This window comes from Drosophila guanche, unplaced genomic scaffold (assembly GCF_900245975.1).
Source record: "Drosophila guanche unplaced genomic scaffold, DGUA_6, whole genome shotgun sequence".
NCBI classification, from domain to species: Eukaryota; Metazoa; Arthropoda; class Insecta; order Diptera; family Drosophilidae; genus Drosophila; species Drosophila guanche.
The window spans coordinates 4,397,909-4,469,053 of record NW_022995749.1 but is presented as its reverse complement, the minus strand read 5'-3'; the positions used below and the strand labels follow the sequence as shown (position 1 = coordinate 4,469,053).

General features: G+C 43.3%; 5 protein-coding genes across 6 annotated transcripts; 2 read left to right on the top strand and 3 right to left on the bottom strand.

Annotated features, from left to right (window-relative positions):
- Nucleotides 1-2,405: 2,405 nt before the first annotated feature.
- Nucleotides 2,406-6,911, bottom strand: LOC117585112. Its single transcript, XM_034274393.1, has one exon. It carries the CDS (start codon nt 6,280-6,282, stop codon nt 3,772-3,774), a length of 2,511 nt encoding a protein of 836 aa, XP_034130284.1. The 5' UTR covers nt 6,283-6,911; the 3' UTR covers nt 2,406-3,771.
- Nucleotides 6,912-42,857: 35,946 nt separating this feature from the next.
- Nucleotides 42,858-44,019, top strand: LOC117585295 (seminase-like). The gene has a single exon (XM_034274724.1). The coding sequence runs from the start codon at nt 42,873-42,875 to the stop codon at nt 43,956-43,958; it is 1,086 nt and encodes a 361-aa protein (XP_034130615.1). The 5' UTR covers nt 42,858-42,872; the 3' UTR covers nt 43,959-44,019.
- Nucleotides 44,020-44,449: 430 nt separating this feature from the next.
- On the top strand, nt 44,450-46,032 carry LOC117585294 (protein HGH1 homolog). 2 transcript variants are annotated; one of them, XM_034274723.1, is made up of 5 exons: nt 44,450-44,606; nt 44,716-44,902; nt 45,032-45,473; nt 45,543-45,760; nt 45,826-46,032. In XM_034274723.1, exons 1-5 carry the CDS (start codon nt 44,522-44,524, stop codon nt 45,935-45,937), a joined length of 1,044 nt encoding a protein of 347 aa, XP_034130614.1. In that variant the 5' UTR covers nt 44,450-44,521; the 3' UTR covers nt 45,938-46,032. The 2 variants fall into 2 exon arrangements, with proteins under 2 accessions (XP_034130614.1, XP_034130613.1); XM_034274722.1 differs by having other exon boundaries at nt 44,451-44,606; nt 44,716-44,903; nt 44,970-45,473.
- LOC117585296 lies at nt 44,541-47,675 on the bottom strand. Its single transcript, XM_034274725.1, has 3 exons — nt 47,575-47,675; nt 47,058-47,509; nt 44,541-44,546 (listed from the first exon to the last, which is right to left on the bottom strand). Exons 1-2 carry the CDS (start codon nt 47,579-47,581, stop codon nt 47,070-47,072), a joined length of 447 nt encoding a protein of 148 aa, XP_034130616.1. The 5' UTR covers nt 47,582-47,675; the 3' UTR covers nt 44,541-44,546; nt 47,058-47,069.
- A 1,512-nt stretch (nt 47,676-49,187) lies between these two features.
- On the bottom strand, nt 49,188-64,772 carry LOC117585554. The gene is made up of 5 exons (XM_034275078.1): nt 64,686-64,772; nt 50,068-50,234; nt 49,828-50,004; nt 49,642-49,756; nt 49,188-49,560 (listed from the first exon to the last, which is right to left on the bottom strand). The coding sequence occupies exons 2-5, from the start codon at nt 50,141-50,143 to the stop codon at nt 49,416-49,418; spliced, it is 513 nt and encodes a 170-aa protein (XP_034130969.1). The 5' UTR covers nt 50,144-50,234; nt 64,686-64,772; the 3' UTR covers nt 49,188-49,415.
- Nucleotides 64,773-71,145: the final 6,373 nt, after the last annotated feature.

The window sequence follows — 71,145 nt, the reverse complement described above, 5'->3', positions numbered from 1 at the left end:
AGCTTGTCCACCCACACACACCCGCACACGGCAGCTTTCCTTCCCTCTTCTCCCTCACTCACCTGAGTCTCGAATGTTTTTAGCATTTAAATTCAATTTATTTGTTGGCACCAAGCAAAACCAAATCTGTGCCTCTGTGCCAACAACCAAATTTTGTTCTAATGACATTTGGCAGTGTTTGCTCTTTTTTGCATTTATTTTTCCCTCTCTCTCTCTCTGTGTTGTGTGAGTCAAAATTGTTTTTTAATATTATTTAATTTGTATTTAATTATGCAGCCATTCGAATTTGCTTCGAAATTTATTCGTTTTTATGGCTTCACACCACGGAAGCAAGTTGACATTTTGGGTAATGTTTGCTGGGCCAAAAAGGAGTGACATTAGCGGTTTTTCTGAACGGGTTTTTGTTTAGGAAAATTATAAAATAATATTTCTAATTTATGGTAATTTTGTACAAACATGATTTGCCTTTCATTTCAATTGGTTTGCCGTGGTGTTGGCGTAGGTACTTCGATGGTTTTTTATGGGTTTTTTCAAGTACATTCTTTGGCATTTAATTTATATTTTTTCCTTCATTGAATTATATTTTTTAAATAAATTCTTTCCTTTTAGTTCGGTTCTAATCCATTTGCATCTCCAAAAGGTTTTATCTTTCAGCTTCTCACTTGAATGCAAATTAATTCCCCAGCTACTCTTTCGAGTATACTTTTTCACACCGCTCTCTTTGATGAATATAAAACTAGAAATTCTATTTTCAGTCGCACAACTGGCATAGAACAGAAGTTATTGTATGAGGCTCCACCCTGCTCACTGCTCCCTCTCTGTGCGCTGCTGATTTCAGTGGGGCTGCACTGGGGAGCAAGCCTCGTAAGTGAATCATAAAATAAATAAATAAGTGCGCGGACTTTGCTGAGGGACAGCCCTGAGGCTACGCATCCGCTAGATATTCGCTGTGCACACATGCCTTGGGTTCGTTTTCAGTTTCGGTTTCGGTTCGGCTTCGGTTTTTGATTTTGTTTATGCCAGTGCCGCATTTTTTCTGGGGAAAGACCAAACAGACGCTTCTTTGTCAGCCGCATTGCTGCAAAAATGACACAAATTAGCATCCAGCAAGCTTATGTTTATGTGGAATATCATACACAGGCGGAGACTTATCACTCAGCAAAAGCCAATGTGTCTCCAATGGCTGTGGCTGTCCGGTATGGACTGGTCGGGACTGGTATGTGAGTCAGTGTGTAAGCCATGACTTCTTTGATATTAAAACTGGTGCCAGGTGCCAAGCGATTAGTCACGCCTTCCTCCCATTTTGCCGGCAACAAAAAAAAAACAAACTGCAATCAGAGTTGTCAACGCCCATGCGAGCGGCCAGCCACTTGGCTCTGTCTCTCCCTTCCACTCTTGGATGCTAAATGTTCGGGTGGTGCTCGAGTTTTTGTTTGAGTAGCAAAACCCGTTGATGCCAATCACCGACTGCCATATAGAGCAGACAGATAGCTTGCCTCGCCAACATATGGATTATACAATTGATTTTTGAATTTTGTGAATTCTGAAACGAAACACGCGCTCCGCTCCGTTCGCCTCAATCAGACCGAATCAAATTTGTACAAAAAAAAGTATTGTCGGTTTTATGAATCAATTAATACGCTTATGGGTAGCATGAAATGCTGAATGAAATATTGAACCCTCTCCGCTTAAGTGTTTGTTCGTGTTCTAGAGCGCAATTTGGGGCAGAGAAGAGTTTTGGGATGGATTGCTCTGGCATCCAATATGTGCTGAAAACTTTCCGTTGTTCAAATTAATTGATTGTGGAAAAGTGTTTCAGCTGCCGGCAAACAAGTTTCCAGCTTCCAATTGCAGGTCGTCCCAAGTAAAAAGTCAGCAGAATTAATTCTTTTAAGACACATAATCTTTTATTTGAATAGAGTTTTAGTTGGTTTTTGCTTTGTGTGTGTTGGTTTTTTGGTTGTGGTTTCTTTCGTTTTTCGATTATTAATTACATTTTGCAGTTATAATTTGTTTCCTTTCTTTTTTTCTGCATTTTATGTTACTTTTTTCAGATTAAAAGCTAATTTGTCACATTGAATTTTTTCTTTTTACAATTAATCGTAATGCTTTAGCGAATGACAGTTGAATAAAATTTGAAAAAATATCACTATATATATTAATGTATACATATATGCGCTTTGTGTGTGTGTGTGTGTGTTGTATATAAACTATTAATACATGTTTCCACTTATTTCTCAATGCATTCTTCTTACATTTTTGCTCTCCGCTTCGCATCACAATAATTGGTTTTGAAATACATTTTCTTTGTCCGACAACTCACACACAGAGACATGCATAAATATTTATAGACACACACGCTACTACATGTATAAAATATAAACTTTTAGAAATATAAATTCGAGGTTGGTTTTTTGTGTGTGTCAGTTGTGCAGCGGAAAATCAAAGCCAGTCTAAACGCGAACTTAGGATATAAAGCTTTCTGGCCTGGAGCAGCGACCCAGAGCGAGAGAGAGAGAGAGAGAGTAATGCCAGGGCCATTAGTGGAGAGAGTGAGAGGGACTGGCACTGCAGACCCAAGTATGTTAAATACATGAGCCGAGACTCAATCCACACACGCTGATGGCTCTGACTTCTGACCTACTCGTTAAAGCCGCGCGTCCATCTCTCATCTTGAAATTAAAACTAATGAGGTATTTAGCTGCACGCAATGCCATGAATTCTACACAAAGAAAATTGACTTTAATGGACCCAGCTCTAAAATAAAGTTACTGACTGACTGACTGGCAGACTGACGGTCTCTTTGCCTAGTTTATGTATCTGTGACTGTTGCCGGAGGCGCGACCGTTGACCATTGACTGACGCGCTTTCAATATGAAAACTGCGGCCATGCCAGGGTCGCGCCACAGGACGACAGTTGGAAAAGCACTGCTCGGCACTAGGTGCTCGGTTGTAAGAACTACTCTACACTTATGGCTCGTATGGCTCTAGAATACACATACATACATATGCTTTGCACATTGACTTAATTAACTTATAATTGAATGTTTTAGCGTTTCTCGTTTCGCGTCTCTCTTAGCCAGAATGTTTTGGAGTTAAAGCTTTTCGTGTTCGGTTTTTTGTTTGTTGTTGTCTAATAAATATTTACACAGATCGATCTCTCTACTACTACTACTAATAATAACAATAATAATAATAGTGGTAACAGTACTATAGAGTTAATAAATAATAAATTAGCTGTGGGCATGCTGACTCTGGTTATAATTCTGTGCTGTCTTTGTGGTTTTTTGTGTGTTTGTTTTTCTGTTTTTTGCTCGATTGTTTTCTCGATTTGTGGCTTTTGTTTGAGTAAAAACATTAAATGTTCATATGCTTTGTTGCTTAGGTACATCGATTCCTATACGATCCACGGCGGATCCATCCCCGACTTGGCTTGGTTCCAGTTTACAGTTTGATATTTCTTAGACGAATAATTTGTTTGCCTTTTTTGTTTTCAATTATAATTTGACTTGTACACAGATGTTGCTATTTGTTTTGTTTGTTCAACTTTTTTTAAAAAAAGGTACTTTTGTGTGCACTTCAAACTGTTTAAACAGTTTGACAAGCACTCGTATATATATCATATTTTTTTGGCATGAGAAGCTTCTAGGGACAGCATTTTTTCGGCTTAAAAATTCAAAGTCAAAATTCACGTTTGTCTTTGCTATTTGGTAACTTACAAATTACGAATACTGTTTTAGAATTCTTCAGCAAAAGCGAGTCTGCGACCTCCTAGACCTCTGTGGGTATGCCGCAGTTGGACTGCAGCTTCCTGGAGCCGCGAAAGAACATCTCGAAGAGGCGGCCACGTCGCGCCTGGTACTTGCGCGGCGTCGGCGGACTGAGCGAAATGTGCTCCACAATGGTGATGCCGCGCTGCAGCTTGGGCCGCATGTGCCGCGTCTGCGATGGAGGTGGTGGGGGTGGGACTGCTGCTGCTGCTGCTGCTGCTGGTGGCGATGGCAGATCCTCAGACTCTGCCGATCCCCTGGTGGTGGCCCCAAAGTTGATGATGGTGCTGCAGCTGCTGTTGGGTCGCAGCGTCAGCGTTGTGTGCACTGCCGCGGGCTGGCACTGACTCACCAGCGAGCTCTGTGGCGTCAGGTAGCGACAGCTGTTGCTGCTGTACTGCGACAGTTTGCTGCTGTTGCGCTGCAACTGTGCTGCATTGGGTCCGGCCACGATGCCGCCACCGCCACCGCCACCGCCAGTGCCGTTCGTCTTGATGCTGCTGCTGCAGTGGCGCTGCAGCGAGCTCGAGGACTCCAGGCCGAACAGCCGCTTGACGCCACGACGCACCCGCTTGTTGCGGTAGGCAAAGATGAAGGGGGAGCTGAGATTGGCCAGCAGTATCATGAAGATGCACAGCTGCGAGGAGCCGCCAAAGTTGGCAGCCGAGAGGCGAGCCTGCAGCAGCACCAGGAGCCCGAAGGGCAGATAGGAGACGACGAACATGATGACCACCAGGATGCTGATGCGTGCGGCACGCGACTCCTCGCGGTACTTGAACAGCGAGCTGGCGTTGCTCAGGCGATGGCGCAGCGAGCTCATGTAGCTGAGGGCCTTGGGGGAGGCGTGGATGGCGGGTATCTGCAGGGCATGGCCCGAGGGTCCGCCCAGGCTGCCGTGCAGCTGGTGCTGATGCTGCAGCTGCTGGTGGCGCGGCGAACTAAAGTGCGGATGGTGATGCTGCTGCTGCTGGAGGTTCTGCTGCTGCTGCTGCTGATGGTGCTGCTGGATGGACTGCTGCTGCTGCAGCTGTGCATGGCCCAGCAGATGCGGCGAGCCGCACTCATCGCTCAGCGAGTCCTGCCGCAGCTCCGTGTACTTGTGCAGATTCGGGGAGCTGTGCACCTGGCGAATGCCTTGCAGCCGGTTCGTCTCGCGCAGATCCTGCGACGAGGTGCCCAGCAGCGGCAGCTGCCTGGCCGAATAGTTGCGCTTGATCTCACCGCTGGCTGTTTGCAGGGTCAGCAGAATGTTCTGGTTACGATCCGCCAGCGTCTGCTCCGGCACGGGCATCAGCTGGATGCCAACGTTGCTGTCCGCATCCGCGTCTGAGCCGCCGTCATCGGAGATGGTGGGCAGTAGCACCTTGGCCGCGGAGTCGCGACGCAGGCAGCTGGGCGAGCTGCGCTGCTGGCGCTGATCGATTTGCATCTGCAGACCACCGCCCAAGCTGGAGCTGCCGCCGCCATGGGAGCTGGCCGAGGAGATGGAATGCCGATGAACGCACAGGCTGTTGGCATACTGGCTGGCCTGGGCCGCCTGGTGGGCACCCGTGAGGTTGAGGGCGCTCTGCAGCAGCGGCGAGGATCCGTTCTGCCGCATGCGCAGTCCGTTGCCCCGTGCCTCGCTGAAGATGCGCCAGTACATGCCGCACACGAAGCCAAAGGGCAGCAGAATGATCACGATGAAGTACACGCAGGCGTAGACCACAGCGAAGATGCTGTTCGTGCTGCTGATATTGAAGAAGGTGGCCGCCAGACGCCGCTGCCTGCTCAGCAGTGTGTCCGCCTCAAAGTCGAGCACACGGAAGGCTGAGAGGGCGCCAAAGAGGATGCCCACGAGCCAGGTGAGGGCGATAAACACCCACGTCTTGACGGCCGAAATGCGGCTGTGGTAGCGCAGGGGGTCGGTGACGGCGCACCAGGTGTCCCCGACCACGAGGAGCACAGCGAGGGCGCCCAAGGCTGCCGTCATGTCTATCGACCAGCAGCGCATCTCCACAGGTGGCAGAGCAAACGTGGGGCTGGGCGCCGGACTGGGGGTGCTGGCAAAGGCGCTGAGATTATCCTCGTGGGTCTCCGTCTCCGTGATGACGATGCCGCCATCTCCGCGCTCGTCGATGGTCAGCTCGCGGCAGTAGGTGGCGTTGCACTTGAAGATGGTCTCGATGGTGTCGCCGTCGCTGATGTTGCGCCGCACCACAATGCCGTCCTGCTCGACCACCTGGCCATGGCGTCGAATGGTCACCTGATGGTTGCCCGGCTTAGAGTAGAACTCAATGCTCTCTGCCGCCGCCGACGCACCCGACTGACTCTCGTTGAGGCTCCGAACGCCGCCCAGGAACAGGGTGGGTGCCAGTATGCAGCAGCCGATCAGATTGATGGCCAGCAGGTTGATGGTGAAGCGATTGGCCGTGGTGCGGAGTCCGGGCGTGATCCAGAACGCGCACAGCGCCAGCAGGTTGATGAGGAACGAGACGAGCAGCAGGGCCAAAATGAGGAAATCTATGGCCATTCTTCAGGCTATTTCTATGTTGGATTTCCCCTAACTGTTGCTTCCACGCACATCACTTTACAGTTCGACAGTCACTCTGTCTCTCTGTCTGATTTCGAATTTAACTTTTTTCGATCTTTATATTTTTGTTTGCTGTTTTCTGTTTCTGTTTCTGTTTTGGTTTCGGGCTTTGCGCTTTTTTGTGTGTGTTTGGCTTTGCTTATGACACAAATTTCACTCGCTTTTAACGTTTTCTGGTTAACTCTTTTTTTATTCACAAATTATTTTGCAGCCAATTTCTGTTGTATTTATTTCCCCGACAAAAAACCGTTTCTGTTTGGTGCGTGTTTTTTGGTTGAAAATTGTTTCTTGTTTCTTGCGAACGCTTGCTAATTTACACGCGAAGTTTGTCGTCTCGTCAAAATAGTAATAATAAGAGAGGTTTCCTTTCCCTCTGCCAATATATGTGTGTTTTGGGTGTTTTCCAAGTGGTTTATTTCTCGCGGTGTAGGGCGCGCACCGATCGAGCACGATCTTCACTACGAAGCGTTCGAAGCACAACTGTCGTGTGGGGCTGCCGAAGCGCACCCAAATATACGCGAGACGCGAGACAGGCAGACTGTGAGAGCGGGAGAGCGCGCGGCGGCCCCCCCCCCCACACCAAGGTATATGTAGCGGCAGGTACGGGCGAGCGCTGCGAGAGCGCAGAGCGTTGTGAGTGCAAGTGAGAGCGTGTTGTGGTGTCTGGCCTGCTGCTAACTGTGATTTGCAATTCCCACGCTCCGACTTTGAATGTTGTTGCTTGGCTGCAAGTTCCTTTGCCTTTGCCTGTTGCCAGCCGGTCTTTATCACAGCGATGCTGCCTCCGTTTTAGCAGCGTTTTTGCTGCCGCTGCCTCCGTTTTTGTGGCGCTTTCTGTCCTAGTTAACGGTTCCCCTGCCAGCCAGCAGCAATAATACAAGTTGTATAATCTCTTTTCCTTTGTTGCAATGGCCAATTGCCGCTTCACTTTTGCTCTGTATTACATCAGAGCACGATGATGCCACTGGAGCGGTAGTGGGTGCTGGTTCGTTCTCTCTGCAACGTGCAGTACAGTGCTGCTGCAGTGGCCACGCTCTATTTTGCTAACCATAAAAATTGCATTTTTATTGGGGCGACCGCTGTGCAAATAAACAACAACAAGACGGCAGGCACTTATTGTTTCGCTTTTGCTGCGCCGCTCCTTCTGCCAGCTGATGAAATTCTCACTGCAAGACCTAGAGAGAGAGATAGAGAGAGAAAAGGAGAGTGTGAGTGAGAGATATACACAAAGAGAGCGAGAGAGAGAGTGGCGTGAGAGAGATAAGGCTGTGATTGTGGGGTGGGGACTATGTTATTATTATTTCTGTTTTGATTGTGAAATTAAAAGCAAATACAAACTGGACCAACATGAGACAGCAGATATTCGCATGGAGCAAAGTGGAAAGAGAGAGAGAGAGAGGGAGAGGCGGCTGGCTGCTGCCCAAAACCGCTTTTACGACTGATACCCTGTAGTCGTAGAGCAGAAGAGTATTATGGGTACTCATAGAGATTGATTAAATTATTAAACAATAATAATAACTACCAGATATGGCAGCCAGAATGAATACTGAATGAATACTAATGGGTATCTTCTAGTCTCTAGTTTGTCCTCCCTGTTTTTTCCATTGACTCCGAAGTCGCAGTAACTTGGTTTATATTTAAATATGGCACGCGTCTGCTATGACTACATTTCTTATCGACTGCATGATAAGGAAGAAATATTTCACAAGGGCGCACGGAAGTAACCAGAAGAAGCCCTCAAGAGCTGGACTTACCCTCTTTCCACGCGGCACGCTCAGCTCACATGGCAGCAAGAAAAACCCGAACCTTATGCCTAACTAGTTGTTTACCAACTACGCATTATCCCCCCACCGATCAGCCGATCAGCCGCTTACAACACGACTCCAGTGAGCTCATCGTCATAAAGTATCTGACGCACTAGCAGAGATACAAATACTCAAAACCAATTGTCTCCATGAGTTCAACCATGGCACACACGAGCCCGACCCATCTCCAGGCTGCCGATCAGCGTCAGAATAAAGCACCACCACATTATGGAACACGCGACCAACGACTGTGAAAAATCAACAGAAAATCATTTTCATCTCAGTCGTTTTTCTTTCCTTTTTGGTGTCAGGCCTGAGCGGCATTTGCATGCCCTACTTACACTAGTAGGAGATTCCTACATACATATATTTATTTATAAATAGCTGGCGTGTCCACAAATGAGTCGTGAAAATGCCAGAAGATGCCAATGAAGGATGGCCAATAAAGCTGGCGCAATTAATTGCTGATTTTAGTCAGAATCAGAGTCAGGGCTGCAATATTACGATTATTGTTTGGTGATTTACAAATCATATTTTTTGTTGATTAATAGAGCAGCATCAGGGCTGAATGTTGGATACCATTCCCCAGTTCTTTCCTGAACAAGTTCTAAGTGAAACCTCCGCCCACAAATTAGCGTGTTATCGGTCAAACTTGGAGCTCGATCAGTGTCCGTCAGTCCATCCATCAAACAAATGTAGAAACCGACACCCCCGAAAACCCAGCAACCAACCATCCAACCAACCATCTATCTATCTATCTGTCTGTCTGCCCTTCCATTCGTGAATCCATCCATCTATCGCGTGTGATGTTGTGTCAATAAGCTGACTGCCTGGCTAACTAATTCATATTTGCTTTGGGTTCAGTGAAAGATCTCTCCGTATCCATTATCTACGGCACTTTAAAGTGTGAGAGCGATCTTTTAGCGGCATTTAAGGGGTGTGAATCTCACACTCGTTTCAACGCCTCGTCATCCAGGCAGAGAAAAATGGGGAAATCGCGGTGATACACTCGCACTCTTATCAGTAGTAAGTTTGAAGGCAGTGCATTGAAATATTTCAATTATTTATTGATAGTTGAACACAAAAGGCAATTTGCACTTGATTAAATATGAGTGCAGGCTTTGATAATACAAAATAAACACCGATTGTAGAGGCATACACTCAAACAAAGAGAAAAACGCAGTTTGCATTTACTTTGTTCTCAAATTAGAGCTTCCGCTCGCGTGCAGAATCTCAAATTCTTAGAATTTCATTTGCCTAAAGCAACATATGTATATATATTTTTTTTCTTTCAGAGAGTGTAAAGATCAAAGCCGATTGCCGCACCGAAACGTGTGATTACTTATATACACTTGCTGCTGGATTATAATTGGATAAAAGAATTTCAAAATATAAATATAAAGCAGCAGCGACAGTGGGGGATCATTGGGGGATCATGGGTTCTGAAATGTCTGCAAATATTATTGTTTAGTAGCTAAATTCCCAGTGTTATTAGCTGCCGAATCTATGCACATTTTTGTGCAAGTTTACAGAAAAAGAATTCTCCATTCTGGGACAAATTCCTTTGGTATCTCCATAGTCAAACCTTCCCAGACTATCCCAGAGTATCGTTAGCTTAGTTCTGTCTAAGCCACTCGCCCTTTGTTGTACAATATAAATATTCCTTTCTTTTATTAGTTGCGACAATTGCATCGAGAGATTTGCCGGAACAAGTGTTTGCGGCACCGTCTGTAGGTTGCTTGGGTTCTATCTATTTGTTAGGGCGTAGTCTCGGTAGCTGTGTGGCCCGGACCCCTGTTGGACTGTTGGCACTGTGTCTGGCGAGTGGCTGGCGGGTGCAAATAATTTGCTCATTTGCATGACTTGGCATGAAACAGTCACACCAATCGCCGGGCATAAATAAGATACAACACATTCTGCAGCATGAGTAAACGTTAGAGAACTTCTTGCCCCAGGCCACACCCAGGGTGAAGCGCAAAAAATAACCCCCGAACAAAGTGGCAACAACAAAATTATTATGTTTATGTCAGGCTGAAAGTTGCGCTAAAGCGGCTGGTCCACGGTCCAAAACGAGGGGGACTCACCCCAGGCACGTGATCTGGACTGATCACTCGATCAAAGTGAATAACAGCAGCAACAGAAGCAACAACGGAGATACACAATAATAAAATAAAAATCTATATCAGCGTCGTGATTCCCTCGGACTTGGACAAAGAAGTTGTGAGGCAGCTCTACGACGAGTCAGAGCCAGCCCGAAGCCGGTTTTAGCTGCACTGTTGTCAGTGTTCGTTCTTTCTCACTCTCTCTGTCTCTTGTATTGCGACTTGTGACGTCACTTTTGACGTTCGTTTTTGTATGCATTTCGCGCTCGATTCGGAAAATATTTAAATAAAGTTTTTTCACTCACTTTTGGACTGCACCTCCAGGGTGCACCTCTCCTGACTCAACGCACCCCCCCGCCCTACGACCAATCCATGCACATCAGTTTATCAGCAAAAATTAAAGCACTTAAGACCCATAAGAGCCATAAATAAAATTCATATAAATGATATTTAGCCCATATTTGTTGCTGTGCCGATAATTTGTTACACCCACTCCGAAAATGGGTGTGAATTTCTTTTTGTGTGCACTTGTCCACACATGTTGTATGTGTATGTATTTGTGTGTGCATATGGTTATGGCGTGTGCATTCCCTCACCACACAAGTCCAAAACTGGGCAGACAGGCCCTGACTGCAGAAAGAGTCATTAATTTACAACGCCATGCAGTCCAGTTCAGTCCAGGGACTTGTACTTTGGTCATCATGATGTCACATGTCCTTGGGCTGGTTAAATGCTCATCAATCCGATGGCAATAATGAGGGGCGGCCTCATCGAGTCAGTTGATTGCATTGCTCGACCGATTGGGCGAAAGCTTTTGGGCGGGGATTTAAGACCGTGTCGAAGAACTGATAACGGCTGGACAGCGGTATGGTAATGCAGGAACATTATCTACACATTTGCGTGTTGAAATGATTGCCTTTAAGTGGCCACAACTAAGCCTAAAGTCAGCACTTTGGTTGTATAACTAAATGCTCCTTAGCGGCTGGCCACTTCCGTTCTCTCGAACTTACACAACACGCTCAAAGATCAACAGAGATCAATAGCGTTTCCATTAGCTCTATTTTTACACCTCTATACATATTTTGGACTTGAGTGATTTCCTTCACATTAGGGCCAAGTCGAAGGCGCTAATTGGTTTGGCACTCGGTCAGAGTCATCTCGGTTCTACAACTCAAATAATTAGACACTTTTATAGGTATTTTCTGTTAATTGACAGCCCTGCCCAGTCACACCCCAATCCGGGGGGAGGGATGACTCGCACTGACAGGTTGGACAAATGTGTGTGTCATTTTCCCTAATGCCCATATTTATTGAATAATAATAATGGAATATTGACAGTTTCCGTTACATGATAAGATTACAGTTTCCTTCGCCACTACTCGCAGGCGTCTTGAAGAGACAATCAGAGAGTAAGCCCAGCCGAAATCCCATTCAATTAGCCGCTGACCCTTGGGCTTAGGCTTTCTATGCGTTTTCTTTTTATGTATGCGGAATAAGTATGTATAAATAAACATTATTATTCTTTTATCCGCTTATAATTGAATCAAACGCAAAGCCAGAGGAAAACCCAAAGGCAAAGGCAAACCAAAGCGGCAAGGCAAATATTGGCACAACTTTTTATCTGTGGGGGACGTAACTTTGTTGTCAGCTCCAGATGGCAGCCCCCCACTTGGCCTGACATGGGGTTACTTTACTCCACTGCTATCAATATCTGTGTATCCATAAGTGTGATAAACTTTCTGCCACAGATTTATGAACATTCCATGGCAAAAACACACAAAAAAAGCGAATTGCATTTGCGGCGAAACTTTTCCTAGACAACATTTATGCCGCTCATGAACATGTATTGTTATTGTGGTTCGGGTTCGGCTTTTTGCGGTTAACGGAATGCAAATGAACGAAGAATACAATTTAATTGCTGTTCATGTTTTTCCAGAATGGAAAACTTACAAAGCAAACAGGCTCCAGGGCTCCCGGTGCGCCCGGTGCGCCCGGTGCTCCCGTCGCTTATGGGCATTATGGCTCAGTCACTCTCTCTCTCTGCCTATTAGTTCTAGTGGAAAACTTTTCCATTAACTCGTTAACTCTCGGTAACAACAATAGGCTGGCTGGCTGGCTGCCAGCCACGACATTAACATCATTGTCTCTCTGCTCTGTTTGCCTGTCTGCCTGTCTGGCTGTCATCAATTCTGTGTGACGTTTTTTGCGCCCATCGAGCAGTGGAAAAAAATGAATATTGTGCATAATAAAAATTGATAAGTATTGTGCACAAAAAAAAAAGAAAAGTAAGAGTAGAACTGAAGTAAACACAAATTAAACATGTAAATGAACTGCTGCAATTGCTGGGTGGCTAGCGTGCGGTTAATTTTTGTGTGGGGGGTCGGTCTGTAGACAATAACATGGTTTACAGGGTGGATAACTACGCAGCGTAACGGTTTAAATGCCTCACTAATCTTGACCTTGAATCGATATTGATGGTGCAGCCCGAGCACAACTCAATCAGAGCTTCTACCATGCCAAATCCATGTCGATTCCATTACAATGGAACAAAGCCCCACCAGAGGCACACAAATTGCGTTGAATTCAATTAAAAACTTCAAAGTTTTAGGTTGAGGGTTGAGCCAAAGGGCAAGCAGCGGTGTCAGTGCATTCTGTGAACAATAGAAGAGAGAGAGCTCCACTCAGTATTGGTTGATTGGAAATATTTGCTGTGGCTGGCTGTCAATAGTGAAATGAGAAAAGATCCATCCTCATGCGACACTCCTTGACCTCAAGTTGCCTGTGATCTGTGGCCCTGGACACTAACTAAGCTAATCAATTACCTAGTTGCGGCAGTCGACAGCATAATTAGTTAACTTGCTCAAAGGCTGGTTTCAATTACAGCTGCAGCCCAAGACCAAAGGTGTGCGACTCGGATGGCAATCAGTCAGAATTAATTACCCTCTTGTGGTTGGCTTTAATCGAATTCCAGCGTCAAGTTGCATCTTTATTTGATTAAAAAAGAGAACACGCTATAATTTTCAGTGCCTAAATAATTATTCGTACCAAATCTATGGTAATTACTCGAATAAAAGCTCTAATTACGCCCGTATTTGTATTACTTCTCCAAAAAAAAAACTACTGCCGAATTGTCCCTTGCCCTAGGCAAATCTTTTTAGAAACGAGAGAGTGAAAGCAAAAGAAAGAGAGCATTGGAGCAGGTTAGTTGCAACGCAATAAAAGTGCAAGAACGAAGAAGGCGGGAAAGATAGACGAAAGAACGGCCTACGATCCGCGCCAGACGCAGAGAAACCGAAAGAGAGAGAGAGAGAGTCGGGGCTGCGGCTAAGCTATACACAAACGTAAGCTAAAGCGCGAGAGAAGTGCTGCATCAAAAGAGGGTGTGTGAGGCAGAGGACAGTCAGCAGGTAGACGAAAGAGCGTCCCCTATCGCGCGCAAGCATAAGCGAGAACATTACAGTTATGTACAGTGAGTAGTGCAAAATAGCGAACAGTTGGGATCATTTACGTCTCAATATCGGACGGCGTAAATCAACAAATACCGAATGGGATGCAACACAATAAAAGACCCCATAATAACACCGAATTAATTCTGTGTCCACCCGTATTATTAGATAATGCATTTGATTGTTGTTATGGATGCACTCACTTATTTGCATGACGTTGTCAGATCGATGTGGTAATTTGCTGGCTGGATGCCCGCCCATGCGAGTGCCGTGCCGTGCGGGTTCAACGCACTTGCAGCATTGTCATCGAATTTCAGATTCAAATTACCCAAGCGGCGAGAGGCGACAAATTCATCAAAATGGAGCCACATACTCGTGCATACAACAAAGAGCTGGGGCCTGCTGCTGGTGGTGCTGGGGGCTCTGGGGTCAAAGTGTTGGTTTGTTTCTTTTTTGGACATGTGTGGGGATAGCCCCAGGGTTGACATCCACTCTGCGGACCAGCACTCGTCTCGGTTTCGTCCTGGCTGTTGACATTTTAGTGCTGCTCGAACTTAAATTGAGTTTTGAGGTTTGCCTTTGTCACACACAGACACACACACACAGGCGGTTAATGGATGGTCGACTCCCGACTAATTGACAGTTTTATTTGTCTTATTGTGACCCAATTCTTTGCCTATTCTGCGACTATCCAGGGCGAGGTCATACATCAAGAATGAGGCCTACAAATTTGACTTGGCCTTTTCCCAGCGGACAAGGAAAATATACGACAGATTGTGTGCCCCATTGATAATTTATAGGAAAACATTCAGTTGGAAATAGTTTCCCTTGTGTCTGTTTGGCCTTAGCCAAGACCAGACCCCGACCATGTCAGGCCTAGCAATTATGATTGACAAGTTTGGCGCATTGAAAAAGCATTTGAAAATGAATTTCACAATTCCAATTTCCACGCAAATATGTGTCGAAATAGAAAAGAGTTATTGAGCGTTAATTATAAATTCCCAATACCATCCGATGTACGAGTTTAGTATGTATTTGCGGAACTAACTCAATCATCAATCCGTCCAATCCGGCCTTGCTGCCAGCTACGATAAGGTGGGTGGGCTCTTCAAACTGTCCGCTCCTATCTAGCACGTGGCTGGCTGAGTCAACATATTCAAATTTCGATAAATCAATTATGTATCTTATATACTTGATTGAACGGTTATGGCTGGCGCTTATAGAAAGCTAATTTGAAGAAATCAACTTTGCTTTCTGCGAAATTTTCGAGCACATCTTTCATTTGTAGCCACCATATCTTATCTTAAGCCAAAAGAAAACACAGGAAATTTTGATACTTGGCTCTGTTGACAATGAAAGTCGTGAGGAAAAGTGTAACAACATTTTCAGACTTCTTTTACTTATTTAAAAAATTATTTAAACGCATTCCAAAATATACAAAATAGTTTTCTTTAATGAAATTTAAATCCTAAAAATAACACAAAATCTTCCACAGTTCTTATCTTTTATCAGGCAAGAAAATGTTCCAGAAATTTCATATTTTTCTATGCTAATTTCATGAAAATCTTGTAAGTTTTTGCCTGTCCCCCAAGCATCTCATCTCTTACAGTGGTTCTTATCAGTTTGTTATCTGCGCCGTGTATCTCTTGGCTGTATCTCCTTCGTGTATCTTTTACTCGTGTCATGCAGCTGACAAACATGTGCACATGTACAATGTACCTCATCTATTTACGATTCTCTTGCTGACAATTTCATTTCATGTTGTTTTGCCATGAACGAACTTTTACCATACTTGTATTCACCAGCAAATAAATTCTTGATATACAATATTTTGTGCATATTTTATGATTGAAGCAAACAAAATCTCCTGACTGGCATAAAGTTTATCACATGTCTGTGTTCGCTGGTGAATTTCCATCACACAGGGCAATTAAGTGCTTTATGGCCGTCAATTGAGATCACAAAATGCCAGATATATGTCACTTTTCAGTGACTTGCCAGTCACCTTGGATTTGGGCGCTCTATTGGGGGCTTGCTGCATTCGAACCATTTCTAGATACCCACGATAACCATCAAGTGCCGGGCCCTGTGTGTCTTATCAGTGCCAGGCGATAAAGTGGCGAAAGGGTGGAGACCCCAAAAGGCTTGTTTGACGCTGAACTTTAAGCAAATATTTGCCAGACTCTGTTTCGGTTGCTACCTGTCTGTGCCAAGGGTTTCTGGTTCTAAGACAGCCGCCGCCCTTCATTAGGTCCGCCCACATATGTATAATGACCCAAATGTCTGGCGTTGAATGTGACAGAGATTACCTTAGGGACTCTTATCATTAGGTTGGCTGTAGCCTTATCAAAGAGTGGGAATTAGGGGGCGGCCAGTTATTAATTATATTCATAATTGTTGCACTTGAGAGTGGTGCCCAGGTTGAGGGTCTTTCTTAATTAAAACCCATTTACATTTACATTTGCGAGTGCGGGTATCGGTGTGCGTTCGGTTAACCGAACCGTTTAGTTTTTATTGGCCTAAATAATATTGTTAAGCGGCACGCTAGGCCGTCCAGCAAGCACCGGCAGTAGGGCAGGGCAGCCCCAGCTGTCGACCACAATGGAGGAGGCCTTTTGTTTGCCGCACTTCATAAAACACGAAAAAATGCTGAATAAATATAAATTATATTCGAGTATCTGTGCATTTATTTAAACAGAGTTTAATCGGCTGCTCAAAACAGTTTAACCAAAAAAAAAAAGTAAAAATTACCTCTATAGTTTATTATTGTATAATTGCTTTGGGACTGCACTTGGTGCGACCTCTTGGCAGCTTGTCTCAGCTATTAATAGTCTCCCCGCAGCCCCTACTGGCTGACACGGCAAGCGGAAAAAACCCCACGCTCAAGGCCGTCGAGTCTCGCATGGAAATCGTGTAAAAGAAAAGTCCCAGCCAGATAAACAGTTCAATGCTCTACGGACGGCCAGGCAGTTCTCGGCTACTCTATCGCAACAGATGATTAATTTATGGGGAAACACTTCACTCGAGTGCGCGCTACCAACATTTCTCTATTTACACCTTTGATAGCGCATAGATTTTCCTACATGCAAGTATGATTTCATTGAACCCCAGTTAATTATTTTTTCACCAGAAAAATCAGTATTTAAAAAGTCGTTTGCATATGGACATGAATTGCGGTTTGTTAATGAACATTAATTGCTATTAAATCAATAAAATCTTGTCACCGCTCTCCAGCTGATTGAACTGTTAATGGCTAGACATAAACCAGCTGAGTAATTGATTTAGATTTAGGTTCAAAGAGTCCCATAAATGGCAGTGTAGCGAATCGTAACAAGAAGGAAAAGTTCACTTCATTCGAAACAGTTACTTTTGTTTAATTTTAGTTCATTTTTCCTATGTTTTAAGCAAAACTATATTTATAAGAAGCAGGAATAAACTTGAATTACAATTTCCACCACTAAACCTTTTTGCTCAATAATTACTCGATATTTAAGCTGAGTTCTTTGATTTTAAATCCACTTAAATTCAACTTCGAAACATCTGAAGGTTAGCCATTAGCTCCAGCTCTTTTTATTATAATTTAAATTTTAAAACACTTGCCCTTCAATAATATTGCATTAACCATAAAAGAGCAAAAAATAAAACGCCAAACTTTATGTTCGGCCGGCAACCTGTTGTTGCAAATAAGTTTTTGTGTATTTATAGAGGTTTTAGTTTGTGGCATCGTTTCACTAAAGTTAGATACAAACTTTAGTTACTTGCCACAATGAAAAATGCAATTGAAACTTTGCCATTATCGCACCTACAACAACAGAAAAAGTAACCAAAATGCGTTCGAATACAAACAAGTTAATTGCTGATGGCAAATTGTTATTATATTCGTGGCCTGCGGCTGCCATCGTGTGACGTTTCTAACGAAAGTCGTGGAGTTCAATGAACTGGGTTCTATTTGCCACAGTTGCCACACTTGGGCCTCAGGTTGCCTCATTCTCCTTCTCCTTCTCCTGCTCTGCCTGCGCGTTCAACGTTCAACCAGCCATGGCTTTGGGTAATTGCTGTTGTTGCGGTCACAAAATGCAATCGTGTAGAAAATTGCAAGGTTGCAAAAAAAAAACTAAAGTAATACTCAAATGAGTAGCAGCAGAACTCGGCATCGAAGCGACTGTTAAACTGTTTGTATAAAGTTGCCATAACGGTGCAAACTTTGACCCTTGACGTAGGTTGCGGCTGTCAACGAAGTTTCTGGAAGCTGATCGCATGGAAAGTGCCCAATTAGAGCTTCGACTCGATACCAATCCACTGAATATTCATACTCAGCAATTTGTGAATGGTCTTTAATGGATAAGGCGGACAGACAGACATTCCAGACCAGAACCAGTTATTATAGTTTGCTCTGGAAATTACCTCATAAATTGAAGTGCAAGTCATGAACTGGGGCTAAATATTCAGTTGCAAAGGTGGCGGAGTAAATGCGAGGGCTGGAAGGGTCAATAAATGTCAATTTCGGAAGATTTTGCAGCTAAATGAAGGTACTTTTGCAGGGAACTTTAATCGAAATAAAATATTTTGATAGATATTTAATAATAACAAAGAACAATCTATGGGAAAGTGGAGATGTGTTTGAGTAGTCCCACCACTTGCTGCTCAATTATTATATAATTTATGCAAAATAAAACAAACTAATTACATTACAAATGGAAACTCTCAGCTGAATTTTGTTCGATTTAATTTTACAAAGTGGCAAGAACATTCTTAGGTCTTACCCAATAGCTGTCTTAAATACTGCATACAAATATGTAGTAATAAAAAAAGAAACGACAGGAAAACTATAATAAATTGAATTGGGTCTACAGTCCAAAGAAATGTACCCTTTGTGTGAATGTTTGAACCGGACCTCCATGTTTCTGTATCGATTTCTGTAAGCATTTGTAAACACAGTGGCTACAATTTATTATCATAGAATAAATTACGAAATATTTCCAGCATTAAGAACTCCAATTTCAGGCACAAATATTCCGCAGGAATTACTTTAAAACAAAACGAATTGGAAACGCATTTGTTCCAGAGTTTCAATCTTGAATTACACAAACTCAAACGAATTATTTCGCTTTGATTGCCTCGAAACTTTTGTTTTTCTTCGATGCGTTTTTTGGTTCTTTTGTGGCCAAATGGTACGTGCCACAGCATAAACCAGAGGCATTTATATTTCATGCTTTTCAATGAAAAACAAATTATATAAAATGGTGGAGAAGCAGCCAACAAAATGGAATATCAAATGGCTTTTAATTCCGCGGAACAAGTGTAAACACAACACACAACAAAAATGTGAAGACAATTGCGCTGACCAGCGAGCTGATAAAGTTAACACCTTTAAGCCAAAAGGCGAAAACCGAAACCAGCACAAGCAAAAGGAATACTCAAAAGAAACGACACAGAACAATTCGCAGACAAGATAATCGAACAATTTTGCAAACACGAGTTCCGTCAGTCAACTGACACTTGTTCGTGTCCAATTCAAGGGGGGTGGAGCGGGGGGTAACCACATAGCTGGGGTGACAATCGATATGACATGAAGGAGAGAGACCATGGACACGGTCAGTCTAGTCTCCCTGTGACGCCTTGGGCATCCGCATACGCATACGAATCCCAGTCTGAATGTGAATCTCAGTCCGTGTGGGAGTCAGCGATGGCTGATGGATGGAGGCCAACATTGACAGGGAGCAAAGCCTCAATCATGTCACAAGCGAAAGGTGCATAAGCGCCGGCCATGATTAGAAAGTGGCCACGGCAAGCAGATAACGAACGGACAGTGTCCGTCCGGCTGAAAACGTGAGCAGAGTTCTTCGCTTCGTTTGCTGCTGGCAGCCGGCCAAAAGACAAGGCAACGCAAAATTGTATTTTCATTTTAATGAATGAAACGCACACATGGGCAGGTAATGAATGGTCGACGCACAGCTTGAGTTAATAAGCAGACGCAAACCGCACCACACGGCGTATGCGTAATTGTTCCTCCATATACATTTATTTATTTAGTTGCTGTAAACGAAAGACCAGCTAAGAATAGGCAAAAAACGGCAAGGGAACAGCAGGAAAAAATGCCTTCAATGACGGAAATATTAACGTGGGAAAATCGACAAGTTTTTTATAAATTTCTTTCAGTTGAAAAGTCACCGCATGGCCACATCGAATGACCTATATTTTCAGCTATTATTTCCACTCCTTCACCCACTCTCTGCCTCTCCCAATTTGATGTCATAAACTGAGTTTGTTGGCTTAACCATAAAGCGAAATATATGTCTAAATATTGGCTATATATTCGTCTATAAATCGGCTATATATTGTATATATTCTCCCTGTGTGTGTGCTCCCGCACTTTGCTTAGTCGTACGTACTAAAACGTCTCTCTGTAGCCGCAACATTTTGTTTATCGAACAAACATATAACGTCATTTGGTTGCTTCCTTGGTGGGTGGTTCTCTCTCTTCGCTGTTCCAGCTGTGGCGCTGAACTGTGTGTGGTGTGTGCGCCCCTCTGCGCCCGTCTGATTAGCAATTTCAAAAAAGTTGACACTCGACTGACGCATGAGTTTCTTTTTTGTAGAGCAGCAGGGGTATGTATATATATCGTATGACAGCTGCTTTAAGGTTTATTATAATCATTTATATATGTTTTTTGGTGGCTTTCTGGCTGCTAGTTGATGCTAGCATTTAGTTGTAGCTACTACAGGGTAGTGCTTTTTATTGGGAATATTTTTGCACATCAATCAAAGCCATTTTTCAATCATTTTTCATTGCTTTTGCTGCACATTTTTGACGCTCTCTGTGGTCCAGTCCAGTCACTGTACCGCTTCGTCTCTGTTGATTGAAAAAGCAATTAAAACTCGACCAATCATTGCAGTCCATGCAGAATGTATAAACCCCAAAGGATGTGGCTGTATCGAGAGCGTGGATTAAAGTGTAAGATTTATGGCTTGGCCGGCTTTGGCCATCCGAAATTTATGGCCATGAAAAATAAACAATTTTCGCTAGCTCTCACACAGCGTACATGAAGAGAAGTGTTAAGTAGCATATAAGCAAAGCACACACACACACACATACTTTATGTATATGTATAGAGAACATGCGGATATGAGCGAGGCACTTTGGTTGATGGCTGAATCTCGGGCTGCCCCGAACAGAGCAAGTGGCTTCAAGTGGCTTCATTTTGAAGGCACCTCATGGCAAGCATTTGGCTGCAGCATTAATATATCATCATAAACAGAGAGGGTCCAGCTAGGAAATATGAGCCATTAGCAGCTTCAGTTCGAGCTTCATGGCAGAGCAGCAGAGAGAGACAGGAGGTGGGCGAGATATTGCCATAAAATGTGCAAGCTGCGCGTAAAAGATTGCACTTCAAAGTAAAAAGCAATTGTGCATTGGACATTTATGAGCAGAGAAGCAGTAAAGAGTGGCTGATAGGGGAGTAGTGAAGCAGGGGGAACAGTAGAGAATAGAAGAGCTGGAGGAGCAGGGCAGCTGGGGGAGCTGTGGAACTTCCCTTGATAAGAACTCAAGTTACTCATCGACCTCAGAAAATACGATCACAAAGATAAGCGCCAGATTACAGCGTTGGATTTCTTAGCTTAGTTGTTTGAATTGTTGTCCGTAATCTGAAATCTATATGCAAGTTTATAGACAGAAAATAGCTGCAAGAATGCAAGGCTGTCAGAGCTAACAAGAGCCGCTAAAACTCTTCTTTCAACTAGAGCTAAATCTTAAGACAAACTGCATTTATTTTACTTATAATAACCGCCAGCTAATCGTTCAGTCGAACATTCTGGAGCTGCTTCTACATGATGTAATAACTGCGAGGAAATAAACAAAAGGGTTGGCCCCTGGCATATGCATTTAAATTTGCATATTCGGCGACCCAGACATGATTTTTATTAACTAAACTGTCTGGCAAAAGGTGCAATTAAGTGTGCTCTAGCTCTTTATTAACGCCAAGAGTACTTATTTATATATTTACAATAATTTAAAGACAGTTCTCTAGTAGTTCCTCAATCTGCGCCGCCTGGCAACAGTCGACTTGCGGAACCCGCTTCAATGTCTGCCAATGTTTTGGCCTCTTCGAGTGGCATCTTCAACAATGAAAAGTGTACGAGAATAAATAAGCTCAAGTGCTCAGGCTACAACGGCATTCCCCAGAGACTGACTGGCAGGGAAATACTCCTAATAATAGTGGGGCAGAGCAAGCCATCAATCAGGCAATAAATATGTCCACAAAAATTGTATGTTTATGTAAGCCCATCTAAGCCATGGGCTGTGGCAGGCTCTTGGCAACTTGATTATTACATCAGAGTGCTAATCAAAAGTTGCAATTCCAGTTGGAACAATGTGGCCAGTTGAGCAGAGGGGCAGCACTGGGACAACAGCTTTATGTAACATTTTACGGCTGCCGGATGTCAGGAGAATTTCATCAAATTTCGACCAGCAGCAGCTTGGCCTGCTCTGGGGATTCTTTTTCGCTTGAGCTCTGACTCTCGCTCTCTCTCTCTCTCTCTCTGTGTGTGTGCACGTGCCTGGAAAATAACTATGATTTTCGGAAATAATACACACACACACACACACACAACACACACTGGGGAAAAAGCTGATTGAAATTTTTGGACGCCAGTCAAAGTCAGCAAAGGGCTAAGGCTAAGCCGAGCAAACAGTTGGATGCTCTTTCAATTGCAACTGGACATTTTTGGGTATTGAAATTTATTCTTAGAGCTCTTTATGGGCATAGTTTGTTCCTCTGTTGGGCCATGGTAAGCGGCTGATTTTTGCGGCAACAAAAATGCAAATAAATAAGCATAAAAAAAAAAAATAATAAACAAATATAAAAATCAATAAAAAATAATTGGAAAAAATGCTTTTCGGTGCCACATTAATATATTTATGTTTAAATTCTACTTAAGCCAAATCAAGGTTTAAAACTTTTGAAACTAATTTATTTATATTTTTCATATTATTTATTTCACTTTTTCTTGTATTTTTTGTGTATCTATTAATTTTATTAGCCTTAATGCGTATTTATTATTATTTCCTGTTGCTGCTGCATTCTTTGCTTCCTAACATTTTCTCCACAAACTTGACTCTTGTAACAATCGAGAAACGATTGCCAAAGGTTGGGCAGTACAAATGTTGTGTACTCGTAGTACATGTTCCAATTACGTAGTCAGCTCCAGCTACATTGGCCGCCTAGATGTCCATTGGCCTCCCCCTAAGCTCCTTTTCCCACACAAAAGACAACAAAAGAGTGTCCCTATGCTGCCCAAAAGCCACTGTGTTCTTTTATTGTCATACTCTCGTTCTATATTCATTTCTATTGCATTTCTGTACCCCGTCTGATTGACCTCTCCAGGGCTTTTGCCCTTGCCCTCAACCCAAATTGAAATTATCCCTAAACATGGGCACAATTCTGGGAATTTCTTTCGGCTGTTTTCTTTCCTTATCTTTGTTCTGGTAAATAGTTGTTCCCCCCATGTGATTTCTATTAATAATTGAATAGAAAATAGTTTGCCACTGCCTTTGGCTGAATTATTTTACCTTTTGCCACATGGGCTGGCAGGTTATTTACATATTTATTGCTCCATTTCTGTGCCGAGTTTATTAGTTTCTGTGTCGTATAAGACTTTTGGGCATCACTGACTCTTGTGTTCCCTTTTAATTTCAATCCAAGAAACTCATTTGAATCCCTTTTCATTCATTCTTTTACCCAACAATGGTCCGGGCAATAGTTGTGGTGAATGGAGATCCTAATGAAGTTTTTCAGAATGCATTTCCCACACACACACAGCGGACCCAACAAAGTGATTTCCCATAATAATTGAATGAGGATTGTGTGTGCCGGGGAGTGTATTCAATGATTGCCCTAAGCCCATCCACTGGGGGAATTGTTTGCAATTTGCTTACCCTTCTGGCTGAGCTGAAGCCGAAGCCTCCCTGCCTGCCCCCCAATGAAATTAGCTTCCGTCGAGTGGCAGCCCGCTCGTCCTTGACATTGTGGGCTGGCAGGCTGGCAGGCTGGCAGGCAGGCAGGCAGTCAGGGAAACTGCAAAATAAACAGGCAAAAACAAAAATTGTATATGCAGTCCCGAGCGGGAGTGGGCGCTCGTCTTGGCCCCTGCCGCTGACTTATTAACATTGTATACGAGAAATATGACAATAAACAAGCTCTCCACTAAATAGTTGTGTCAATAGAGAAGCACAGTATTTCCCCACAAAAGCAATAATATCTTTACAGTCAGTGCCAAGCTATGACCCAACTCAATATGGAAGCTCCTCCGCTGTGACACGTAACGAAGGTCAAAAGGTGGCCGAGTCTATGGCTTCGAATGTGACTCTCAACTGACAATAGAAGTTGCACAAAGTAGCTAAAGGTTGTGGCCCATAAATCAATGGAAATGGCCCCAGAAAAAGGACTTTGATTATGGACTGGGCGCCCTTTCTTTTGGGTTTCCTTTCCTCTTTATGCGCATGGCAAGAGTTCAAGTTATGTCAACTAATGTTCAACAATTGAGTCATTAATGGGGCCAGACCTTTGGCTGATCTGCCATCCGCCTGCTGCCTGCCGCGTGATGTTTGCCAGTGACAAATTGTAAAGTTTGCCATTACGCATCATTTACCTGTCGCCTCTTGAGTGGCTGCCATTTAAGTCGATTAGTGAAATTGTTTGTGGCCCTTTTGGCAGGCTCAGAAACTTACTGACTGTCTGTCTGACTGACTGACTGCCTGTGTCTGTTGGCATTGGCATTTCCATCGGTATCCATTCGAATCAATTGAAGCGCAACTTCAGCGATGTCAAAGTTCAAAAAGTGCCACTCAACGAGGTCTTGCCTCTTGGCAGCTACCAAAATATGTTCTTGTGGCTCGTCTCGGGGGCTTCTGCTCTTCGTGCTGAATGAAGATTGACAGCTTAATGTATTTCACGTTCAGCAGAACTCAAAGTGCGCGTGCAGCCACTGTCGGCTCCTTCTCCTGCTACTCCTTTCAGTCCGCTCTAATTTCCCTTTGGAGCCATTATTCACGCACGCAAATTTCACATTTTTCTCTGTGCTCCGCCTTAAGTGCAACAATTAGCAAATTAAATAACAACTTTTGCATAAAACTCAACTTGAAACTCGCACAATACGCTGGCCATTGGCCCATGCTTCGGGGCACGCGTTGACTCGAAACTTTCTCAGTTTCTTCTTTCTTTTTTTTTAGGCTCCTGTCACTGACATTGAAAGGCAATTAAAAAACTCTCGCACCACCGCCCTCAGCCAATTCTTTGTACTGTGAAAGTTTCCGCAGACAAATCAAATTGCCGTTCGCATAATTTCTAATTGAGAATAGTTAAGGCAAAAGGCCTTTGATTTATGAGTGTCACACGGCTCAGGCCAATCCATTGTTGGGCTGTGGGGAATTCTACACAATCGATTTTTGCTTTTTGGAATCTCTTCTTGCGATCACGTTTCGACTGCCTGCCAGCTTCCAGAGAGTTCACGAGTCACGCATGTCAAATGATGTTTCCATTTCAACTTTTATTATGTGCGAAGCTGTGAACTTTAATACAACAAAAATGGAATTATAATATGAAGCAAGAGTGAAATCAGCTAAGCGTTTGTGTACATCATAAATGTATATGGCGCTTTATTAGCAAGACTTATAAATAATTTGCACATGTGAGAAGTGAGCGGTGAAGCGGTGAAGCTGTGGATAAAATTGCTTATTAAACATGGCTGTAGTTGGAGAGGAACTTTAAATGATTTGAGGATTATTTTTGGAGTGAAATTTTAAAGAGTTTCCATGGGAAATTCTTGCCTGACTATTTGCTTAATCATAGATATTGATAATAATCGTTTTCTGATGCCTCAAAACTTCTCTACACTCAAAATTCTCTCTTTGAAACCCCTGTCGCATCTCTGCCCAATATTTTCCTTTAATTATTGTCCAGTTTTGTCTCGACACACACAGAACTTGTTGCCACAAAACACACACACACACACACACTGATTTCCAAGTGCATACGCAACTTATAAACACAAAAAATAAAACGAGAAGAAAAAACGTTCAGCCAGTCAGCCAAGTAATCATAAAAAACGAAACCAAGTCAAAGGGCTGACTAAGAGAGAGATTGTTGTGATGGCATGGGAGGAGGTTAAAGGAGGGAGGACGAGTAGAGGGGAGGGTATGAGTGTAGCGGGTAGGTGTTAATGGCCTCAATAGCTAAACGTGATGAGCGAACAAGTGAACAAACAAGCGACAGAGTGTGAAGCAGAGTCAAATCACAAATCAGCTCGAGTTCCTCCCTCTCGCAGCCACAAATGTCAGAGATCTCAGTGGAACAGGATGCCCGGCACGTGGCTAAAAGCGAACTTAATACGCTCCAAAAGCGATCTTCATTGCAGGGATGCTGCCTCGGACAAAAAAGGATTGAATTACGCACAGAACGGAGACTCAGTTGTAGGCTCAGACAGAGAGCCTCTGTGTAAAGTGCGCTGTGGGTTAATGTCCTGCCGTGCCTTAACCTCTGAGGCCGTTCCGCCTGTGCCTACATCTGTGGCCCCTGCCTGCCCCCATCTAGGTTAGTGGCACAAAACTATTGAGAGCTGCCTTTTTGCCCATCGATCGTGTCCGTGCCAGTTCGGCTCGGGCAGCTGCATTATTGATTACAAATTGAATTATGCAGCCTTCGTTTGGGCACAAATGCTGGATAAATTACACGGACACACACACACGGACTGTGGCCGCTTGATTGCCAGTTGCCACTGCCCCCTGCCCTTAAAAGCACTCCGGCAAACACAATTACAGCACGGCGCCAAATTCAATTGATGGAAATGCATTTATTTAAATATTGCATTAAGGGAAATTGCATTTTGTTTTTGCTTCCACGAGTTAAACAGAATCTTTTGAGAGCAAAACGAGGCACAACCGAGACTTTGAATGCCCTAACAGCGTTTGCTGCTGTAAATTAAGAATATTTGGTGGCACTTTGTAATAGAATTTGCTCCAGATAAATCTTTAATAATATTTACATCGAATCGGCAGCTTCTTTCCTTCTCTTCTGCCGTCACAATCATGAGAGCCGCCTGCAAGGGCACACAAATAAAAGTGGGAAGCATTTCGACTGTTTGCCTGCTGGCTATGACCTGCCCAGGGGTAAGAGATTGGGCTGGCTGAGGGAGCGGCAGGGGGTGCTGCCCGTGCGGTTCATTAAACTCGTGCAAATAAATAATATGCAAATAGCGTACATAATAAATGGCAATAAATGCAGGCAACAATTTTCATTCAAGACGCCAAGAATTGCACTTCTTAGCCCGTACCACAGAGGCAGCCCCAATGCCCACACGCTACCCTTTACCCCGCTCAACATCCGCCTGCTAAGGTGCATTGGCTTTTTGGATATTTAAGGTTGAAGGGCGACGCACATGAGTGCTCGCAGGGGGGGAGATGCTCTCTGCGCCTCAGGATTATTATTGTCTGAGCATTGACAGGCAGCTGGCGACAATGGAGGCGACTCCCAGCAGCCGGGTTCAAGGTGCACACAAGAGAGAGTGCCACTGGGCTGGAGCTGAGTCAACGAAGCAAAGAAAACGGCAAAGAATACTGCAAAGAATATTGAATGGCATATGCGAGTGAGATGTTGCGCATCAATGGACGAAGGAAGCTTCTCCATGGCCCTATTGTTGCTGGCAAAGTCAAAGAGTGAGTTCACATATCCAGCATAGTTTCACGGGGCATAATGCAAAAAGCACGCAGAAAAGCTCTTAAATTCAGTCGAAAAATTTGTTACATTTTGTATGGGAAGTTTGTAGAATAAACGTAAGTCCCTCTCAGACTCAGATAAGTCTTGAAGTACTCTAAACTCAACAAACATTTGAAGTTCTGCACTCTCTTAATTTGGGTAGCCCGACAGCCCTTAAAAAATTCTTAAAATTCACTAACAACTAAACGCTAAATAATTAAACAAAATTCCCTTAAATCTGCGCTGTATTCGCAGCACTTTTGGCCGCACTTTAAGACTTCAATTACAATAGTTTACGCATCTTTTACCCGACAAACTCGCAAGCACACAAACTGCGTACAGTTGCGCACAAAATACAGCGCCACATGCCGCACTTCAAGGTGAAATCGGGCAGCAGGCTAATGCCCCATATTTAACCGCTGTAAGCCCACACAAAACCCAGCGAAAACCCAACCCAGTTTCAGCCACGCGTCAAAGTTTGCCTTAAAAATGAAGAGCAACAAAAACTTCACACAAAATAAAATCAAATAAAATGAAATAAAAATTAAACAAGTGGCGGACATGTGATTATTGTTGTTTTGATCATTAATTTTAGCGATAAATATGCATAGAGGCCAAGAAAAACAGGCAGCGAACAATGGGGGGAGCGAGCGAGCTATAAAAATGTTTGCCCAACCATTTAGCAGGGCCCAAAGCTGCCACCTTTTTGCACACGCATGTTGCTACACCTTCCCCAGTCCCGCTGGCTTTTCGTTTGATTTGTTACCAAAAATATACGGCGTCAATTGAATGTGCAAATAGCTGCCCACTCGCCCCCACGGACTGAGCCTGCCACTTGGAAGTTTAATCTTGCAATTTATGCAACAAATGGGACACATTCTGCCTTCCGTTTCCGAATGATTGATTGACCCTCTCCGACTTTCAGCGCATTAAGCATCAACACACACAGAGAGGGAGACATTTTATTGCCTCTGCCAACGTCTCCCTTTTGCAATATCCTGCTCTCAATAACAACGGGATGAACAGCTGGCATTGAATGCCACTTTGAATGCTGATTGAGAGCTGCAAACTGTGGAGCTGATGAGATTTTCTGATGAGCAATGCCAAAGGTGCCAGCCCGCTAATAGCATTTCAGGATTTCCAACACATGTGCACAATTTTCATATTTGATTAGCTGCCATTCTGCGCTTGCAGCTTCCCAGCGGCTGGTCATATTTTTAATATGACAACCAATGGAGCAGAAGCCAATCAAAGGGCAGGAGCAGGGCACAATGGACATCGCATATCGCATCAACTGGAAACATAAAAGCGATGACCTGAAGCCACAATCTCGCCTGATGATGCGATTATGCCGGCGACTTTTAAACTGTGGTCCTGGGGCTCTGCCATGCATTGAACTGTAACAAAGTTGGCCGAGAGAGAGACAGATAGAGAGCGACACGCGTTGATGACAAATGCCAAGAGTTTCATTTGGGGGCAAGAGCAAACATAGAATGCAGTGCCAGAATTGGGCATCAATCATGCGAAAAATTGATTAGTTTTAACGCCTTTTTCCGAGATTCGTTTGGGGATGAAGGAACAATATTTGTGACACGCTTCGAATGTTATTAATGGGAGTCTCACAGGGGAGCTGCTCCCCGAGTGCAGCTGCAAAAGTGTTGCAAGCTTAACTTTAATTTCCGCACAAACATTCCATTCAATAGATCAAATCTGCAGCCATTCTGTTAGTCAAGCGGCTTTGGTAATGGACGGCAACTAAGTCGGGTAGATGGGCAGTGGCACGCGGCTGTGGCTGTGGCATGTTGCTCTGTTTGTGTCACAATCTAAAGCATACTCTCGATCGCAGCGCAACGCAATGCTTTCAGGCACTTCAGGCCAATTCATAAAAAGCCAATAGCGATGACTACTCAAAGCCATTTCCGTTACATTTTCAGCAAAAATGACAATTTCGCAGCAACGTGCCAGAGGGCAGGCTCTCCTCCACTCCCTGCGGCTCCTCGTTATATTTTCTTGAGCGGAAATGCACTTGAAAGTGCTAAAGGATTTCCGGCTTACTGCTGCTCCATGCCATCGCCATCGCTCGACCATGTCAACGCCTCGCTTGATTAATGCCAAAGCGATTGGCTGGGGCTGGCGTTGAGGAGCTCGCCGGAAACTGCATTTCCTGTGGCACACGGCTCCAGAGTGGAGCCTGCCAAATGAATGCAATTAGCGGCAGCCTGAGGGCCTGTCAGCAGCGGGCGCGCCCTCACTTTCTACACCCTTAGCCCCGCCAAAGACATCTCAGGGTTTGTGGACTCTGCGACACCTTGGGGGGACTGGTTCGTCGTTGTGTAATTTACGAGCAGCTCAGCCGCTCCTTTGGCCAGGCTTCCGCTATCTGTGGCTACGGCTCCTCCTTCGCCAAAGTATGCATTAAAGTTTTATATGTCACTCATACGCCATGTTCCACTGCCTGGGCCGCAGCCCGTAAATATTTCCCCCCAAGTGTATTTTTTCTGCCAACTCCTTTCCCGGGCAGGCTCACAAAACTTTTCCACGTGCCAGTTTTTCCTCTTTTTATTGTGGACTTTTTGTTGCTTTGCTGTTGGAAAATATGTTTTTGCGGGTGGTAAAATCATTGCCCAGCCATTTGACAGCAAATGCGCATATCGGAGGCAAAGTTTCGTCGCTGCTCCTTTTTTTTTGCTCACCTTTAGCTTGTTGTTAATTTAGTGGAAAATTGTTTTGGGGCAGGGAGCAGGCTGGTAAGCGTGCTGGGAGCTGCCTTTGCTGGCATGTTCTGTGGTTTGTTGGCTGTCTGTTTAAAGTTTACACACTGTGGGGTAAGAGGTAATGCACAGAAATTGATCAGAAAATGAACAGAGAGATCACAATGGACAGAATTGTATTAGAAATTGGCAGATTCTCCTTTTGCTGGAGTCTTTCCTACCCAAAATAAATCATTTCCCATAATTTTCCTTTACCTTTTGCCACCTCTGAGCAGGCTGCTGCTGTATGGCTGCTGTCTAGACATGAATCACTGCCCATGCACATCTAATATTCGTCACCTTTCTCGTTATTTGTATCCCGCACATTGTAAATTACAACACTCATACGCAGTGTGGCCTGCCGCTATCTGTCATTGACAGCCTCGAGGGCCCAACCAGCAATGACGATTAGTTTGCCACGTGGCTGGAGTTGGGTGGCTGCCAAAGGTAAATCCTCTGACGTGGATGCGAGTGAATGTTTTGCATGTGATTATGCACTTGCCGCGCACACCCGCCCACGCAAAACGAAGTTTGCGGCTGCCTCTGCTTCACGTGTTGCGAGCGCGTAGGGTTTCCCGCTGCTCGTATTTTACGATTTTTCAAATGTTTTCGTCAGGCAACACGTGAGCTCCCGGCAGCCACAAATACATTTGAAAATAAATCCAAAGGTAGCAAAAAAAACAGCAATAAAAGTGAAACGAATTTGCATATCAAGTGCCACAGATGGAAAATATTTTAAATATTTTATTGTTTTGCATATGCATATGAATGGAATGGAATGGAATGAATTCCTGATTACCATTAGCCTCGAGTGGCATTTGCGAGAGTCCTTCAAGCACGGAGCTCATGAATGAGGCATAAATGGGGCACAAAATTAAATTTTGTTTCTGTGATTTCTCTTGGTCAACGAAGTAAACAAAGAGTTTGCCGGGCAGCAGCACAAAACAGTTGAGAAACAAGCAACAACAAATAATGCCAGCGGCAGTCATGCAAAATGTGTATTGGCTTTGTTCTACGGGAGGGAAGGTTCCTGGCTCTCTGGCACTCTGCCTGGTTCAGCTGTGTCCACTGGCCGAGTTGGCGCTGTCAAGCAGTCCCCTTGCCACTTGGGTGGCTCTGTGGATTCGGCAGCTGCGACAGAAAACAGCAGCAAATAAGCCACACAACAAGAGCTGCTGACTTTGGCCCTGAGCAGCAGAGGGAGAGCCAGGAGATGGAGCAGCACTTCTCCCACATCCTGTCTAGTTATTCCTCCTCTGTTGCATAACTTTGGGCTCACAGTCGACAGGACACACAACAGCCACACGTACCACCTTTCCCTCCTCTCCGCTACTGCCCCGACCAGCTTTTTATTTAAGTAATTATGCGTAGATAAAAATTCCCCAGCAGAGCCCGCACGGAAATGGGTTCAACCTTTGTTATGCCAGACAGCTCTTGGCTGTCTCTGTGTCTATCTGTTTGTCTGTCTGTGAGTGTCTGCTGTGTGTGTAAGTGGGAGCTGCTTAAGTGCTTTTGCCGTGGCTCAGCCGCTCACTGCTGCTGCTGCTGCTGCTGCTGCTTGGCTTTTTTTCTAGCTGGAAAAGTGTAGGAAAATGTTGCATTTTTTGTAGTCTTAAGCCAACACTGGACCCAGAGCACATGTACGCCCTGCATGATGCAGGGACTCCAACAAAAAAAAATATAGAAAAAATATGGAACAAAAAAATAGCAAAAAGTAAACGGCATTTAGCAGCGACAAAGCGTATGTGTGATGTTGTTATAAGGCTCTCTAAGCCCCGCCTGCTACTTGTCACCTCTGGCACCCACAACGCCATCCCGCTCCTTGTCACCTCTGGCACTCGGACCGCACACCACGGCAACCTTCGGGCGCACCTTTGTGCCGGGCACAAAAGCGCTTTGGTCGAGTGTGGCATATTTTGAGCTTGAGAAAAGAGAGAAGCACGCAGACAGACTTTATTTCACCTTCGCTGAAATATATGCCAGACATGTACCGCACGAAAGGGTTGCTCTTGGCTTGCAGCATCTTTTGGCTATGCAAATGCCGTTCTTGGAGTAAGGACTAATAAGCAATTTACGCGATACGCAGGATAAGTAAGCGCTGAACTTGAGCACAAGCGGCGAGCTCTAATGCAATTTGTTGTGTGGCATTGAGAGGGGTCTGGAGCAGGGAGCTGTACCCTGAGAAGTGTCGTGAGCTTGCACATAATTGCATTTCATTGTGATTGCCTCGTTGCCATGCCACAGCGAGTAAACGTTACCCTAAGCAGCCTTGGGGCAACACTCAATCCTCTATCGCCCCCTCGCTGCATTGCACTTAATCAAATTGTGGCGCTGTGGCGAATGTCAGTGAACCTTGAGAGTGAATTCCATGCAATTATTTGCCGCACAGTTGTCCGCACACAATTGTGCCACAAGGTTCAAGAACAACAGACCAGGACTCCGGCATGAACTTGCCGATTGTCAGGACATTCGCCCGGCCCGAGTGCCGTAAAAGTGGAGAATCAGCAGAAAAACCAGCAATGCCAACCGTCACGTACAAAACTCTCGCTCTTCTCACCCAGGACTAGGGTTGGGACTTACAGCTGGAGATCTCTGGGTGTATCCTCCACCTGCAGAATTCTGAGACTGTTGCCTGAAAATTTACATTTTACATTTAACATTTCCCACTGCGAGACCATAAAGTAATTTGTTTAATTCCATTACGAGCAGTCAGCTACGTGACGAGCATGAAGAAGTTCTGGGCACAACCTGGGGGCAAAACAGGAGGCACAACTCTGGACACTGAGCATGGACCCTGTCCATTCGGAACCGCGCAGCATGCATCGAGCATTGAAAATTTGTGCCAATTAGAGTCTCCTTGTTGCGGCTCTACTCGGGCACCATGGGGCGTCCTGACATGGCCAGACGAGCCACAGCAGAGCACTGTAAATCAAATGTTTTGTTTCCTTGGACACTTTTTTTTATGTCCCTGATGGTGCCACGAGCGGTTGGTTGCCACGAGCGATGTCTGCCCTGGAGTGTACATATATTTTAATGAATTTTTAATGCACTCTTGCCTTGCACTTTCAATCGCGTTTGCTGTTTGCCAACTTGTCAAGTTCGACGTGGGGGGGGACAGCAATTGGAATGCGCGTGGACTCGGGCTGTCAGGGCACAGGTGCTGCTTGGATTAGCATTGAAAAATAGCTGATTGTGTGGCAGCCTCGAGGACAAGATAGCAGCAGGCAAAGGTGCACAAGCCAGCGACAGTCCAGTCCACCTAGAACTGACCGCAAGACAAGCAAGCATCAGGCATTGATTGCCACCAACAATATGCTGCCATAAAGCAGAAAGCTGACTGAATGCCAGTCAATCAGAACTAACGAATATCAATGGCAGTGTGGGCGTAGCATTTTCATTAGCTTCACATTAATGTGAATTATTCATGACTGCTGACAGCCTTCCGTCTGCTGCGTTTCTCTCTCTCTCTCTCTCCTGTGTGAGTTATGGTCATAAATATATTTTCTGCTCTGCTCCTCCAGCTCAAACTTTTATAAACTCATTTAGCTGTGGCGAGCGTTCAAGGACGTGGCCAATTAACCTGCTCGAAACAGCTGCAGCTAATGGGTTGGTCACTTCACTCTGCGCTCCTCCTTGACTACTCCTTTCGCTTTGGCCTGCATGCGATGCGCTGCTGGGTTATATCACAGTTTAAAAATAGCCTTTAATATCAATAATAATAAAAGATAGCCGGCTAGATGTGTGTGGCACATTTTCCGGGTATGCCAATGGGTGACTGTTGCTCCGCGTGTGTCTCTCTTGTGTGTGGCTCTTGTGTGTCCCAGTCTGTGTCTTTTCCCGTGTGTCTCCCTGTTTGAAAACCATAAAAAAAGGGCAAAATAGAAACTGGGTGGAGTCCGTCGGCTGCCCCGTGTGCGTGCCACACACATTGACAGCCAGTTGCCACCTTTTGGCCTGCATTTCTGTTCGTGCCTCCGCCTCTGGTGTTGCCCATCGATTTTCCAGCTAAACCGCCGCCATTTTTAATGGCTTTCATTACTGGCCTGCGTTGTCTTTTGCCTGTCTTTTACTCTTACTTTTACCTCCATCATACTTTTTCTTTTTTTCTGCCTGCTCCTGCTGCTCCTCCGAGGAGTTCTTTTGCTGTTCTTTTGCAGCCTTTTTGCTGACTTGATTAAGAAGGCGGCGACTCATTTATCAGCGAATTTAATTATGCTGCGCATAATTTTCTCCGCTTGTTATTAAAGATGTCACGTTTGCGTGCAACGAGTGGGAGTGGCACTGGCTGGACACATTAATAATGCATGCTGGACCATTTGTGTGCCATACGCCACCGCCAACCGCTAACGGGCACCACAGGCATTGCCCTCGTGTAAAATACTTCCGGCTAGAAGAGAGAGAAAGAGAAACCCAAGAGCAAACCCAGAACCTAGAGCCATGGCAGAGGCAACCATTCAGCCATGGCCGTGTGCAGAGTTTTGGTCTCTCTCTTGTTAAAAAATCTCTGTGAACTGTGTGGGCCATCATTAAATATTTACACTTTCATAAATGTGTGAGTGCATTCAGAGGTGCTTAAATATTTTACGGCAAAGCGAAGGTAGAGTCTAAAGCTCCTTTCCCTGTTGCTCCCATTGCTGCTCCCAACATGCCAAAAACAAATGTGAAAGCTGAGAAAAGCTCATGCAAGCGTGAAAATTCACAGCAGCAGCAGCAGCAGCAACAACTAAACCAATGCAATCCTCAGACTTACTGCTCCTTCCCCTTGATACATTTTTCATTTAAATATTTTTGGCTCATTAAAAGAGACCCAAAAAAAGGTACAAAGAAGTTCGGCATTCGTAATTGTTGCGAAGTGACAGACGGACACAAAGACTGAAAAAGCTTTGAATGTGGGCAGCAGCTTGGGCTATGGATACGCGGCAGGTACAGGGTCTGGGCCAGTGTCTGGCTCTGGGCCTGAGTAGGGGTTCATCTGCTTGCTCCTTGTTTCCACTCCCCCTGTGCAGAGTTCATTTGCGGCTTGTTCGTGCATAAAAGTACAAAAATATTTGAATGTAATTACATGGAAAACATTCGAATACGCAGAAACGCGCTGCCACACATCCAAATAATGTGCCGCACTTTGCGGCATAGTTACACGATTAAAATCATTGTGCAGCCAGGCAGCCCACACACAAAAGGATTTTGATTTATGTACGAGCTATGTGCGACCCACTTAAAAGTTAATCATGTTTTATGGATCAATCACTTAATTGGCAATGCATTCCAAACGGCACAGCGTGGGCGGTGGCGCTCGAAATAGATTTGCATTTTGCCAGCAGCGAACGATCCAATAAGTGAATGCCATTAAGTGCAATTGTAATGGCAATTCGGACAGTGACTCTCCGCCCTCTTTCGCTCCCTCTCTGAATAATTTATCAACTATAATGTTGCCATTAAACGTGCACGGGCTAATGTGTGAGCCCGTAAAAATACATGCGACAATTTTCGACTAATGTTGACCATAAAACAGGCCACAAAAATAACAAAACACAGACAAATACAAACACACAAAGGAACGCATGGATATATATTTGCACAGGCGCTAATTAAAATATACAAGCCGCAAAATGGCAAACAGCAAAAGGCAAAAGAACCAGAGCTGCCAGCCGCAGGACCCACAATGCGTCAAATGTAGCGTATACGTAATGTACAATTAAGCACACAGATACACACAGAAGACACACACGCAGTCCGTCAAAGAGCAGGCGACAGACTCTAACCAAGCGGCGCGGTTTGCTGCCAGGACTACGACTAGTTTGGGTTTGGGTTCCTCCTGCTGCCCTGTTGCCCTGCTGCTGCTTCTGCCCATTTCCGCTTCCTGTCTGTCCCTTCGTGCGTTTGCCTAATTGAAAGTAAGCAACAGCATTACATGTACACAAAAATGCACACTTAACAAGCAACATTACAGTTTTTGAGGCCCCATCCCTTACGGATGCTGTGACTGCTGGGTTGCCAGAGATAATTAGATAAAAGAAAAGGTAGGGGTAAAAATTTAAAATAAAATATATAATAAACACACGTGAAGAGCAGCTTTGAGAGCCATTGAACTGAGGTTTTCCAGGCACTAAAATTGCTCTAAATTCTTCAACCAAATGCACCAAAAGTAGCTGCCAGAACTCGCACTTCCTTCCAATTTCCCTAGCTAGCAGCTCGGGATAATATACACCGAAAAGAAAACAATTTTTCGCCACTTTAATGAGCCATAATAGCGCGTAGTTAGGTGGCCTAAAGACTGTGGGCACTAGCATACCCATGTCTACCCCCTGTTAGAGTCATTTAAATTACTCACAAGACGTGGCCGCTGCCAAATGGCTGCTATAAAACTGCATTGTCTTTATTTTTAGTTGGATGCCAAGGCACGTAATGTTAATGTTTGTCTTTGGCTTGACACAGAGCCCACACAGACACAGAGAGTGGAACGGGGAACTGTCACTGGCACTGGCACTCACTTGCACACAGCGCCAAAGGCAAGAAGTTAAATTAAAATTTCATGACTGTCCGTTCGTGCTCGAGGAGTCAGTTGCTTTCATCTCATTGGCTCGTTGCTGGCACCTGCTAATCAAATCAGCGACAGAGCCAGAGTTTTGTGTGTGCGCAAAGGGAATACGCTTGGGCATTCCTCAAGGAGCTTTGCCTGAGAGCTGCTCTGAGTGAGATGCCAAGCAGCTTAAGCCCCAGTCAGAACGGATTAACAAGTGCACAGATTTGTCAGAGAGGTTCGCAGTTTGTAATTGAAGGCATTTCAAATAATTGATGAGTATTTATGGGGGATCTGGAGTGTGCAGAAATGGAGTGTCTCGAAGGTAGCGAAAAATGTTTGTATCATTGGGAAAACGAAATGGAATTTAATTGAAGGGTAGACAACTTTGTTTATCAATAAAATAATGTATTAATTCTGAAAGTATTTAATTGTTTAATTCCACTAAAGTCTGATTAACAAACTATAGAAATTTGTACTAAAACAAAAAGTGTAAACCTTTAAAGCTAATTTATCTGTACGTCTAATTCATCTATCTGTGTTTTAGCAGTAGTTTGACCTTTTTGCAAGTACAAATAATTCATTTTAAAGCGGATGATCGCCCAGGATTAAATTGTAAGAAATCCAAAATTGTTCCTATAATTCCTATAAAATCTGTAAACATTTTTGTCAATCAATAAAGTATTTTAAACACTTTTTTCAGGCGTTCAGGCTTAAAAAGTAATAAGTACACAATTATTCCTGGTGCATATCTAAATTATTTTTCTATCGATCAAAAAGGGGCCAAACCCTTTCCAAGAATATAAGTAGAAGTTCAGGGTTAAATTTTACTAAATCCAGAAGTAGCTTTATTTTGTATGTAAATATATTTTTCAATCGATAAAAAACGAATGTCACACACACTTTTCGATGATAAATTAGTTATAGTTTGAAGCAGTTTTTGTCTCGCAAAAACCACTCCATAATATCCGCAAATAAACCACCCAAACTGTATTAAAAACAGCACATAAATAATGTAATATTTTCACACTTTCCCAGAGAGAGCAATCTAAAATTTGCAAAGCTGTCCGATCTCATTCCCCTAAACTTTGACACGTAAAGCTGCCGCTTAGCTCTCAAATGGAATCACAAAACAAAACAATTTATAATTGCGCTGCAGCAATGCAGGGCTCCTGCTCGACCAAACTTTGCCTGGTCCAATTAAGCCTGGTCAAAAAGCACTTTGGCCTGGCTTTGGCTGTTCACACAATATTCACACCAAAAACCAAGCAAAATATTTTCCAATTTAATTAAATTTTGTACTGCGGCGACATCTTTTGAATGCCTCAATGCACAAAGTTTTGGTAAAGTATTCGGGTTGAACAGGTACGGCGAAAAATGAAAGATGTCAAAAATTACTCACTCAGTGGGAAGAATTTTTGGATGCGAATTTCACTTTAAATATCGGAATTGACAGGCGCTGTCTGGCACTAATCGATCGTTAATTAATTCAACAATTTACTGCGATGGCTGCGATATTAATTAATGCACTCCGTTGGCTACTGTTTCCCGAGCGATTCCGAGAATTAGTTTTGCTGCTGCTCCTGTCACTGTTTCCCGAGTTAGTTTGATAGTTAGTTTGAGGGCGATTGGCTGCGCCTGTCACTGTGGCTCTGTTCTCGTTTATATGCAAATGACCCAACAAGTCGGCGGCGACTGATTCGAAACTTCAAAAATCTCTCTGGCGCAACGAGTGCAGCGGCAGTGGCAGCAAAGCCGAAACCGAACCGTACCGAACACGAACCGAAGTTGTCGAGGCGCAACGAGTCCTCAAACAGGAACGAGGACAGCAGCCACGGCAGCAGCGTATTACCAACAACCCCCTCTGCTGCTACGCTCCGTGTTGCCATATCGACGGGACTGGGACTGGGACTGTGACTGCTGGGAGTTGAAACTCGGGACTCGCGACTCGAACTCGGCAGTCGAACACGGCCACTCGGAGGGACTGTCTTGCTGCTGCTGCGTTCAAGGTTCGTTGCGAACTGTTTTGGTGACTTTTTTCTGCACTGCCTTTGGGTGCGTTCGCTACACACTTCCTGCACACACGTTCGAGTTGCAAGCTCCTGGCACCATTCGGGTGGTAAACACAACATGGACGTGGCTGGGACTCTGACTGTGGATGTGTCTGTGGCCCACTCCTCCCACTAGAAGCTACGTTTTTTGGCACTTGCCTCTCGAGTGATGTAACTTTTCGCTTGGCGGCGACACTTGTTGGAGTGTTGTTGTTGCCAAGTACCAGAGTGCGTATCTGTGTATATCTGTATCTGTGTTAACTTGGCACAAAGTTCATCTCTGACAGCAACTTCTTTACCATTTGACATGCTAATGGAAACGGAAACTTCCGGCAAGTTTCAAACTTGACAGCAAAAGTTGCATGAAACTTTTGTGGACTGGCCCTATTGATTATGCATTGATTTCAGCCATGGCTAAGGGAATCTCCAACACACTTTACACTCACTAATCTGCAGTTATCTTTGCTTAGAGTAAGGGAAGTTGCAAAGTTAAGAGAGGTTCCTGCTGCATCTCCGTTGCCGGGTGTGTTCCCCCTAAGTGCCACACCTATTTCATTTACACGTGCCTCCGCCCACCGTATCGTCAAAGACTACCGCAACAAATAAAACGTGTAGCAGCCAACACAACACAACAGACACCCAACCCATAGATCCAACACAACACAACCGACACCCCACGCATTCACACCCAACCCCAACGCACATCCCTGTCCCACATGTTCGCTTGCAACACGTTAGATGGCGCAGCTACGCTGTAACTTCGCCGTTTCTCAGTATTTTTTGGTGGCGGTAGAGGAAGTGGCTGCTTAGGATACAATGGGTAATGGGTGGGTCTGCGCTCTCTCTACGTGTGTGTGTGTGTGTGGGGGGAGGTTAGGTAACTTTAATTGGGTCCTGAGGGTGCTGTGAATGCACCTTTTGCTATGGCCACCAACCCTATCGCATATCCGAGTTCATGGCGGTCATTAGCTTCGATTCCTGGGGGCAGCCCGAAAAGGTCAGTTGGTCACATTAGCAACGGCAACGGCAACGGCAGCAGCAAACAGCATCATCAGCAGCAGCGACCGACAAAATTCAAAGGCATCTCCATAAAAGTTTCGATTACAGGCTGCTGATATTATTTTTTGTTCGTTGCATAAAAGAGGTTTTTATCTGGCAGTTCCAGACGCCGGTCAAGCACCTCAGACTGGGAGAGACAGAGATGATGATCTGCGGTGGCTATCGGGTTACGCAGCAGCCCGACGCAACGGCAGTCAAGTTATTAACCTCAGGCTCTGAGCTGCTGATCTCTCGGGCTAACAAGATTACAATTTATGGCATGGCAACAGGGACAGGAAACTCCCAGCAGCATTCTAAGCGAACTAATAGAAAACTTTAGCAACATTTCTAGAAGAAATTAGAGCAAAATTCCAGCAGTTTGCCGACTGAAATGAAAGGGAAACTGAAACTCTCCTTAGGGAACACCCACAAACGAAAGCAAACGGAAGCTACACATCTCCAGAGTCCTAACTGAACTGTAACTCAAGATCAAAGGAAGACCATTACACTGATCAATGAACCCAGAGTCCGTCCCAGTGCCCGTTTCGGATCCACACACATCAACGTCATCTCTCTGCTTCCGATCTCTCGCTCGGTCTCCCTGCTTCCGATCTGTCTGCACTCGATCTTAGGATCTTTTTTTTGAGCTTCCTGAAGAATCAATTACACATCCATCCAGCAGCAACAGATGTGCGCTGGCGAGAGAGATCACTAACCATCTCGAGTTACGCCAGACACGACACAGCGCTCCGTTCTTTTTGTGGCCTTCATTAAAAAAGAAAAAGCTGCAAAATGTTTATACTCCTGGCAAAATTGTACTCTTTCAACTGCAACAGAATATTCCCTTGCCTTCGTTGCTGCTGCTTGTCTATGCAATAAAAGCAACAGGACAACAAAAGCTGTGCCATCAACAAGGATATCAGATGAAACGGGTTGCTCCCAGCACCCAGCCAGCTCCTTCCTCCCTTGGATAACTAAGAAGAATTGTTTTTCAACCCCTGTTATTGTTGTTGATGCGACTAGCGGAATGTAAAAAGTCAGTTCTATGGAAATCATTAAAAATGCGGTAAAAGGAAAGGGAAACCCCCACCAACAAAGCAGAGAACTTGTTGCCAATCGAAAACAAAAGCAAGTCACGGACATATGTATGCACGGAAATTACAAGCAATTTGTATGCAGACTGTGGGCCAAGAATTTGCTAAAGATTTTAACACTAAAAACAGATGGGAATAAGTGGGGACTTTTCGCATTTGATGGGAAACACTTCCTATTGTTCATTAGGATAATGACACTTGGGGTTTATTTTGAAAGCAGCAAATAAATTATAAGTGGAGCTACCAAGGCAAGGAATTGCTGCTAATATTATACTGTTGGCTAAAGTGATTATTGATTGACCAAAAATAATTACTATAAATGTAATTTGCTAACAAATTCGAATGCCAAATGAATTTTCATTAAGCTGAGCCCAAAAGTTTCCATGGAAAATAAAGCAGAACAAAACAACAGATCAACAGAAAATATTGCCACTCATAGTTCCACCTGCTGATGATCACCTGTTGATGGGTGTTATTCTTCCTGGTCTACAAATAGGCAAATGGGCTAACGACGAACGTCAGAAGCGAGCCGCGCACGCGCACGCGCTCTGCGCCTCATTTCGCATTCGAGGCAGAACTCTGACGTGAACGTTCGCCGAATTATGTGCGGAATATGTGACAAAGTATAACGAAACGGTGCGTGCGAACCGATTGGCATTATAAATGACCGCTGGAAGATGATTGTCCATCGTCCATCCAGCTGACGATGTTGGGTGCGCGCGCAGAGACACTTCGTGGCTGGACTGTCAATGCCCGGCGATGGTCCCGTGGGATACACCGACCGATTGCTGGCCTACGTGATCCACTGCACATCAGCCAAAAATCCAAACCAATAGTCCGAGGGTTTGCCCTACGAGCAGGAAGTGTGGTCCGATCGGGTTCAGTGTCCAGTTTTGTACTTGAAACCCAAATTACGCAGTTCCCGAAATACACAAAAATATAGTCGCCCACCTCCCTCGTTATTTTTGGCCCGAGCGTAAAGTACCGCTAGGCGGGCAGGCAAGTGCGCAAGTGGGCCGACCGAAAACCCGGTTGTGATGTCACCAGAGCCTAAGCGGGTTTTTCGCTCCCCCTTTTGTTTTTTTTTTTGTACCCCAACTTACACTTGAACTCGAGGCACAAAGCGGAGAGGCGGCGGCTGCGATGATTAACGTAGCCCCAGCCCCGAATCGAATCGAATCGAATCGGACTGGAACCTTGTTCACGTTCTTCTCACGTCAAACGGGGGGCTTGCATAAGAGGACACCCCCAGATCACATCGCTTGACACGCCCCTTAAACCGATTAGTCGCAGTCTCTGTCAAGAAAGGGGCCACTGGGCAGGTGAGGCGTTCAAGGAGGAGACATTCAACTCCCTTTACGGGCTACCAAAATAGCTGAAAGCTTGACAACAATTTCTGCATAGCTTTCAATCTCCGATCCTAACTATTGACTGCTGCACCAGTTTCGTTTTCTTTTTGTTTTCGCTCATTAATCATTTGCTGTTTTGTTTCAGCATTTAAGAATCAATTAAGTGCGAAATTTATTGTGCGAAAACGCGTTAACGCTGCAAAACAATGACAGTCACTGTCGCCTCGAATGACTGCGCAAAAAAAAGCACAACGTTGATGGAGAGTTACTTTGAGTTACTTCAAGCACTTACGCACTCGTTTAGGGTGGAGATTGGTACTAAAAATAAGGCTACCCTTTGGGCCGCATTTATTTGTAGCCACTGAATCAACTGGTTCTGTTTTTTACTGATATTTTTACTGACTAAATATGGAAGCGAGCGGGCAGAAAAGTACGGGATTTTGATGGGCTAAGGTCTGAGGTTATGGCTTTCAAATCAATACTAAATACGAATAAATTCAATAAAAGCGTGGCCTGTGAGGTGCTGTAATTATGGTTAATATTTCTTAAAGCTGCTACAATTTCTTGGGTTAATTATTTCCCATAAAAACGTTCAACAGTAGGACCTGCCATAGACATAGTTCCATGGATCCCAACATCAATCAAAAGCCAAACCCTCCTCTGGTTTGTTTCTGCTTTAGTTCCACTTTGGATCCGCGACCCATTAACATGCACGTCCAAACAGCCCTGACATTTCAGCTTACAAAAATTAGACTTCTCCAGCTACAGTTTTGCCACAAAAACTTCCCAGCAGTTGCCCAACCCAAACGACCAGAGCCAGTGCCAGCCATGCAGCCCAAGTACAGGAATTTCCTCCACCTGCAGCTGCTGCTGCTGCTGCTGCCCTTCGCTTTGACAGCTAAGCCCAAGGCCATTGCCGCGAATCCCGATTTGCATGTCAAGCCAGCCGTGCGTACAGTCAACACAGATGGCTACCGGCTGACGGAGGGCGGCCACGTGGGCCGCTGGCTGCTGCACATTCTGATCGGGAATAGATTCGCCTGCGGCGCCTCCTACTACAGTCCGCTGTATGTGCTGACCTCGGCCAGCTGCTTGCACAGGCACCGCAAGAGGCTCGACACTGCGCGCGTGGAGCTCGTGGGTCCCGACTTGGATGGTTCGAGCAACTACGCGCTGATTGAGAGCGTTCATGTGCCCAACGGCTATCGCTATCCGGACAACTACATGGACATTGCGGTGGTGAAGCTGCGCAGGAGCCTGCAGGAGGACGAGCAGCACTTTGTGACGCTCTGCCAGCAGCCGCTGCGCAGCTACGAGAAGCTAACGGTGGTGGCCTGTGGCCTGGATCCCACGGACTCTACGGATCGCACCAGCACCGAGGATGTGGCGCTCATGGAGAAGCGCGACTGCGAGCCGCAGTATGAGAAACACAGGCTGAGGATCTCCGAGACGATTGCCTGTGCGCGTGAGTTCAATCGTGGCAGGTATCGCATGTACGAGTTCGGCTGCCCCGTCACCGCCGCCGGGGATCAGCTGTGCGGCATTGTGGCCTGGGGACCACAAATCGGTGGCGCACATCCTGGACTCTTCACAGACATCTATCAGGTCAAGGGATTCATCATTAGGGTGGTGAGTGGCATGCAGAACGACAGTCGACGGCTGGGAAGACGCACACGCAGCAGGAGACCAAAGATGGAGCGCAGTTGGTGAGCGTTCGCAAGGGTGCCTGAAAAATTGTATAAACATTAATAAACCATAATAAAATACAATACTTAACTTGGTCTGATGTTTTTAGCTGCTGCCTTTTGAGTAATTCTCGCAGCAATGTAAGTTTTTAATTTTGAATTTCAGCGCCCAATAATTGTCCTCTTGTGCTCAATGTCCAAAGCTCATTGCTATCAGATCAGCCAGCTTCTGTTGCACAGCGTTTCGCAGTAGTGGCTACAACTTATCGGTTGATTTACGTTTATCGCAGGAGAGAGTTTCCCTGGCTATCAACAGCGCGCGCAGCTATCTATATTTTGAATTAAAGGCGTTTTTAGTAAATTATTAAATTATTGTTGCAGAGTTCAAATTCTTTGCAAGCTATTAATATCAAATAGAACATCAAAATCGATCAATCTGATTTAAGACTACGGTATATTTTTTAAATGAGAATGTATATTTTGGTACACTTTTGTGGGCTGTGCGGTATATTGTATCGATAATTCCGCGGTCACACTGAAATAAAAAGAATTAACTATAATTTAAAATACATAAAAATACAAGCGAATATGGAAGTTGTGAGCGAACTGGTGCAGTTTATGCAGCCAAATCAACGGCTGGACCTCAAGGCGGTGGCTCTGACACACGTGCTGGGTGAGTGCAAGGCACAAACAGGTGGCAGGCCAACCATTGCCAGTCCACGTGCGGCATGTTTTGGTTTCTGTGTGAGCAACAGTGACGTCACATGCCATGCATTTTTCAGGTCTCACCGGCAGCGCCGAGGGCAAAGCGGCCATACTCGGCCTGGATGACTTGCTGATGGCCATCTTTGGGCTGACATACGACGAGAACCACACGGTGGCCAAGGATGCAGTGCTCAGCCTTATAAATCTCACGGCAGAGGAGGAGTGCGCCATCAAAGTGTTTCAGTTGGCCAAAAGAATCGAGCCGGTAAGAGGTGCAGCTACCCCCCTTAAAGGGAACACACTCATGGCCCCTCCCCTTGATTGTTTGCAGCCCTTTGCCATTGTGGAGGTGGCTGCCAAACACATTGGCGACGATCAGTCACCGCTGGCCGATCCCTGGAGCATGGTGCTCAGCAATCTGACTCGCGTCGAGAGCCTGGTGCACGAGATACTCGACATACTGGAGCGTGGCGAGCAGACGCTGCCGCGACTGGCCCAAGCCTTTGCCCAGTTGGACTTCAACAAGAAAAAGGCGCATCTCCACTACCTGGCGCCCATCTTTTGCAACCTGACGCAGGTGCCGCGCGGCCGTGAACTGTGCTGCCATGCGCGCTACCAGCTGCTGGAGAAGCTGCTGCCCTTTGCCTCGTACGAGGAGAATGTGGTGCGTCGCGGCGGCACCATTGGCATACTGAAGAACGTTTGCTTCGATGCGGTCTACCACAACGTGATACTAGGCGAAGATGACAACATACTGGTGGCCATACTGCAGCCACTGTGCGGCCCAGAGGAGTTTAGCGACGAGGAAAACGATATGCTGCCCATTGAGCTGCAGGTGAGTCGGCTATCCATCGTTCCAGTCACCCGGCTAAGCCTCGTCTCTCTCTCTCTCTCTCTCTCACAGTACCTGCCCGAAAGCAAGCGCCGTGAAACGGATCCAGATCTGCGCAAGATGCTGCTGGAATGCCTGCTCCAGCTGTGCTCCACGCGTCGCAGTCGTGAGATACTGCGTGCCAAGGGCGCCTATGAAATTCTGCGCGAATATCACAAGTGGGAGGCGCGCGTGGGCCTCGATCGTGACTGTCTGCTGGCCTGCGAGAATGTTGTGGATATTTTGATCAAGTGCGTGCAGCCGCAGAGTGCTCTATTCATGTGTCTCCTGTCTAACGCACTTTATTTTATTCCAGAAAAGAGGATGAAATCGGTTTGGATAACTACAAAAGCGTTGAGGTGCCCGCGGAGCAGGCCGAGAAATTTGTGCAGGAAGACGCGGACTATGTTAAGAGTCTTTTAGATTAAAGAACACCTAAATGTTGGACTGTAAATACGCGTAGTGTTAGTTAAACTATTGAATTTTCAATATAATGTATGCAATTGTTTTTTTTATTCAGAAATGCTGATAGTTCAGTTTTTTTTTGTAATGCTCCAAAAATTTGTTGCCCTAGAAAAGTTCACTTAAATGCAAGAGAAACAATTTCAATTTCGATTTCAAATTCTTAATTTTTGTGTTTGATTAGTTCAAGTAGCGCTTGACGATAGCTAGTTAGTTGCTCGGACTATCCTTTCTTTTTATTTTTGTATATGTATAAAGAGTTCTCTTAAGTGCTAAGGGGATACGCTTCTCGTATGAAACTTCAATTTATTTTTATAACAAACATTTGCTTGGTCGTCGTGTGTGAAGAGGGGGGTTTCGAGGTGCTTTTTTGATTAGTTTTGCGCTTAGTTATAGTTTTTTTTTAGTTGCACTGCAAGCAATCGATTTCAGCGGCATATGTGTGTATGTGTGTTTGTGTGTGTGTATTCTGTATGCAAAAACCTTTTTGTTCTATCAAAATTTGTGTGTGATTTGTTTGATTTTGAGGAAACCATTTGCAAGCTCGCTTGGACTCGAAAAAGTGTAAAAAGAAATACAAATTCTAACTGAAAATGTATACAAATATTCTGTATGTGTGTGTGTGTGCGCGTTGCTGTTGTTGCCTAGCTTTTGCAACTCGTAGAGTTGTTTAATAATTTGTTTAGTTGGTCCTATTGGTTCTTCTTCGTCTTCCATCTGCTTGCCATATCAAAAATTTAGTTAGACTTTAATATAATTATCTTCGCTAGGCTAGTTGCAAGTTGAGAACTTAGTCGTTAATTTATAGCACTACTACCATAATTATTTTGGTTTTTGTTAACTTAGAACTGTTTCCTGCATAAACGGTGGACTTTAGGGGAAAACTGCGAACACAGAGAGAGAGAGAGAGAGAGAGATATAGAGCGATCCCATACCTGGCCAATGAGCCACACTTATAAATAGAGCCAATAGATTTGCTAACGATAAGGTCTGGCCATTTTACAACCAATTTAGAAACAGATAAGCACCACTCGTACATCAGTTTTCTACGAAAAGTATCAAATTTATTTAGCGATTTACCAGAGGTCTGGGTTGCACCTATCTGGCCATCATGCGGCGCGACAGCACTTCGTAGGCGAAGAGCTTCACCTCCTCAGAGTCGTAGGGAATGTAGAGGCAACCGTGCGACGGATGCACCTTGCCCACGGTCAGAGATCCGGCGTGGTAGCCACGTCCCGCATACAGTGCCTCACCGTCGACATTTTGGCCAACCCTGACGGCGCCGGGCGGCACGTCACCGTTCTCCGCGGCCAGCCACTCGTAGTTGAGGCCACTGAGCGCCTCGTAGCTGTCCAGCTCCACCTCAGCGCCAGCATAGGCCACGTAGGCCTTGCCCTTGTTCGGGATCACCTTGGCCGGCAGCATGTCATTGTTGTAGAAGGCGCGTCCCACGTAGATGGTGTCGCCATCCGAATCGTGGCCAGCCACAACGGCGTTCTGGGGAACAATTCCGTTACTGTAGTGCAACCAAGAGTGACCTGTAAGGAGTGTGCATTGATTGAGGCTGGGAACCCTGAACTCCTGGCAGAGCAGCTCTTCTTACCATCCATTTCGTTCGTGCTGTAGCTTTGTACTAAGCATGCCCATAGCGAGGAAAGTATTGCTTGGGCGTGGAAAAACTTTATCAGCTTAGAACGGACACGATAACGAATCAGATGCACTCAGAATAAAGTATATATGCCAGTATATGAATTGATACTTTCTACCAAAAAATATGCCTAGTTACACCACACTCAAAGAAAGGAAATATGTTGTAGAATTTCTATTGCTGGACAGGATTTTTTTTAGAGATTTTCTGCCCCTACATTATTCTGTACTTTAAATTGAAGTTGAAATATTTGTTATCAAACATTTGAAGTCATTAAAATGTTGAAGGAATTTCTGTTCAGAGAATTGAAGACTGAATAATATATTTTAATAATTTCAAAGATGTAGAAATTCTCATTTAAATTATATTTGATATGTGGAAAAATTAATAGTCTGGATATAACAGGCTGTTTTTTCTTCTTGTAAAATACATTTTAAATACACATTTTATGTACTCCTCAGATATATTTTTTGCGCAAATGATTCTGTTATCTTCTTTATCAAATATTTGAAGTCATCATAGAACAGAATAAACTGCCAATGAAGCATGAATTGCACACATTTAAATGTAAATATTCAATGAAGAAATTGCTTAAAAAATATCTAAAATGAAGAAAAGTGTAAATCTTCTTGCTAGAAAAATTAGTTCATACTTTTTCTTTGAGTGTGGTGACTCAATGTACACCCAAAAGCGGTAACTCTGAACGAATTGGTGTCTGCGCCCATACATTGATAACCCTATAAAGAATCTATTTACCTTTTTTTTGTCATTTATGACTAGCTTTTATGGCTTGATTTAAGGCGTGTGCATAAGCCGGCATAGACTAGTTCCTCTTTAATGGGTTAAAAGAATTAGTGACCCACTTGAATGAAATAGTTTCCCTGTTTCTTGCTAAATTGATAATATTTTGGAGCAAATTCCTGGCTCTCTGTGTTCGCTGGTTCGCAGTTTTCCCTTACACTCTTAGCCCACTAATTTATTTATACACAATTGTTTTCTTTAATCTATTAATCTGGCCTAAAATTCAGCGTTCATTGTAACAAATTAATTTCAATTTGCTTTCATTATGTTTATGTATTTACAATAGTCATCTAGGGAGGCGAAAAATACTCCAAACGCGTTCGCATATAAATTGAAAAAACATTTTGCTTTACGTTTTACCCCCCGCGTGCGTTAATTGTGAAACTTAGCAGCGATAGCACATTAAAATCTAGTTTTCATTTTGCTTAGAAGCTAAAAATAATTGCAATTAGAATTTGAATTAAGATCGCATTTGGTTGTGCCTTTGATTCTTTGACTCTTTCGACTCCGCGAATGCTTTTAGCATACAAGACTCTCTGCGCTTCGTGTTCAATTCAATTATTGTTAGATAGTTGTTGTTGAGTATTCATTCATTTCGTTTATAAATCACATAATTGCTTGATGAAATTCCATAAAAAATATGCACTCCATGGGCCACACTGTGCGGTATCGAGCGTGTCCTTGCTGCGCTGCTCCTTGCTCAGGCGGTGGCTGTGGTCGTGGCTCTGGTGCAATTATTGTAACGTGCAATCCTAGACACTGAGAGAGTTTTTTTTTGTTTTATAAAGAGTGTCAGGAGGTATGACATGCAGGTAGGGGTGGCATTGCCGAACCAAAAGGGGGAACAAAAAAGATATTTCCACTCGCAGCTCGCAGAATTATATTAAATGCTTTTCCACGCTCTTTTTCCCACTTCATTTTTCCAATATCTGCTTAACATTTATGGGTTCTTCGCCAGCACATCTGGCGCATCCTTATGGTTGCCACTTCTATTGCTACCTTGCAGCTGCCAGCAGCAAAACCGCAATGCTTAGCAGGTGCCGCATCAGCGCCTCCACCCTCGCTGGATGCTGCCGCCGCGAGGTGGCCGTGTTGCAGGCATCCGCATCGCTGCAGCTCTGCAGGCAGCCATGCACGTATCTGTGGGGAAGCGTAAAAAAGTGCATGAAAAAAATGTCGAATAATGTTATCAGTTATCGTAGTTGCTGGTTTCTATTTTACCTATTATCGTAATAAAACTTTCCACAGTGCGACATGCGAACTAGCTCGGTGTCTGTGGTGAGGGTGCCGCTGTCCAGGGCACAGCCACGCACCGTTATCGTTTCGCCGGTGTCATCTGCAGGCAGGGGAAATATAAATTATATTAATGCCATGCATCTCATTCATCAAGTGAGAAACTGCACTTACCATAATAGCCGGCGATCTTAATGCAGGCCGTGGCCGGAAAGAGTCCATCGCGGCCCTTGCGTCCACCCATGCAGGGCGACTCGAGTATGGCCGTGGAGTAGTTGTTGTGGAACGGATCATCGCACGCCTTGTTGGCCCCATTGTACGAGACGCACTTGAAGCAGTCTATGCAGTAGCCTGTCGTACGAAAGACACATCAAAATTCGATTGGCATCATTCTGATTAATTCAGAGCACTTACCGCTCCTGACGAGCAGCACGAGCAGCAGCAGGGACAGGCATCCGAGGATTTCCATGATTGAAGTGGGCGCTGCCATTGCTCAAGGCTTCAGGGCTTCAGTCGGGCACAATCACAGAACTCACAGAATAAGGCCATCGACGGATAACGGACACACCACGTGGCTCATGCTGCAAGCAAAAAGGGAAATTCATCAAAATTAGCAAATGGATTGAAGACTCTTCCTCCAAAGTGCTTAAAGTGCTGCCAAAGTTGTTCGATTTCTGCCGAAAAAGTACTCGCTTCAATGCTTAAAAAGCTCATAAAAAGTTGAACGACAAAAAACCCAGAAAACCGATGGTCATAAAAATTATATCCACAATCCGCAGATTTGCAATTTCAGCGAGTGACACGGAGAGCAGGCACCGGCACCGGCACCCACCACAAAAGACAGAAAGCCAAGAAAAATTAATGGCAATAAATTGCACAATGCCGCCGCCCGCCATTCCGTGACACAATTTCTCCTCGCACTTCTTTTTCTTCTTTTTGTTTTTCGCCCTGCGTGTTCCATATTTTTATTGCCGAAGTGTAAATAATTGCTTTTCAGTCGATTTTCGTGTCGAATGCGCGCCATGTGCTTGCTCTCTCTCCGCTGGCATTCCGCTGGCTTTCCTTTCTTTTTTTGGGGCTCCTCATTCCATGCTTTCCTTTTTTGGGGTTCCTTTTAATGGCCACTGTGATGGCCCAAGGTGATCTGCTCTGTTTGGGTCAATCTTTTGTGCGGGTTGGTTTCGTTTTTTCTGTTTTTGTTCCTTCGAATTATGACAAATGATTTTGACTTACGGGCTGTAACTGTAGTTAAGATTGGTGCTCGAAATTTATGGGCATTATGCGTGTAGATTAAGTGGATGATTTGAGGATGATGCGTGAGACGTGAGACAAAAAGAGAGGGTGACTGCTGCAATAACCCTTGCAAATAGTTCGATTTCTTATGGAGATGCTAAAGGGATAATGTATATGGGCAGCATATTCAGCCATCAATCATTATACGAATATAATTTCTCTTCAAATCAAAATCAAATTTATGATTACATCCACAGCAGACTTTGAACATTTCCAGCGAATTAAAACACATTTTGTGTGGATCAATTTTTATTGGAAATTATGGCACTGGCATTTAAGTGGCTCAAAATCCACACGAGTCCACCGGGGACATGCGAGTGGAGGTGTAACATCCTGTGCAGCCGCAAAATCCTCTGCATTAATTATGTGATTTTGAGTGTGTCTATCTGTGGATTGGTTTGGTTGCAATCTGACTGAATCTGTCAAAGTTTTGACACTTTGAACAGCACCGAAAATGAAATTATGTTTTGGGTGTTAGCCTGAAAATGAGGTGATTGATTGCTGTGCTACGGCCTTGTGGTATCTGCATAATGTAATTAAAGGCAGCTGCTAAGTCAGACAGCTACCAATAAAGTTGCCTGCAAGGTAAAGAGATTTGTAATTAAATCGTAAGAGCTTCAATCGGCTTAGAAGTCTGCTGTCGTGCCAATATAATTATGTGTACATCTAGTTGCAAATTAACCACCAAGCAGTCGAACGAGCTGCCAGGTACAATGTCCTTCCAGAGGGCAGGGAAAGAACGAGGCGGATCGGATCGGATCGGAGCGGAACGGAGCGGAAGTGGTAGTCAATGGCAGTGTTGACGGAAACGGAAGTCGATGCCGCCCCTCCATCCTGCCCGGCTTCTAGCCTTTAGCCAAATGAATTTCACCTTTTGTTCCCTCTGTGTTTGCCTTCGTTCAATGCATGGAACACTATAATACTCCCCTTGCTCTCTGTGTCTGTGGCTAATAAATACCTTATATATGTATAGAAAATGTCTGCCATTGTCCTCGCTTAACGACCGTCAATGTACACAGTGAGTGCTCCTCTTGCCAGTACTTAATCAATTGTGTGGCTTTGCCATGGGGCCTTTTGGGGGACCAAGCCCCACAATCGAATCAGGAATGAAAGACACCAAACGGACAGCCGCCAGTCAACTTTCTTTGGCAGCTGGCTGCCACATCGTTACTTTTACGACAAGAGACAAAACAAAGCCAAAGGCAGTTAGGAAAGTGTGTCTGTGTGTGCGTTGTCAAACAATTAAAATCCGTACGTTAAAATTGTCCTTAGACAGGAGACATTTAGTAAGCTGCTCTCGAAAATTGTACAACAAAGTTTGTGCGGCCATTTAATCGCTTATTCATGGACCAACTTGCCCTGTGGGCGAGCATTAAAAATGAAAAATGAACTTAAAGTTGGTGCCCCAAAATCTGCATTTGACAAAGAGCCGGCGCGCTCAATTGGAGGCCATTAATCTCTTAATCTCTGCCTGTTAATGGCAAGCCAGGGGTAGTACAACCTCATTAGGCTGTGGGTCAGATTTGATTAAGTGACCAACACCTGGGGACCAGATTGGGCTACAAAAATGAGCGGCCAGCTAGGGTTAAAAAAAATGAAGGGCAACATTATATTACATTACATTACATTACCCTTCTCAGGGATGTTTATATTTGCCATTTCACTTCATTCAACGATAATCCTGCAGCGCCAGATAAGCCCCATTTCAATCGTCACTGAAGAGGGTGACAAGTTCTGGGTTTTATTTTCTATAACTGCCTAGATTCTATTTCTATTAAAATTCGTCATACTGCGCAGTAATCTCCTGCACACACGTCAGTCATTTCTTTGGCCTTTCCTTGGGTTGCCTTTTTGGCAGTTTACTACCAAAAAAAAAAAAAAAACGTTGATAAAAATGATTGCCGCATTAAATGTATGTAGCTCATAATTTTCCATCGCCCAGCCATCGTCATGGCATGTGCTTTCAAGGCCAATTAACTTCTAATGACCCCGACTATTTATGGACTGTGGATGGGTGTACCAAAAAACTGAAATGTTCGGGACACACGTAAAGCGATTGGGCATTCGATTTATGTCCTGGATCGGACAGAGGGCTTACATTGATATGGGTTCGGTTGCCGATGTGGGAGTGCGGAAATATTTGTCGTTGGGCTTACAGCCCATGCTTACCGGTAGTTAAGCCGCCCATAAGCCTTTCCATGCTGCTGATTTTGTTGTTTTAAAGTTTCCAATCAATGATAGTTCGGACCATCAAGCCAATTTAAAATCATATGTGTGGGAACTTGAGCCATTAAATCTATATAATCCTTGCCACTGAGGGGGGGTACAAATTCAAGTGGAAAAGTCAGCTTATGCAAACACAAATATTGATGGTCTCAACCAGCATGGGGATACATGACACTCGTATTGATTGCAGAATGCTATTGAATCTGGTGGGAATTGAATTTTCTGTTCTTTTCTTTTCTGACTAACTTTTGGCACAAATAAAATTCTCTTTTAAAGTTTTTCAACTTCCGGAAAGTTTGTCAGTTTCCACTGAAATTTAAATGAGACTGACTAATTTTCACTTGAGTAAAACGTACGGCAACGTGGCACTTTGTCTGCAGAATTGAGGTCAATGGTCTGTAAAATATAATTAATTCAGTGAAGAGGTCAGCTCTTGTCTGCATTTGAGTTGGCTGTTCCTGGAGCTTGAAGCTGCTTAAGACATTTGAATGGAGCTTCTTGGAGCAGCTTCTAACTGACACGAAGGCCGCTGCTCTGTTTGCTGCGCTGTCTGGCTAAGTGAGACTGTGATAATTGTGTGATAAAGTGGTTTTAGTCAGCACACACTAAAAATAAATAAATACAAATGTATTCATGTTAAAAAATTAATTGTATATTAAAGAGAATATTTATTGCATATTTAAATTATCTTCATTCACTTTGCTTAAGATTTCTTTGATTTAAACACACATTTTTTGCCAGTGTAACCTTGGCTCCTAATGTGTGTCTGCAATGTTCACTGATTCTCAACCACAATTGGTTGAACAACAACCCATAATCGATGCTCTTCTGAACGCGTCTGTCACTCAACGCTGCCACTCGCCTTTTGCATTGTTGTTCAGCTCTCAATGCCCCACACGCTTCAATGGTCAAACGCAAAAGGGAACAGAACATAGTCAGCAGGTAAAGGTAACTCAGATACAATCCTTAGCGCTCTCTTCCTCTGTATTTTCAGAGCTTAGAAAACACATTTAATTGCTGGTTTACTCTGCTCTTCTGCTGGTCAACTAAATTAATGAATTTACTCTGCACTTTAACCATCGCTATTTCCGTGGGTTGTGGGGGGCAGCCGCATAGCCTGTTGTTTGCTTTATCCACTTTTACTGTTTTGCCTGCTGTTGCGGTTTTTAGTTAATAGACAAACAGGACAATGACAATGGGGCTGCTGGCTGTCGCTGCCTTTCGGTACATTCCTTGCAATTAATTTAATTATTTTCTAAATATTTGATCTTGGCTCTCAGCGGGATTTGTTCATTAACTAAAAGTTGGGTAAGCAAAAGCGTAGCTGAGATTAATTTAGGAAATTGCAATAGACAATTTTAGTTTGTTTTTACTTCAGCTAGAGCTAGTCTTGAAACCCTTTAATTATTCCATGAATCATGATCTTTTAAAGCAGGAAAAGTTCTTTTAAATTCCTTTTGGTGTGCAAAAGTTTTTGCACAAGGAACTCAATCAAAAGTTCGGTTGAGTGTATAACCGAATGACATATTGAGTAACTGAGTGAATTGCCACAAACGGAAAGTTTTCATGACACACAAAACCCATCCATGTGCCATGTGCCCCAAAGGGTTTTGAAAATTTCAAAGTGTTAAGTTCAATGTTTTAATGAACATGTCAGTCTTCTTTAGTGGGTAAAATAAAAATTACTAAAAAATAAGTATTGCCTTTTACATCTGTCAGCTTAAAAACAACAAATAAATTTCATGCTATGCACACAGAATGTGGTTCCAGTTCGATTTTTTCTAACATTTGATGACATTTTGACAACACAAAAATCCAATTAAATGCAAAACTTCCATCCGAGTGTAAAGAAACGTCCTTTGGGGTTGAGGAATTCAATGCATTTCAATGAGGATAACCAGCAAAGTGTGACACACATGTAGAAAGAGGACTAAGCTCATGTAAGCTGCCATAGTCATAGTCTTGCCACAATTTATTAGATTTACAGGCAACATTTTGAGTGCACAACACAGAACGCAATGAAGCTGAAAGCGGATGTGTGGCAGCCACACAAAAATGCATGAACAATCTCAATCTCCTCAACAGCTTGCAAAGACATTTCCATTTTAAATAGTTTCCAAACTACAACAAAAGCAAATTTATGCTCAGTTAGTGTGCAAATGTTTCAATTTAATTGTCTGCATGCTGAGTTAATTAATTGAATACAATTCAAAGGCCAATTAGCACAAATGACGAAATGGCACTGATGGCAGCAGGTGCAGGAATTTTCATTATTAATTGCTGGCATTAAATATTAATGCTGATCAAATGTAAGGCAAATAACGAGGAGAATTCGTGTGCTTTAGTTGAAGAGAGGAATGAAAAGAGTGCATTTCGTAAGAGTAAAATGCAGAAAAAATCTTAAGGAACTTTTAAACTTTTTCTCGCTGCTTCCCCATTACTTTTTCTCCTTTTCTTTCATTTTGCCCCTTTCTATATATTTTTAACAGGTGTACACACAATGTTTCTTAGTTTTTTCTACGCTTTCTACAGACTTTTCAGAATGCCATAAACTGCAAAAGTTGCAAAATCTCGCTGGCAATGTGGAAATGTTTTTCTCCGGTGGCATTTGGATTTTTAGTGTGAATTTAGCTACTAAAAATTCGTTACTATTTTCCGAGAATTCTCCGGGGAAAAATACGCAGCAAAACCAACAGATTGATGACAAGGGTGCGGTAGTTAAATGTAAATTGGAGATACAGAAAAATCTTGGAGGAAATTGATAAAATATTTTGTGGTGTCTGAAGATGTTCTCAGACATGCAACTTCAAAACAGAAGCCGTGAGCTGCAAAGAAGATTAATGACAACGGCTGCCAATTTGAGGCACTCCTCAGCAAAATGTCAGATTTGATTTGATTGAAAAGTTACACCCCCCGTTCCAGATAACAGTTAATAATTCACTTTTCCACCCAACTCTTTTGCAAAGTTTACAAAAAAAAAAGAAGGAGAACCACTTAAAAGAATCGTATATTGTTGAAATTTCAAATTCCATTACAAATACACAATTCAATTTGTCTGAGTACAGAAACGGAAAAATAATTACGGCGTGCTGCGAACACGTAATGAACTTGTTCAAATTCAGCCGAAGGAAGGCAGGCGGGCAGTGGATGGGATATGGAAAGCTGCCGTAAAATTATGAAATGCCGTTGAAAATGAAGAAAGTTGTTTGCCATTTAAGTGAAACTTTTGCTGTGAAACTTTGGCCAAGAAGAGAAGTTTTTCAATACGCGATTCGGTGCCCTGCCAAAAACAATCCACAGCGAATTCAGTCAAGGGGATAAATGTCTTGAAGAAGAAGCAGAAGTTAAAGAGGTTTAAGTTGGGGGAAAAAAAACGAGAAGAGAGTCTGAGAGTGGAGCGGCTGCCAAGGACACGCAACACAGAACCCAACACAACACAATTTATGATCAGCCAATAAAAATAATTGAAAAAATCATCAACATGGAGTGAAACTGCACGCAGCGCGGCGTCAGGCAGTCAATGGCCAATGGCACTTGGAGTAATGAACCCAAGGATGTCGAGGTCCTCGTCCTCGTCCTCGTCGCAGACGCAGCCAACGCCTTCATCGATTGAAGTCGGCAAAATCGAAGTGAAATCGATGCCACCACAAGGCACTACCAAACCATGTTGTTTATGTGGAAGGAAAGTACATATAGAAGCCGCAATAAAAATCGAGACGAGCATAAAAGGGCATCAGGAAACGGGAATATATGTAAAAAATAAAAAAAAAGGAAACCAGGAAGTCGTCGGTGACGGCAGCCTTCAGGCCTACTCCATTTGTTTTGGGTTAAAGGTTTGAAATAAATAATATATGGGGGCTGCTGCTGCTGTTTCCGTTCTCAGGACAGGGCGTGGCTGCTATGCGGCTGAAATAAAAATAAATATTGCATAAGCCATTCATGTTTGACTTACTGCTATGTTTGAAACATTTCATAAAAGGGTTTACATCAATCAGATAGATGGCTGCACATATGTTGGGGCATGAGTTGGCTTCAACTGTGTAAACTGTACACGCATTTGACATTTACTTTGGTCGCTTTATGAGTGCGTTTAATAATACTATAAAAAGTACGAAATTTATTACTTGTTTAGAGTGCTAAAAGTACTTGTATTGCTGCATAATTTTTCCAGCGAGTTTTGTTCCTTATTTTGTGCGCAAATTTAACAGCGTCAGGTTTCCCTTCTTGACTCGACTTCAAACACACTTGAGGCTCATTTTCTTCGCCACAAAAAAACTTGAGAGCGTCAAATTTCACAGCTTTTTCAGCTCTTTGGGGTTAACCTCAATTTTACTTTCAAGTCTGAGTTTTTGTTTAATGCTGAAATTGTATTTAATTTTGCTTTAAGTTCTAAAAATTTGTAAAAGAATTATAGCAAAAATTGCAAATTAATATTAATTTTTCTGCCGCCTTTTTTCTACCAAAAATGTGAATAAAACAAATATTAATTAACAAAAGTCACATCAGGGATTATAACAGCACCTTAACGGGTCCTATGAAGCCATGAATTTAATTTTTGTGCAGCGAACTTTTTTGTTCACACCTTCAGCTGGCTCTGTGAGGTACACACTGGCGCACCTTCTCCAGGGATTGGGATAGACAAGCAAACCTGAGGCAAAAAGTCAGCGACCACAGCCAGAGTGACCCTCTGTGCACTCGCACTCCCTCCCCATTTTTGTTGTTTCCTGTTACTCGACAAAGTTTGATTAAAAAGCCGTCAACGGAGCAACTCAACCTGCAACAGGACAGATTGGATTGGCAGTCCGGGACATTTGGGTTTATTTCGGGCACGTTAACCAGCTGAAAGGAGTTTTCAATCTGAGTGCAACTCTTGATGCTTGCTGGCGCTGAGGCTGTTCCGATGATTGAATGGAATGGAAATGGGTTGCATTTTTGGTAAAGGAGGCAACATACATTGGTTTCAGATGCTCTAAAAATGTTACCAAAGCTTTTCCACCTATTTTATAGTTACCCCCACTGCATACTCAAAGTGAGAGAAAAAGATCTCCATCGTCAGCTCATTAATCTCATCAATGCACAGCACGAAAGCACTCCCACTTTATACACAATTCAGCATATGTTTTCTTATTTACTGATTATTTACCATTCAAGTTCATTTATTTATACCGAAAGACTTTTGAAAAATATTTACGTAAATACAGCAAAATTCAAAGTGAACCAAAACACTAAACAGAAGTGGCCAAGAAAATGAGTAAAGTGAAGCTCGGAGAGGCGCAGGCAGGCCAATAAAATCCCCTAAATTTGCATAATTATTCAAGCAAAATTTCATTAGCACTCGAATGCCTGAGGCTCAGCAAGAAGGTCTCAGGGGAGCTGCAGAGAATTTCAATAATTGTGCGACATTTTGTTGGAATTAGCTGGCAAATGTTAATAAGGAGATTTTTCATTATTATTTTGTACACGCCGTAATTTCTGCAATACTTTTTATTATCACAATAAATCACAACAAAAATATTTACGATACACACGAGGCAGGAGAAAGCAGAAAGAAAACACCAAACACATCCGCCAAACGGAAGCAATCTACGCAACATTTTGAGGCAGCAATCTTGCCCCCTACTGACTCTTTCCGCTGCCATTTCCTTCAGCACTTGCCCCTGGCAATTGGCGTTTCATCTCGTATCTCATCAACCCTTTTTCTTGTCTTTTGTTCTTTTTATGCACGGGAAATTTAAAAATAAAACAACTTTACCTGGCAACTCATTTGAATAATGGCAGTTGGGGGCCATCTTCTAAACAAAGAAACGTTGCACTGAACGTACTTGATTTTGCTTAAAAAAATGCTATATCTTTCGTCAATTTTTCATTTCTGATGAGGCACTTCCGTAACCTACAGGCAAATGCGTTTGTTAGCGGATAGCGAGTGAAAGCAGAGACTTAATCCAACTGCTGAAATGGCTGCAAACACCTTATTAATGATGGTAATTTAGGTACACATTATTCATTGTCGTCTCTGTGCTGTAACACCTGAAGAAAGTGCCAGCAGGAAAGGATATAAAGTTGCCAGCAAGTGACGACTTTACAGCCACTTGGGGGAATCCTACTTTGAGTGGAAAGATTGGCTCACAGAATCGAGCTATCTTAGTTTTGTTTTATTTGCTGTGTTTCTCTATAGTGACAGGACTGTGCCCATGTAACACTGTGAAAATTGGTTTAGTGACTTTAGCTTTATGGCCAGAACGTGCGTACAATCGTGGCAAAAGGGATAATGAAAGTGGCAACCAATTAGAGTCCAACTAAACGATCTGAAACAGCAAAACTGAGGTGTCAGGAAAGTCAGTCAGTAGCCTAAAAGACTACTAAAAAACAGAACTCAAAAACAGACAACAACATAAAACGAAACTGTGGCCAAACAGCAGAGAAAAAAAATAACTAGCAATAAAAGCCATAAACCAACAAAACAACAAAAACACACAACAGCTACAATGAAATGCCAAACTTTTGCACACAGAGAGAGAGAGAGAGACGAATGAAATGAAAGCAAAAAGTTTTGCTATGCTAGTTTTAAAAATTTAAACAATAGCCAGACCCCAAAGGGAATATGGGTCTTCTGTTCCCCAGAGTAAGGAGCAAAAAAAAAAAATAATAATAAACCAACAGAACACAGAAAACACAGAGCAAACAGCAACAAACTACGAGGAGCACAACAAGCATCAGCTACAAAATGGGAAAGTTTCGTTGAGAGGAGCGGAGAGGAGCGTGCCACATGGAGTCCTGTGAAATTTCTTGCCAGGCACTTTTCTACCCAACATCTGTGATGTAGTTTTCAAAGGGGATATTATTATTGTCCGTAGCAGCTGTCTCCAGCATTTAATTTTGCGTAGAGTACAATTAATGAGCTGACCAGCAGACAAGCTGCTTCTTTGTGGTCTGGTCCCTTTGAAGTGGTCTGGCAATTGTCCTCAAATTAACTTCAAGTACAGCATAATTCTGATGAATTTGTGTAACTACAAACACGATGATTGAAGAACAAATATCAGCAAAGATAGTATCAAAAGGTTGCTCAAAGGTTACCCGACTGAGGCCTCACCTTTACAATACATTTTGCACGTCATTAATCTTACGTTGCAACATCGTTTGGGTTCTTCCCCATTTTCCATTTCTGTTTCTCTGTTTGCTTTGACACTTTTGCTTTTGTTGATATTACAGAACGGGTGGGAGGCAAAACCCGACTGAGGGCCAAACTTTGGCCTCTCTCACTTTCATGTTTATGTTTGTTCTTCCCCCAGAAATGTTGCGAAATGTTGCAGCAAGGGGTTCACGGGCTGATAGCCATATTGCATGTCCTGGATGGGTGTTGGCAGCAAATCTTTGTCTCCGTGTGCCACATTCTCCGCTGTAAGTTTCCCTTTTGCAATTTATTACATTTTCTGCAATATTTTTGTGACCTGCTATCTAGCATTGAAGCCGGAAACACCCTGGATATTATGAATATGCTACTATATGACTTAAGCTTGCTCCTAATACAGTTTGAAGCCATTTAATTAAAAAACTCTATTGTTTTCCATTGTCTCACTCAGGGTCCAGCCATGGTCCATTTCCCTGATGAAAACTAACTTTTTTGGGTAGCTCAAAACATGAGGAAAAACAAAGCCCAGGCCAACATCGATTAGCCCAAGCAACACGTACTCCATTTTTATTGAATTGGACGCCGGAGAGTCCAGCAGCTACAGGCGAGCAAATGAAATGTCAGAAACGATTACCAAAGCAAACAAGCAAAGCCACAAAAGCAAAGGGAAATGAAGAGAACACAAAAAGGTAAAAGAAAGGCAACAAAATGAGAAAAAGAAAAACACAAAAGTGAATAAGAAGCTAAAATGTAAATCGACAGCAATCATAAGATTAGAATCGTGTCTCTAACTCGATGATCTTTGATCTCCACTGCTGAAAATGTGCACTGCTAATGGTAACAGATGGCTCTTCAAATAGCTAGGAGACAGTTCCTGAATAAGTGCCAATGTTATGGCCATTAGATCCATTCGGCCCATGTCAATTGCATCATTAATAATGGCCATGCGACAGATGCAACCTGACAGAGCCTGACAGAGTCCAGCAGCTGACAGTCCTCTTCACCACTGATGTCCGCTCATATATGAATGAATTCGAGGACGCCAGCTCCAGTGTATGTTTTGTGTGTTTTGAGTAATGGCTGGCATTTACGGCCAGAGATTTGCAGACAATACTCGGACTCCCAGGAAGGGGTGAAAGACTCGCACATGACCCACCCAGAAAGGAGTGAAAAATGTCAAAACTAACTTTCATTCAAGTGTTGAAGCATGGACGTGTTTTGCATTTCAAAGTAGCCACAAAATACAATGCCCTCAAGTATGTCATTTGACCACTTTTTGCTCTTATTTCAGCATCGCTTCGACTGGATGACTTGGATGCCTTTTATTTATTGTAGAAATTACCCAAAGGCCACAGTTTTAAAGAGGAATATAATAGTCCAAGAAGACTCTTATAATATTTAACATTATCTGAAAAATAATAACAGACGATCCAGAGCCGCACGGATAAGTGACAAAAAGTAACACAACAAAAATATATGCAGAGCTGGAGGAATCTTTATGGCTTCAAGAGATTTGCATATGAAAGGCCCAACGCATATACCGAGAGCGGAGAAGATATTGCCAGAAGGCAGCAACAGGAGAGGCCTTAGTGTGCTAAGCCAGGCCACACAGAGCAATCGCTGCAGGACGCCATAAAATATGTAAATTACGGAGCAGTCAATGCTGGGGGAAACTAAGGTGCCGCAATCTATGTATGTAAACTGTTTTCATCGTGTACGATGTGTGGGCAGGGACCCTACACACAGTGCCAAGACAGAAAATAGGGAAAGCCCATAAATTTCCCAGCCAAGAACGTCAAAATTATAATTTACTTCCGCAGCAAACAGCAAGAAAAATATTATGCAGACAACAACAAAGAATACAAAATAAAAACCGCATTCCTCAACCACTGATTGTTATTGTTTTTTGTGGTTTAGCAAAATTCAAATTTCATTACGAGCCAAAGGAAGAATTTGAATTTCGTTGAAGGCGGGCAGGGTGCAGGAGGGGCTGGGTGCATAAGGACAATCAAATATACGACAAGCAAATGATATGCATGAGTTTTCTTTGGCATTTCGAAACAAGTTTTGCCACCTCGCCGTCGGCACTTGGCACTCAAAAAAAGTTGTGCTTAGATTTTAGAACTTTGCTGTAAAACCCGGGACATAAAGCTATTAACTTGATGAAGTTGTCTTTTGGAAAACAAATTGTCTTTTTGTAAGAATTTGGTTGCCTTTACTTAACTTTAATTCGAAATTGTAGCAACAATTTAAAGCCAAGTTTCCTTCCTTAAATCCTATATTTACGGGACATTGAAGACATCGAATCATCCTCCCAACTGTTGAATCTGTCAGCTTTTCTGTCACTTATCTTCACAAAACAGTTCAAATGCTCCTCAAACTCCTCAAACAATCCATTTTGATATGAGCGTGTGACAGTTCCGAAAGGATTTCATATTCAATCCGACACCGATCAATGGATGTCAATTTTCCACCTGAGCAGCGTAAAGAAAGGTGAAAACATGAAAATCCAATTGCTGTCGAAGAAACAAACTCAAAACATTCGACATGGAAATCCTTTTTAACGTAGACTAACAACGTAGACTTTTGCCAGTGGGAGAGTGAAAAAGCCCTGGAAAATTGTTTTTCCATTGTTTTTTTTCGCCGTATGTTCAAATGTTAAGAGGTTTCTTCGTCTAGTCAGAATATAATCCCTAGAAGGAGATGTTTTTTTTTATGTGGGAGTAGAGCTGAATGGCTAAAGGTTTTTTGTGGTTTTTCATTTAGGGAATCGGTTCGATAATTGTGGAGATTGTTCAACAAATCAAATGGCATCCAATAGCCGTATTATCCGCCAGCATAATTATTTGAGTTACTTATCCAACATCTGGCATCGCAGATAAGTCAAAGCAAATGATAATTTTCTCAATTTCAACTCCGCCAGACGGATGACACACAAACACAGCATGGAAAGCATAAATTTCAAAGCGTTGCATTACAGACAGACAGAATGACAACATGACAGACTGAAGCAATGACAGTTGCATGGAGCTACAAACGATTCATGCATTCCTTCGTGCTGTCTTGACACTGAGAAATGGTTCCTTGGATGTGGGTTGCAGGCTCCTTTCCTACGCTTCGTGAACAGGCAACATCATCATTATGGATAGAGACAGCAGCTGGTCCCCCAAGCAGAATTCCAGACATTTCTAGAGACCCAACACCTACACCTCGCCCACTCCCTGCCACATGTTCAGCTGAAAAAGTGGCAAACTATAGCGCGTATCCCTTTCGCACCTCGGGTTCTGTTTCCTCGCTGTTAATCCTGATGCGAGCCAAAGGTGTGGCTTTGATTCTGTTGCAACTATCACCATTTACTTGACATCTCGCTGTGTAATGTTTCAAATCGGAATCCTGCGGACTGCTGCTGATTGCCAGGGGCATCTAGATGTCAGCAATATATCAATTAAATGAGAAATACCTTGAGTATGCAGTCTGTATGCCACTCCCGGCACTGCCACACTCTGCTGTGGCTTGCAAAAATATTTGTTGTTAACCTTACTAACGATATACAAACAGATCTGACAGCCTGAACCTATTGACAGCATGACAGCAATTGAATCTTATGCAAATTTGTGCCGAAATGAAAACAAAATCTCTGTCTTTTTTCCGAAAACAAACTGTGAAAGCGAGATAGAGGGAAGAGCAATGCTCTGCGACCATCAAAATAACACACACAAAATGTGCCAATGTTGTCTGGCTGCTGTCATTTCAGTTCAACATTTCAGCAAATTGGCTTTATATGACAGCCAAATGTGTGTGTAATTATTCCTGTCGTCTGTCGAAATGGATGGGGCGGGGTATCTTCGGTCATTCTGTACCCCCAACAATTATTATGATGGTGGATTAAAGCCTCACACACACACTAATACTTTTGGGTCACGCGTGTGTACTAAAAGTGGACTTGGGGTTCACTTTAGCTACGTGACTGTTGGTAATTTTCATTCACACTGCGTATACGTAATACAAAATTGTCCTGATGCACCACTAACGCACGACATTTGCGAGTGGTTTTGGGTTCCTTTTGGGCCCCACAATACAGGTTCCACATGGGATTTGCTCTGTCTACCGTTTCATCGCATTTAGCCATATTATTATGGCAGCCCCCCAACGTTTAGCTGCTAACACAATGTTGCCAGGTTACAGGTTCTTTTGTTGTTGTTGTTTCCCCACTGTTTTTCTCTGTTTTCTCTTCTTTTATTGTTTTATGTGTATTGTTTATTACCCTTTTATTGTTATTTCTGGTACATACTTTTGCCTCCATGAAATTATGTATAAAAGGCAAATATTCAGCAAAGTTCGAAATATAATTTGTGGTAAAATTTAATAATATTTTGCTACTTACTTTAAATTTTTGTTTATTCCAATGAAATTCTATAATTGATTAGAATTCGGTGATCTTTGTGGCAGCAGTTCGTTACTTTGATTATTATTATACATTTTTCGTAGTTTTTGGTTTAGGGTTTCAATTAATTCATACAGTAAACAGTTCACATCACACGAATTTGAATGGGAATATAAAAAATAATTTAAATAAAAGAGCCACTCGACTATTCATTTATTCCACCAGCGTTTATTACTCGCATGTTCACTGCGAAGCGGGTCGATTTTGGTTGTGTATTAAAATAAAGCACACGTGAGTAATTGTGGGTGAAAGGCCTTTGGCGTGTCGCTTCTGGGCTAGTGAAAAGGTCGGTAACAAATAAAGGCCGCAAAGAGTGTGAATGAATGGGTACGAGTACGAGTATATATGTACGTGAATGACTGTATGTAAAGGTATTGTATGTAGGTTAACAGGGAATACAATTGATCTATTTATTTACTTTCGCTTTTCTGCTATTTCCATGCACTGTTTTATTGTTTTATTTTGCTGCTCTTTACGTAGTTCTGCCACGTGGCGTAATGTTCTGTGACGTACCGTGCCACTCCGTTGCGTTGCTCATGAAAGCCGCATAATGACTGAAGTCTCGTCGGACCGTCGACAGAGACTGTGGAAGTGGCAGCGGCAGCGGCAGCTCTGCCAACTTCGACGCACGCATTCAGAGTCTGCGCAGGAAAAGCCGTGAAAATGAAAACAAATTTAACACGCAAATGGTGTCAGATGGTCTTAAAGCGGGTTCCAAAGTTTTCTTGGGTCGTATAACAATTTATAGTTCCTACCTGAAAGTAAAGAAAAATATGATTTAATTTATAATAATTTTACTTATACTTTGCATAATTTAAGGCATAATAAATATTTATCTATTTCTGCTAACATCAAAGCCAACTAATTTCTGCAACAAAGGCAACTTTTGATTACACCTCGGAACTTAATTGAGTGCAGAGTTTTTATTTGTACTTTTTCGTGCATTGTTTGCTTTTGATTATGTGTGTTTCTGTGCTTTCATTATCCTATTTTTAACTTTTGCTGTTTACATTGTCGAACAGCATTCATGTGCTGTAGCTGGATCACTGTACCCGAACAGCTACAAGCCAAAGTAATCACATTAAAAATCGGGGAAAATCTTTGTGAATTACGCAAAATAATTAATGTGATTCTGCATTAAATTTGCCACAACTGCTGCCTTTTTATAATTTTTGTAATTAACAGCAAGCAATGCGAATATTTTCGTAAAAGTATGGCACCTTTTCAGTTATATTTAGATGAATGATTGCAACCTTCAAACAGAAAACATTTTAGACTCCACTCAAAATAAACCCAAAGTCAGAAATGTAAGAATTCGAAGGCTTCTTCCCCACCGTTCATTCACCTTTGTGGGTAAATGTAACTCGCAAGCATCAATGTAAAGCTCGTGTTTCCACCTCATTGCTTTGCCTGACTGTTGCTCCTCAGGTGAGAAATCACCTTCATTCATCAGTGTCAGATTGAATATAAAAACCTTTTCTGGTCAGCCGACAGCAGAAATTATGTTTCCTGCATCTGCTCTAAATAAATAATTGAACTGTGACAGGAAGGTTGAGATTTCTTGTAATTGGTTATACCCTTAGCTTTTGGTATTGTGGATTAAAAGTATCTGTGGGGGTGCCATGTTAATGCTCTTCTTATCGATCACTTTTTAAGGTTGAGGCATTTCATTTCTTACACCTGCAGTCAGTTGATTGCCAAGTCTACAAATGCTTTTCTACAGAATTTAATTTGCATACCTAATGCAGCCTTTAAGCTATCCTTTAACACACATTCCGAGTCTGTTACGAAAGTCTGTGTACACCTTACATTGAAATACTTTTAAGTGTATCCCTCTTAGAAGCTTTTCAGCTTCGTTTATTTATATGCAAAGCACACGACAGCCAGCCAGGATTTTTCAGGCATATCCCTTCTATTATTATCGTCGCCTGCTGAATTATTCAGCTACCGCCTCCCGTTCCGTTCTATTTCCGAGTGGTAAACGATATTTTAAATATTAAAATGGTTCGACGTTATGCGGCTTCAACTATTTGTACTAGCTGCCAGCTGGCACGAATCCATTTTTTCGTTCCTTTTTCCATTCATCCATTTCCGCCACAATTACAGCTACATTGTGTGGTGGTGGTGGCCCTTTGCCAGATGTTGCCACAATCATGAAGCGTAATAAAAGTCCACAGCCAGTATGTACTTGGGTCCATCCTTGGCATAATGAGACATAACAAAGGTTCCCATTTTTTTGTGTGGCAAAGATACGCCTTATTGGCTGCTAACAGGACAATTGCTGGAGGACATTCGCAGACACTTACTTTGGCATGCCAGACAGCCAAAAAGTGGCACAATCTTACAGCAAACTGTGTACCAGTTGCGCAGTCATCTGGTTTGTATTGATTACACAATGCAGACGATAGACAGATCCTGCACAAGGTTAACAGACATGAATTGTAATATTTTTTTAATGTTTTATTGCTAAGAGAAATCCTAAGCAAAGATTTCTATATTTAAAGGCATGCAGACTTCCTCTGGCAGGGAAATATTTGTTTTAATTTGATTCAATGACTCAACGGAAGACCATTTCCAATCCATTTTTGCTTTAATTATCTGCATTCTTTCTGTATCTTTTCATGATTTTAATGACTGGTACTGTCTTTGTTTATTTCGCCCACTTCTACATAGTTCCAGAGTATTTCCTTTCCCTCTTTCGAGCATTTCCAGTTTGCTTACACATAAAAGTATAAACATTTAGGGGCAAGAGTTCTTGGGAAAAACATCTACAGACCGCGGGAAGTGCTTGAATTAGCCACTCTTAGTTCTACAAATCATTTATGGATCATATATAACACTAAACGTAGCCATTAAAGCAGACCATCTCTCAAGCAATTTCATTATAAATGGTAAATAGCAAATTAATAAGAAAAAACATCTGGCAAAAATGTTCTAGATGCTGCAGAGCATCTGTAGAAAGTACCTTAACTGCGCCTTATGGGAAAGCTTTTGCTTAAATTTGAGTTATTAATCCCCAAAGGCTAAGGAATAATTGGTTTATTTTCTGCAGCAACATAGAAAAGTCTCGAGAAACAGCAAGAGTCGTGAAGCTCTTACTCTGTTTGCTATTTTCTATCCAATATAAATTCAAATGAAAGTCTTACAGTTCTGCTTTATGGCTGAAATTTTATCAAACGTGGCTCTCAACTATCCCTAGTCAGCAAAATGCTATTGCCAGAAAAGTAAAACTTGCTCCTGGTGTGTGCACTGGACAGCTGATGCCACACAGTTCGCAATGACCAGCACAGCATTTTGTTGTTTTCATTTTAACGATGGCTTATGCAAAACGGCAACCAGGCAACACATGTCCACACCGGTCGGGGTTTACTGACCAGCAGCAGGAGCAGCTAACATAACTTTTATAGAGGGCCAATCATCAGTTGCTGCTGCTGCTGCTGCTGCATGCATGTCGTAATGTTGCTTTTCATTAAAACCATTATCCTTTGCTGCATGTCACGCAGCGTCACGCAAAAATTAAATGAAAATTCCCTTTTGGCAGCCACAGAGGGAAATTATAATTTTATGCAATTTATTAATTAGTAGCATTGTCGATGATGTGCTGCAAATATGTCCACGTTGGCAGAATAAACAGAATGCACGAGATGTGGGTTGCTCTGAACGGTGTAATATGTACATAAATAACTTTATAAATAAGCCACAGAGAGGAGAGAAAATTAAAGGACCACTGAGAGCACATAACAGACATCTATGGGTTATTTTTGCTGGGATTTTTTAAGTGCACTTTGATGATAAATCGTTGCCTAAATGCAGGAAAATCTTGGCATGCATTTATCCCTATTTTCTGGTTGTTCTTCTGGCTTTACTTCCGCTGAAAAATGAGAAATATTTGATGCACTGCAGACAGGCAGCACAAATGTCTAGTTGGTCGCCAGCCAGCAACCAAGAAGCAGCTGTCAACATCGAATATTCCAAAAAATCAGTTTAATTTGCCACGGCATTACCCACACTCAAATTTCTCAATCCTTTCCCTTGTGCCATCCGACGTACGTGTGACGAAAAACATAACAAGATGAGCCCCACTCAGCCGCAAAGCAGCCCCAGCTCTAATCTCTAAACAACACTTTTCGCATAAGCTTCAGCTGCCAGGAAACTTGTGTAAAGGATTTCCACAACTGCCAGGAAGCTGGCAGCCCACAACAGTCTGTTCGCTGCTCTTCCGTTGTGTCTGCCTCGCTCAGGTGACAAGCAGCGGCAAACTTTGTTTCAACAGCCACACATCTGGCTAAACACGACCGACGAAAAAGGCGCAGCAAACATTTGGGTGTCGGCCTGCCCTAATCTGGGGCATTAAACACCTGCTTATTATTTTCAAAGAGTTGAAAATGTGTAATGTTAATGTATATGTTTATATCCCACAGTAGATACACTGGAGATAGGGAAAATTACAGTGAATTTATAAATATTTATGAAGCTCATTTCGAATGTCTCTAAATTCATTTATTTTCCCATGTAGAAAATGCATATGTGTACCTCTGTTGTAGACGCAAAAACCTTATAGGGAACACTCTTTTTATTACCACAGACTGGAGCAATGCCCGTAATTCCAGCTGACCGAATCCAAAGAGGGAGAGGAGTTAGTACCAGAGAAATGCTTCAACAATTATTAAAATGGTTTTTATTACATACAAGCAGCACACACACACAGAGTGAGAGAGAGAGAGAGAGACGAGGGATTTTCATATATAACATGCACACAAAGAAATGAGGGTTGAATACGTGACTGTTGGTAATTTGTCTGTGTGCACACTGCGTATACGTAATGTGGAGCATCCAAACGGCAGTCGGGAATTTTGAAACTGCCTTGGCCTCATGGAGGGTCTCCTCCAGGTACCAGGCGCAGTCCCTCCCCTCTCATTGTCGATTCATATATGCTAATGTTGGCTGCCTTTTGCCTTGTGGCCTTCTTTTTATTCTTTATTATGCTTTTAATTATTTCTTTCTCGTTCTGTGCTTTTATGCACATTTCATTATTCCCATTAAATACGACGACAACTATGCTGTCCGCTCCCCACACACACACACACACACAAAATGCATTCAGCATTGCCACGAGTAAATTAAATGCAAGGAATTGTGTGCAGAAAGTTGTTTACAAATTTTTCAATTCATATCCAGCAGGGGGGTTGGAGCATCTTGGCATGTCATGACCACATCTACATCAGACAAGTGTCACGGTTCCTTTTAAGGCTCGATGTGTGAAAAAGAGAATGCTAGAGCGAAAAACGAGCTGCTTACTTCCCAGGAATGCTCCGGAAGGGAGTGGAGCTGTGGAGTGACACATGTCCGTGCTGATAGGGAGACAGACAAATGCCAACGACAACAACGATGACACGACGCGACGAAGGGGGGCCAAAAGCAAGCATGGAAAACGTCAAGTGGATGGTGACAATAGGACAAACTACTTTCGCTGCTGCCATCACAATCATCATCATATTTAACACAAGCAAACAGCCTGCCAGAGGTATGGCAGAAAATATGAGAGGCTGCAGCTGGGTGGAGACGGCTGATGACTTCTGTGAAAAAGAAAAAGAATCACACATTTCTCAGTGTCAGTAAGAATTCTTGCCACCTGCAACAAAGGTACAACAAAGGTACTTTTACAATTCAAGCAAAATATCAAGCAGGTTTCGCAGCTCTCTCAAAAACCCACACAGAACAAACCTGTGCCATGGCTCTGTCATAAACATTGTAATCGCGAGTGGGCGTCTCATTACCGATTCGGCAATAAAATGTAATTAGGCTGCCAGCACACACGCAATTTCAGGGCAACAACAACATATTTATGGTCAATGCCTGTTTGAAACAGGTTCAAGGAGTACTCCAGCAGAAAGATGGGAAACTTTTGACATTAACTACAGAAGAACAGACGCTGCTTAAGAGGTAGATGGGTAACACTCAAAACACTACTTCTGCTGTAGGAATAATTACAGAATTAGCTGAAACATTTATTGTGAAGAAAAACTTAACCTTTATGCTGAAAAGAATAATTCACATTCACCATCAACGAGCAGTGACAAAACCTGCACAATAACCCTAAAATGCTGAGGGAAAAAAAAGTAAATTTAAAGCAGCTGCAAAGTAGATATAAAATGGAAATAAATGCACTTTGGACAAAGAGCTCATAAGTGGCGTGCAAACTGCAAGCTTGATGATGGAATGGTGCATGCAAGTAAATCAAATTTTTGGGCAACAGGACTGTTGCATGTACGATTACGAATACGTTTCATGGGATTACATATTGCATTTCATGCACCAAAGTTACGGAATACATTTTCTAGAGTATGGGCAGAGCGCCAAGGGGTTTGACAGGCCACCGAAATTCCTGGCACGACTTTAA

Coding starts and splice junctions, on each gene's coding strand:
- LOC117585112 (XM_034274393.1), bottom strand. CDS start 6,282: ATGGCCATAGATTTCCTCATTTTGGCCCTGCTGCTCGTCTCGTTCCTC.
- LOC117585295 (XM_034274724.1), top strand. CDS start 42,873: ATGGATCCCAACATCAATCAAAAGCCAAACCCTCCTCTGGTTTGTTTC.
- LOC117585294 (XM_034274722.1), top strand. CDS start 44,522: ATGGAAGTTGTGAGCGAACTGGTGCAGTTTATGCAGCCAAATCAACGG. Junction 44,904..44,969: donor TGGCCAAAAGAATCGAGCCG/GTAAGAGGTGCA, acceptor GATTGTTTGCAG/CCCTTTGCCATTGTGGAGGT. Junction 45,761..45,825: donor GTTGTGGATATTTTGATCAA/GTGCGTGCAGCC, acceptor ATTTTATTCCAG/AAAAGAGGATGAAATCGGTT.
- LOC117585554 (XM_034275078.1), bottom strand. CDS start 50,143: ATGGCAGCGCCCACTTCAATCATGGAAATCCTCGGATGCCTGTCCCTG. Junction 50,005..50,067: donor CGTGCTGCTCGTCAGGAGCG/GTAAGTGCTCTG, acceptor TTCGTACGACAG/GCTACTGCATAGACTGCTTC. Junction 49,561..49,641: donor AAGTTTTATTACGATAATAG/GTAAAATAGAAA, acceptor GCTTCCCCACAG/ATACGTGCATGGCTGCCTGC.